This window comes from Oryx dammah, unplaced genomic scaffold (assembly GCF_014754425.2).
Source record: "Oryx dammah isolate SB20612 unplaced genomic scaffold, SCBI_Odam_1.1 HiC_scaffold_11229, whole genome shotgun sequence".
Classification (NCBI taxonomy): domain Eukaryota; kingdom Metazoa; phylum Chordata; class Mammalia; order Artiodactyla; family Bovidae; genus Oryx; species Oryx dammah.
Window position 1 is genome coordinate 6,129,868 of NW_024080622.1, and position 67,244 is coordinate 6,197,111.

Sequence of the window (67,244 nt, forward strand, 5' to 3'; positions counted from 1 at the left end):
AACCACTGGACCATCAGGGGAGTCCCCAGTCTGGTCTTAATTCAGACTTCCCTCCTGTCTGGCCTGAGTTATTTCAACAGTTGCCTAACTGGTCTTCCTCCATCTCAGCTCTGCAGTTTATGATCCACACTGGCTCCAGGGAGGCCTTCCCTAAATATATCTGACTCTCAGCCTTCCAATCCTTCTGGCTCTCAGGACACCGAGCCCAGATCACTTCCATTCAAGCCAGGCTCCATGCAGCCCAAGTCAGGCCTCATTCCCCTCCTCGCCTGACTCCAGTTCATGTTGCAGGTCGGTCCCCAATCGTGTCCACAGCTTCTCTGCTTGACCAACTCCTATTTCTACTGACTCTATGTACCACCCAAGGAAAGGTGCTGCAAGGATGAGAAACGTCTCCTCTACTCTTCTGCAGCCACACCTTTCCATCCCTACCCCAGCCCTGCTGGGCCCTGTGGTGTCCCATATGGGGCAAGTTCTGCCCCTCATTCCCCTCAGACCACAGTGGCAGTCTTCCAGGGAAGGTTGGAAGGCATGGGCATGACAGAGGGGGTAGGGGGCTCCTCGCCAGCTGTCTTGGGCTGGCCGCGTGGCCCCCTGCAGGAATCTTCTCCCATATATGAACCCTCCTTTCCAACTCTCCTCCCTACCCAGTGACTCTGACTGCACCTGTTACTTCTCATCCCTCTGTCACCATGTGAAAAAAAGATGTCAACATTTATTTCACAACAAAAAGGAAAATTATGAAGCCCTTGCCCTATCTTTCTCAACCCCAAAGGAACTATTTAAACCCTTTTCATTATTTCCTTTAGATGTCTCTATATTTCTAAATAAAAAGCTTATATTTCTATTTTTGATAGACCTAGAGATTATTATACTAACTGAAGGAAGTCAGAGAAAGACAAATATCATGATATCACTTATATGTGGAATCTAAAAAGGTGATACAAACGAACTTATTTGTAAAACAAAAACAGACCCCAGACTTAGAAAACAAACTTACGGTTACCAAAGGGAAAGGCAGAGGGGAGGGATAAATCAGGAGGTTTCAATCAAAATACTACTATATGTAAAATAGATAGTCAGCAACGACTTCAGTTCAGACAGTCGCTCAGTCGTGTCCGACTCTTTGCGACGCTATGAACCACAGCACGCCAGGCCTCCCTGTCCACCAACTCCCGGAGTCCACCCAAACCCATGTCCATCTAGTCAGTGATGCCATCCAACCATCTCATCCTCTGTCGTCCCCTTCTCCTCCTGCCCTCAATCTTTCCCAGCATCAGGGTCTTTTCAAATGAGTCAGCTCTTTGCATCAGGTGGCCAAAGTATTGGAGTGTCAGCTTCCAACATCAGTCCTTCCAATGAACACCCAGGACTGATCTCCTTTAGGATGGACTGGTTGGATCTCCTTGCAGTCCAAGGGACTCTCAAGAGTCTTCTCCAACACCACAGTTCAAAAGCATTAACTCTTCGGCGCTCAGCTTTCTTTATAGTCCAACTCTCACATCCATACATTATCGCTGTAAAAACCATAGCCCTGACTAGACGGACCTTTGTTGACAAAATAATGTCTCTGCTTTTTAATATGCTGTCTAGGTTGGTTGTAACTTTCCTTCCAAGGAGTAAGTGACTTTCAATGTATTAAAACTGTTTTTAAGTTTGGAAGCTTTTGGGACCTTCTCTTTGTCGCCGGTCTTCTGAGGTTATATGATGATGTTTGTGGTATGGATTATTTCTTGTTCACTTTACTAGTTCCAAATAAACCAACTCAGTCTGGAGACTCACGATCTTTGGTTTGTGGAAACTTTCTTTAACTACTTCTTTGATAATTTTCTCTGCTCTATCTCTCTTTAATTCCTCTGTGTCACATTTTAGACCTCCTTGATTTTTTTTCTAAGTCTGTTTTTCCCTCTCATATGTTCCATCTTCAATTCTTCCTATTATACCCTAGACTACTGAAACCCTTATCTTGGCTGCCTTTGGTTAAAGTTCAAGTTTTCTCTCCTGTGCTCTGATTGTTCAGCAGTCACAGCTTCCTATTCTGGTTTTATGAATTGTATCTGTCAGCTTTTGCTGTGAAACAGCTACAAAAATCGCAGCGGCACACAACAATAAGCTATGTATTTATTTGACTGCTTCCAGTCTTACTCGTGGTTACATGGGATCTTCACTGTAGCATATGGGATTTAGTTTCCTGACCAGGGATTGAACCCTGGTCCTCTGCTTTGAAAACATGGAGAATTAGCCACTAGACCACTGGTGAAGTTCAGCAATTTATTTTGCCCTTCCCTGTGGCTTGACTGAAGTCATTCTGATACAATGATTTTTTTTTTTTTTTGACAGCACCATGTGGCTTGTGAGATCTTAGTTCTCCAATCAAAGATCAAATACGAGTCCTTAGCTGTGAAAGTGCAGAGTCCTAACCATTGGAACGCCAGGGATTCCCCAGTGATTCATTCTGGAATCCAATGTAGTGGGACAATGTTTCTTTCACTTTCTTTTATCATTTTAGTTTGACGTCTCTGTTTCACATGAGTGGCTTTCTTCAGTTGTCTGATGCTCTTTGGTTGTTCACTAGCATTTAAGACAAACATGCTGATAAGGCTGATCAGGCTCTGATAAGCTCTGCAAGGGTGGGTGATGGCGTGTGGACTGACAGGTGTCTATTTGGGTGCTGGGGCAGGGAGGCAACTATCTTGTTGGGAATATTCACAAAGTTAGCATGTAAGTCGGACACGACTGAGCGACTTCACTTTCACTTTTCACTTTCATGCATTGGAGAAGGAAATGGCAACCCAGTCCAGTGTTCTTGCCTGGAGAATCCCAGGGACAGAGGAGTCTGGTGGGCTTCCGTCTATGGGGTGGCACAGAGTCGGACACGACTGACGCGACTTAGCAGCAGCAGCAGCATGCATAAGTCATTTTCTCTAGTAAATTCTCCAGTAACTTGCCTTGCAGCTGACCTTCTATGCTTGGAATGTAGGAGTGGGCAAGGGTGGATTGGGGGTGGTAGGAACAGGAAGATGTTCTGACCATTTGGAAATTAATACCATTAATACCAAATTTCCAATTAATACCATTTTCATCCCCAGGTCTTGTCCCTGTCCTGGTCATGCTGGTGGCCTTGGTGCCCCAGGAATCTCCCCTTCATGGTCTCCAGAGAATAAACATCTTTCTTGAGGCTCAAGGGTAAGCCCTTGCCTGCTGGCTTTTAACTTACCCCATCATCCCCTCCACCTGCACCCCTTAAGTCCTGGACTTTATTGGGGTTCTGGAGCCTCACTCATTTTCTTCTCACTGGAGTCCCCTTCTGTGTACTCTGGTTTCTGCTGCCTTCTAAATACCATCATTCCAAACAAATCCCTCTTCTAAAGTGTGTTGCAATCTCTCGACTCTTGATGCTCCCTTTCTAGTCCCTTTGTCCTTGTGGGATTATACTGTTTATATTTTTTCTCTATAATGACAGCTTGTGCTCAGGAGGGAGGAGAAACCAATGCTGCTACCTTTTTTCCTACAAAGTGGTTTATTGCTTTTTGTGTATAAGCATTTTTTACACAGACTATGCCCAGGGGACTTCTTTCTAACAACAACACAAAAATTAATCAAAGTATTCCCCTGAACTAAGAGGTCACCTGCTCCCAACTCCTCCAAGAATGAAGCATAGCATAACAGCCGCTTTATTAAAATTTGCAATACGTTTTTTTTCTTTCCTTTGCAGTGTCCCTTTCATTTCATAGATGAGGAAATTCCAGCTTGGAGAAGGGGATGGACTGCCCCCAGTCACAGAGCTGAGCTGAGACTGGAGTTCTATTCTTCTCATTTCAGAGTGCCTGTGGCAACCCACTCTAGTGTTCTTACCTGGAGAATCCCAGGGACGGGGGAGCCTGGTGGGCTGTCGTCTCTGGGGTCGCACAGAATCAGACACGACTGAAGCGACTTAGCAGCTTAGCAGCAGCGGCTTCTCCATCACCCAACGTGGGGCTCAGAGCTCCCTCTGATGAAGAACACAGATGCAGGGGCCATGAGTTGGCCTGGTGCTTTACCTGGCTCCCTCAGCAATGCAGGCTGCAACAGACTGCATTTTATACAAGGCAACTAAGACTCCCCAGATTGACATGGCAGCTTCCCTGGTGGCTCTGTGGTAAAGAATCTGGGAGACATAGGTTCGATCCCTGGGTTGGGAACATCCCCTGAAGAAGGAAATGGCAACCCACTCCAGTATTCTTGCCTGGAAAATCCCATGGACAGAGCAGCCTGGCGGGCTACAGTCCACAGGGTCACAAGAGTCAGACACAACTGAGCGACGAACCCACTACCACCACCAGAGTGACATACTCCACGTTCTCAAGGGGTAATGCCCCGTCCACAAAGGGCTGACCTCAACCATCTCTTGATGATTCTCCTGCAGACATTTCTAACTCTTACAAATTTAAAGATGGTTTTCCAATGGCCCCAACTTGAGCAGCCAAGAAGCACCCAGCACCATGGAGACCATGAAGCAACAAATACATGGGAGGGGATTTTCCTTTGGGAGACTCACCTGCCCTGGCCCAAGGGGATCCAGAGGCCTGGAAAGGCCAAGTACATGGTCCAAGGTCACAGGCTCCCATCAATCAAGGACATCTCAATTCGCATCCTTCATTCTTCTTTTTTTAAATTTTATTATTATTTTTTTTATTAATTAATTTATTTTTTATTTTACTTTACAGTGAGGTGACTAAACTGTGTCTCAAAGGCTAATCCAGCTTGCAGACCTATTTGGATGGAGGTCTCAGGTGGTGAATCACGAGCTTGCATGCCCCCTGCTGTCTGTGTACTGTGTGCTGGGGAAGGGGGAGGGGAGCAGTCCAGGAGCTCCCTGGCCTCCATCCTGGGTGTGTGACCTCAGGGCTGAGGGACTTGTAGGCTAAAGAAACCAGGCCAGATGGGTGTCCTCAGTGCCATGTGGTGAGGAAGGATTTCCAAACCCTGTGGCCAAACTCTGGGGAAGAAATAAATGGGTCACCCTAGTGCCATACAGTCTTCAAAATAAAAGTCTCCAGACAGTAAGGGGTTGGCAGTGTCCACACAGTAACAGGGCTGGGAGCTGGGAGCAGAGAGGGGCTTTCCAGAGAAGCCGGCACAGCTGCGCCATCATCAAAATATTGACAAGCTTCTTTTGTTGTTCAGTCGCTCAGCTGTGTCCGACTCCTTGAGACCCCACCGACTGCAGCACACCAGGCTTCCCTGACCTTCACTATCTTCTGCAGCTGGCTCAAGCTCATGACCATTGAGTCACGGACATTGACTCATGTCATCCAACCATCTCATTCTCTGTCATCCCCTTCTCCTGCCCTCGACCTTTCCCAGCATCAGGGTCTTTTCCAATGACTTGGTTCTTCGCATCAGATGGTCAAAGTATTGGAGCTTCAGCTTCAGCGTCAGTCCTTCCAGTGAATACTCAGGACTGATTTCCTTTAGGGTGGACTGGCTGGATCTCCTTGCAGTCCAAGAGACCCTCAAGAGTCTTCTCCAGCACCGCAGTTCAAAAGCATCAATTCTTTGGCACTTCTATCCCAGTTTGGTGCCTGTGTACTACCACCCCACCCCCTACTCTCCCCATGGATCTCCAGAGCCTCTTCATAATCCAGCGACTAAAGGGTTAATGCCTGGTACCTCAGGCAGCCTCCAGGACACTGCTGTGGACCAGACAATTGTGACAGATCTTGAGTGGGACTCCCCCCAAAATAACGACATTAACTGACACGAATGTCACACTGGCTTAGAGCATTCGCTCTGTGTCAGCCCATGGGCGCCTCTGTAGACTGAGAGCCTCTGCTGTGCACCAGGCCCTGCGCTGGGCCCTGAGGGGTCAGGCAGGATGCAGGAGCAGCTCAAAGGCAGGTGAGGCTCAGAGACCTGGGAGCTGGGTCATTTGGCTGAAAATGGAACAAGAGGGCAGAGAGAGGAGAGGCGAGATGGAGAGGTCAGCAGGGGACAGACCAAGGAGGGCTTTAAAAGTCAAACGAAGGAGACTGAACTATATCTGGAAGCCCAGGAACAGCTGGGGAAGGATCTGAACAGGGGTGGAACTGAATGATATTTTCGTTTTACCTCGAGCATCAAGAAAGACAAGGGGAAGATGGGTGGGAACAAGACAAGACCAAAGCTGGAAGATCAGGTAGGAGGCTGACTGTGCATCCAAGGGAGGGTCTGAAGATAGATAGAGGGACAGATAGAGGCAGAATCACAAAATCCCTGGCTGACTCCATATAGCCACACTGCAGACAGCAAGATTAAATACCATTCCCATTTGAAGTGGGGAAATTGAGGCTGCAGAACAATAAAAAACAGTCTATCTACATCAAGGGCTTACTCTGTGTTCAGCACTGCTCCAGGGGCTCTATGTGTAAAGTACCTAATAAGATAGCTATTCCAATGTTCCCATTTTATAGATGAGGAAACTGATGTAAAGAGTGGGTAACTGATTCAAGGTCATACTGCTAAGAGGCAGTATGAACTCCAGCAGTATGAGAAGGGGAGAAAACTCAGAAAGAGACTCATGCTGGCTTTGAAGAAATATAGATTCATTCTTCATGTCTTTAAAAGGAAATTCTAGGTATAGGGTTAGAAGGAAATGCCAGGTCAATATAAAGAATTTTCTATCAATGGCAGTATGCTAGTGAGGTGGGGCCCCTGAAGCGTGACATCCTTAGAAGGGGTTATGGAACCAGATGGATTGGGTTCAACTCCTGGCATGCTACCTTTCAGCTGAGTGACTTTAGAAAGTTAAGTAACCTCATTGTGACTCAGTTTTGTTATCTATAGAATGGGGCTAAGAATAGTGTCTCATGGGGTGGTTGAGTTAATACGTGAATTAACTCACCATTATCAGCACCCCCGTCACCTGGAACTGTCCTCTCTAAAACCAAGTTCCTTTTTCAAGTTCATGATTACTCTTTCTCTCCAAACCCTTTCTTATTCTCTCCGACCTCAATCTTATGCTAACTGAAAACTAATCAATCAGAGTCAGATAATTCAAACTGCTGTTGAATTATGAAGATGGTCAATGACTAAAATTGCTGTTGTTGATGAAGTTGTCTTTGAGGTGTAAAATTGTTGTTTGTTGGTTTCATTATTAACATACAAACTCAGGTTGTTTGTCCAGGCAAGATGGGCTAACAGGTCCCCAAGCCATGGACCACCTGGCCAGAGAATCGTAACCTGAAGACACCTTGATGCCCAAAACTAAGATTAAGAAATGTCACAAGATGATTCATCCCAGTTTCTTCGTTCTTCTCCTTTAAAAACACCCCAACTTTGGGGAAGGAGGTGGGAGGGGCGTTCAGGATTGGGAACACGTGTATGCCTGTGGCGGATTCATGTTGATGTATAGCAAAACCAACACAATATTGTAAAGTAAAAAATAAAATAAAATAAAAAAAACACCCCAACTCACAAACCAAGTTGGAGTGGATCTGAGGTTTGTCTCCTACTCCCTTGCTTGGAGGCCTGAAATAAACCCTTCCTTTGCTGCAAACATCCACTGACAGTGTTTGGTTTTCTGCATCTTGAACACAAGAGCCCTTGCTTGGGATCAACACCCCAGGGCGGGGGATGGCAAATGGCGCTGGGCCCAGGGAAGTAGGCCAAGGGCTAGTTAGTGAGGGACCAAGTAAAGCAAACTTTCTCTGGATTCTCTTGAGTGACAGGCTGCAATGTTTGTTGTACGTAAGTGGCTTAGTTGTATCAACTTTTTGCAACCCCATGGACTAGAGCCTGCCAGGTACCTCTGTCCATGGAATTTTCCAGGCAAGAGTACTGGAGTGGGTTCTATTTCCTTCTCCAGGGAATCTTCCCTGACCCAGGGATCAAATCCTTGTCTCCTGCATTGCAGGCAGAATTCTTTACCCTCTGAGATACCAGGGTCATTAGTGAGGGACCCAACAAAAGCAAGCTTTCTGTGGATTCTCTTGAATGACAGGCTGCAAGCAGGTTTCAAACACCAGGTGATAAGCTCAGCAAAACGTGCCTAAATTCATGTCCTCTTTGTGTTTACTTCTCAGCTGCCCTCCCTTAGGGTTTAGTGAGGTCTTTTGACAGTTTCAAACTGATTCTGCCTGAATTCCAAGGATAAATGTAGAAAGGAGTTTGTGGGCCTGGTTGGGCTGGAACATTCAAAGGATGATAGCACCTGCTTCCCCCCCGCCCCTTAGGACACAGTGAAGGCAATGACAGATCCAGACACTGGGGAAGGCGCTATTCATTGCCATGAGAAAACTGGACTTTCCGTGCTCCACCGTCATCTCCTTCTGTTCACACCTTTCCTGTCAGGGTTATAAAGGTAGAAATCCAAAACCAGGAGGAAGGAGATAGCTCAGTAAGTCATATGAGAAGAATGTGTCTCATTTCTTCATGCTCAAGAGTTACTTCTGATGCAAAATGGACAAAAATGCAAAAAAGACAACCTGATCCTCTTCCTCCTCCTCATCCTTCTTCTTTTTTCCCCCAAAACTGGGGTCTAAAGAATAGTTACTTCCCCAAATCAAATCTACCTTGTACATTACAGGGACTTCCTTGGTGGTCCAGTGGTAAAGAATCTGCCTGCCAATGCAAAGAACGCAGGTTCAATTCTTGGTCAGGGAACTAAGATCCCACATGTCATGGGGCAACTAAGCCTGTACCTCACAACTAGAGAAGCCTGCACACCACAAGAAAGAGCCTGCACCACCAAAACAAAAAGAAAAGTGTATACCTTGACTGGAGCCCTCAATCAGGGTCCAGCCAAAAATGAGAAAGCACACAAGTTATTTCAACAGAGAGAATTTACTAAAGGGAATTGTTTCGACAGGTCTGAGAACCTAGCAATTCAGATGAGGGACCCTGGAGAGCTGAGATTTGGACTGCTGAGGAGGGGATAATACCTAGCTGGCTCTGGAATCTGAAGGAATGCAATAAGGCTGGTTTGGGAGCTGGGAAAAACTGGAGATGGTAACAAGTGCTGCCATGAAGATGAAGGGCCATTGCTAGGGTGTGGACATGAGGCTGGGTGATGCTCAGGGGCAAGGCAAGGAGGAGGAAAACCCAAGGCCCTCCTTTCCCCATAAGCCTGAGGCTTCCCTCTGCACCCACTAGTGGCAGAGCCCTTCAAGAGCCAGCTGGCAGCACAGCAATGGGTTTGCAAAATCTCAGCTCCAGTACCACAGAGGTGGGATGTAAAAAAGTGTGGGTCTGGGGCTGAATTGATAGCTTAATAATCAAACTACCTTCACCCCTGAGGACTTGCAAAGAAATGGACCACAGGTCTTAGAGCAACTCCCAAAGCATCATTTACAGGGATTAAAAACTCTCTTAGAAATAAATTCTGATTTATCATACATTTATTGATCACCTACTATGTGCCAAGCATGGTGTTGGGTGCTATGGGGAGGCTTGGAACCAAAAACATCCTCAGGGTTGAATGTTCAAATGCTGGCTCTACTGGGAGCTTCTGGGTGACCTCAGATTGGTCACAACATTGACCTTTATTTCCTTGATCATCCAAGGCAGATGAGGTGGTCACCTACCTCATCTACAGCATGTAGACTTCATGGCATAATTAGAAGAATTGCATTAGCTAAGACAGGAGTCCCCAAACCCCGGACCATCGGCTGGTACCAGTCTGCACAGTAGGACGTGAGCAGCAGGTGACAAGTGAAACCTCCTTGTATTTACAGGTGCGCCCCATCATTCCATTACCACCTGAGCTCTGCCTTCTATCAGAGCAGCAGTTCTCATAAGAATGAGAACCCTATTGCGAAACTGTGCACGCAAGGGATCTAAGTTGCATTCTCCTTTTAAGAATCGTACTGAAACCATCCCCTCCCCACCCCCTGCCAACCCTCCATTCATGCAAAAATCATCTTCCATAAAACTGGTCTCTGGTGCCAAAAAGGCTGGGGACTGCTGAGCTGAGGCATGTAAAGTGCCCACACTCAGGAGCCTCCAACTGGCCTTCCTTTTTCCTCTCTCCATTTTACCCACCTCATCTTGGTCCCTCCTCCTCTTCTACCATCATCATCATTATCATCATCAGTCATCATCAGTGTTAAATGTTGACATGAATTATTTTATTTACTCCTCACAACCATCCCAAGAGGACCTATTATTATCTATATTTTATAGACAAAGAGCTCAAGTCCCCAAGAAGTAAAACTCACTTGCCTAAAGTCACAATACAAATTAAGGATTATTCTTCCCCTTTAACAAAACCAGTGAGGTTCAAAGAGAAAGAAAGAAACAACTTACCCAGAGTCATCCTATAGCTTAACAAATGGCAATGTCGTTCAGATGCAATTTTCAGACTGCATGTCTGGAGTCCAGCTTGCTGAAAACCAGTTCTAGGTTTCTCTATTTCATCTTATATTACACATAATAGGGCTTTTTTCAAGTCAGAAAACAAAAATGGGTCCATCACCCCGGGATTCAGGTTATACTCAATGATTATCTTAAAATAAAAATGATGTACATGGTAAAAACAAAAACAAACCTCCATAGTATATTTCATTATTAACCCATAGGTATCTCCCATAGGTATGACTAACCCACAGGTATGGCTAACCCATAGGTATGGCTAACCCAAAGGTATCTTCCATTAATGAAAATTTAAGTTGCTTATAGCTTATTTTTGCCAAAAACCTTCAGAAACAAACATTTTGTTAAGAGAAACATCATACGTATCCAGAGGGTAGTTACCTAATGGTGGAATTTCTGGGTCAAAGGGCTTGTGCATTTCTAATTTGGATAGAAATCACCAAATTTCCCTCCCACAGGGAAAATTTATGTTTCCTTTCCTAGCTGCCATCTTGCTATTGCTGGATAGGATCATACTTTAAAATTCTTGCCAATCCAATAGAAAGAAAAAAGCATTTCATTTTGATTTGTGTTTCCTTGATGGCTGATGAGTCTGAGCAGATTTTCATACATTTATTATCCATCTGTATTTCTTTCTTTATCCTTCTCTTTAAGTCTGGGACCCTTTTCCCTATCGAATTGTTCATCATTTTCTCACGGGTTATGAACTCTGTAAATCAGCATCCATCAGCCCCTGTTTTACCATGTGTGTTGTGAATATTTTTTTGTCCATCTTGTTGCTTTCTTTTGCCTCTGTGATGGCTTTTTTTTTTTTTTTTGCATCCTCCTCCCGTCACATTTGTCCATCCATTTATTTATGGTTTCTGGGCCACCTGGTGGCTTTAGAGCTCTCTGTCTCCTTGTCAGCAGGTTGTTCTGGGTTGCTCAGTGACTGGGTGACTGCCCTCAGCATCCCCACTCAGAAACGTTGCCCCCTCAAAAGATCCAGCAAACATGGCCCCTTGGCCTGCTCTCCTCTGGAAGGCCTCCTGCCTCCACTCTCATGGCCAACTTTGAGATGCGTCGGCTTTGCTTCTCCCCTGACATCCAGCACCTTTTAAGGAGCTATGCATCTTATACGTTCCTTAATCCTCCAACTAAATTTACCAGCTCTTGCTTGCAGCCAAGGCATCAGCTAAATTAAACTTTGGAGTGGTGAACACAGTGTATCAGATGCATCCCAGTGAGGAGTGATGGGAGGAGCCACTCCCTGTCTGTCCTGAGGGCTGGGGGTCAAAGCCCTGCCTTTCCCTCCGGCATGTCCCTCCACTCAGAAACACCATTGTCTCACAGCCAGGACACCAAGTATACTGAGTTACCTCCTCTTGTTCAAGGATCCATCCATTCATTCAGTAACTATTTATTCGGCGGTTTATTTTGCTAGGCACCGGTTCTGGGGGTGGGGAAAACGCTGAGGTTTTCTTTCCAGTGGGGGAGACAAATGATGGAGATATGAATAGGCAATTCCTGGGCAAGCAGCGAAAGAGCCTTAATGAAACAACGAAAAAAAGTGAGGAGAGAGAGAAGCAGAGGAGAGGACTAGATGCCTCCCTAGATGTGGCGGCCGGGGATGGCTTCTCCCATGAGGCAACAGTTGTGCAAATACCCCGATGAAGCTCTAGCTGCTGCTGCTGCTGCTAAGTCGCTCTAGAGAGTGCTATGAAAGTGGAATACCTGAGGAAGAAGATTCCAGATTGAGGGAGGAGCTGGAGGCCTGGCAGTAAGAACACCCATGGCATCACTAACTGGACCAGCAGGGTTGCTAAGGTTCCTGGAGCACACAGTCAAGGAGGAAGGGCAAGGTGCGAGGTGAGGTCAGAGGCAGGGCAGGCGGAGAGCCAGAGCTTCTAGGTCCTAGGTCCTGGGAAGGAGTTGGGATTTCTTTCCACATGCGATAGTGGTCATGGGAGGGTTGAGAATTGGGAATAAAAGTATCTAATTTGCATTCTCACTGGGTTTGGTTTACATTTCCCCTCTATGGCAGCCTACATGTTGGAAAGGCCAGACATGGATTGCCATGAAGGGAAGGCTGCCTGATAGCTATAGGTGAGCTCAAATGGCAGTGTTTCCGATACCACACCACTCCTGTGCCGTCTTGGGGGTGTGCACGAGGCCCTTACCGCTCTGGGCAGTGACCCAGGCAGTGAGGTCCTCCTGGCCAAAGGAGCATCCATCTTCCCTGGAGGAAGAAGACCCCTCCATCACTGGGGACTCAGGCCTAGCAAGGTTTGCATGTGGGCCCAGCTGTGATCTTGCATCCCAGTGCCAGGCACCAGCTGCTCCACCTGGCCTCTGAGGATGGGGCTGGAGTGAAAGGGGGTGACTGTCCTGTGCAGACACAGCAGATTGGATCAGTCTTCGGTGTTGAAGGCTCCAGAGTTGAACTGGCCAGTGCACTCAGAGCTGAGTCAAATATGTGCCCTGTGCCAGCTTGTTAAGCTCACAGGAGGAGCGATTATAAAGTACGATAGCACACCTGGTGGACAGCAAGGCTTTCCTGGCTTCTTCTCTAATCTTGGCAGCTGAGACACACAAATACCTCCTGAGGGTGCCAGAGACAGCAATGTCAGGACCAGCCAGGAGGAGCCCAACCACACACACACACGCAGACTCAGCTCTGTCCCATAATCAATTGAAAAATTAGTTTTTTTTTAATGTGGGACATTCTGAAAGTCTTTATTGAATTTGCTACAGTATTGCTTCTGGGTTTTTTTCTGTTTTGTTTTTTTTGACCTTGAGGCATGTGGGGTCTTAGCTCCCCAACCAGGGATCAAACCCATACCTCCTACATTAGGAGGCAAAGTTTAAACCACTGACAGCCAGGGAAGTCCTTTGTCATCCATTTTTGCAGAAAGAAGGTCCCCAGGCCCAAGAATCACCCCCATAACTCCATTGTTAAGCCCAAATTCCACAATTAAATTCTCCTTAGACCACAAAGTTCTGCATACATGTATATGGATAAGCCTCACTGAATTTGAACACGCAGAGCAGTGTATATCACTCAAAATGCCTCTTGGTTGTTCAGCATTTCAATAAATCGGAAATAGAAATTTTACGCCAATCAAAGAAAAGCTTGTTTGAAGATAATTCATGAAAGCTTAATGCGTTGAGGCTCTACTATTGGAGCACCCGCAAATGTCGTGTGTGCAAATGCGGCTGAAAATAAACACAACCATGGCTTCTTTTTAAGCATATTCTCTTCCTGCATAAATTTTCCTCCAGACCAAAATTAGCTTTGCAAAGAGAAAAGAGTCTCCCTCTCTCCGCCGTTTCCACTGCAAGTTAATTCTTCTTGAGTTCCTGGGATGACGGCAAATGCAGAGAAAAGCTCTTAGGAACCGAAGTGATGGCTCAGCATTGTCGGGTCCTTTTGAATGCAATCAAAGGAAGAAGCTGGAAGTTAAAACATCCTTTGACAGAGGAGCCCATCATGTCAGGGGGATATGCAGCAAGTCTGAGCAGATTAATTTCCTCCTGGCATAAAATATTCCTTCTGATCATAAAGAAACTTGTTCAGAAGTAACTCTGGCAAGCTACAGAACTGTTACAGGAGAGGTGCTGGCTGACAAATCACAACTTTGATGGTGAAAAAAAAGAGAAAAAGTGAGCACCCCTGGATTCAACTTTGTCCTTTCCTGTCATCCTTCAAACGTGAGATCTTCAACCCTACCCTCCCCTCCACTAGAGACCATTAAGTCTCTCATACCCTAGTGTGAATTAGACTTGCCTCTGACTAAGAAGGGCAGACAGACAGATAAAATCCTAGGGAGGAAAGAGGGCAAAATGGTTAAGATGAAGGCATAGGATCAAAAATTTAGACTGGCTTCTTGGCACTTCTCTGAATGTTCACCATCTTTTGAATCAGAAAGCAGGAGTTCCCAAAGTGTGTCACATGAAACAGAAATCATATAAGACCCTCCAGTGGAAAAGGTTCCAGGATATTTAGAAAAACAGCATAACAGCATATGAGAGGTCTCTTTTTGCCCCTTTGGAGAGAAGACTGCAGTTAAAGAATCTTATTTCCGTGTTGCTTTTTCCACTGTGCATTTCTCAAGTTTATTTGGCCATTGAATGCTCTATTTGTCAAACATCTGAAACAGTATGCTAAAATTGAAGTATTGTCATCTGATTTTTAGCTCAGGGACCAACACAAGAGCTGCCAACTGTTCCCACATACCAAAGAGAGATTCTAGATTAGAAATTTTCTCTTAAAGAGCCAGATACTAAATACTTTAGGCTTTGTAGGCCATAACTTATGAGCTATTAAACAAACTATAACTCAGTAAAACTGGAGAGGGGAGGTGGTTGGCTAGATTTGGACTGTGGTTTGCCAAGCCCTTTACTAGATCCCTTATGCTGGTCTTGCAAAAATGATAAAGTGAAAAAAAAAAAAAAAAAACAGTTGTGTTACCCTTGGCCTCTCATCCACTGGGAGCTACAAGAGGGTTAAAGTTGGAGAGGCAGAGAAGCTGAAGGTTGAAAACTTTTCTTTAGTGGGATGTGTTGGAGAATGTACCCCAACCCTGAGGGGTAATTACTGGGGGGTATACTTCAATTACCTATTACTGTGGGGAAAAAAAATCTCAAAACTTAATCTTCAATGATACACTGCTACTGCTAAGTCACTTCAGTCGTGTCCGACTCTGTGCGACCCCATAGACGGCAGCCCACCAGGCTCCCCCGTCCCTGGGATTCTCCAAGCAAGAACACTGGAGTGGGTTGCCATTTCCTTCTCCAATGTATGAAAGTGAAAAGTAAAAGTGAAGTCGCTCAGTCGTGTCTGACTCTTGGCGACCCCATGGACTGCAGCCTATCAGGCTCCTCCATCCATGGGATTTTCCAGGCAAGAGTACTGGAGTGGGGTGCCATTGCCTTCTCCACAATGATACACTATTTCTAATGATTCTTTGGGTTGGGTGGTTTTTTGCTCCACATGGTGTCATTTGAGGATACATGGCTACACTCAGTTGGGATTTAGGTGTAACTGGGAAATCAAGGAGGCTTCACCCACAAGTCTGGCACATCAGGTGGGGTGAACTGGAGGGACTAGAGGCTGGGTGGGACTCTGTCTCTCTGTGTAGGCACTCATCATTCGATGGTTTAGCTCAAGCTATGCTAGAGGATGGTTGGAAACAAAGGTGGACACTACAAGACATCTTGAAGTCTAAGCTCAGAAACTCACAGAGTGTAATTTCTACCCATGCTGTTGGTCTAAGCAAGTCAGAAGGACATCCCAGTGTCAAGAGGTTGGAGAAATAAATTCTGCATTTTGATGGGAGGAGTGGCATGCCCATGCATGCCCACACAGCGTGAGATAACTGTAATAGATGCTTCCATTAAAAAACGAGAGAGAACAGAAGGTACATAGGCATCAATAGGCCATAAAAATATGATATCCAGTGAGGCACATGTTGTCAGTGGATTCAACATTTGTGTAGGTTCAAATCCCACTTCTGGTAACAACTCCTGTATCAGCTTTCTATTACTGAGTTATGTTAAGCCCAACATTTAGTGTCTTAAAATAATGACTATTTGTTGGCTCGTGATTCTGCACTAGGCAAAGCTTGGTGGGAACGGCCCACCTCTGCTCCATGGGGTGTTGGCTAAGTTTCTTCAACAAGTTAGAGGATCCAAAATGGCTTTTCCATCACCCCCTGGCACCACTGGGAATTAGTGGAAAGGCTGGGCTCTCTCTTACCCTTTGTTGTCATTTATCCTCTAGGACTTCTATCTCTGGCAGAGTGATCAGATGTCTTTATGTGGTAGCTGGCTTTCTGCTGCATTGTATCAGTCAAAGCAAGTCAAAGAGCAGCCCAAACTCAAAGAGGATGATAGACACTGCACTTTTTGATGAGAGAAGATGCAAAGAACTCACAACTATTGTTAATTCACTCCAGTCTGCCCTTTGGCCACAGATATCAAACATATAAGACACACTTCACTGTCCCAAGATCCCCAAAGTCTCTTCTCAGTTTGACGGTAAAATTAAGGTCCAGGATCTCATCATTTCCATCATCCAGGCACAAATGAGGTTCCTCAGATGCAGCTCCTCAAGTTCAGTTTCCTCTTGATTCAGAGATTCGTGAACCAAAAGACAAGTTTTCTGCCACTATGTACCCAGCATACAATGGTGAGGCCTTTACAAAAAGAGGAGGAAAGGGGAGCACATAGCAGTCACAGGTCCATAGAAAATCTGGAAGTCCAGCTGAGTACATGTTACTATTGTCCCCTACTCTAGGGCAGGAAAAGCTGCTTCACTACGAAGTAATTCCTTAATCCACTATTCTTGGCTCTTGGCTCCACCTTCTGAGTCATCTTTTCCATAAGAAATGGCCTCTCTTCTGCAGCAGAACAGCTTTCTCAACTTGCTTCCTAACTGTAGAAAGTTGGGATCCCAAAGACCTCTTTTCAATTTGAATTGTCTCTCTCTGAGTCTAGCCTAATGATCCTATCACCAATCACTTTCCTTAAAATTTTCATAAGTTTCCTATGAATCTTATCGGGGTTCCCTCATATCTCAGCTGGTAAAGAATCTGCCTGCAGTGCGGGAGACCTGGGTTCAATCCCTGGGTTTGGAAGATCCCCTGGAGAAGGAAAAGGGTACACACTCCTGTATTCTGGCCTGGAGAATTCCAAGGACTGTATAGTCCATGGGGTCGCAAAGAGTCGGACACGACTGAGCGACTTTCACTTTCACATGAATCTTATTGGTGTTTACTGGGTGTCCCAAAAGACCCACCCATAATTCTATCCAAGATAGGTTTCTTTCTTCTTTGAGCATGGCAGGCTGTGTGGGAACACATCCTTAAGATTTTTGAAATCTTTGTCTATCTGAGAGGGTCTATAAAGAAAAACCTTAAATGTTAACAAAGTTTTTAAAAGAGGTCTTACATCTTTGATATGATCTTTATCCTGAAGCCATATTGTACTGGCCCCTATGTTTTCTCTCTCTCTCTTTTTTTTTTTTTTACAACCCAGATAATCACAATGGTATAATAATCACTCACCTAGAGCCAGACATCCTGGAATGTGAAGTCAAGCGGGCCTTAGAAAGAATCACTACAAACAAAGCTAGTGGAGGTGATGAATTCTACTTGAGCTATTTCAAATCCTGAAAGATGATGCTGTGAAAGTGCTGCACTCAATATGCCAGCAAATTTAGAAAACTCAGCAGTGGCCACAGGACTGGAAAAAGTCAGTTTTCATTCCAATCCCAAAGAAAGGCAATGCCAAAGAATGCTCAAACTACTGCACTATTGCACTCATCTCACACGCTAGTAAAGTAATGCTCAAAATTCTCCAAGCCAGGCTTCAGCAATATGTGAACCATAAACTTCCAGATGTTCAAGCTGGTTTTAGAAAAGGCAGAGGAACCAGAGATCAAATTGCCAACATCTGCTGGATCATGGAAAAAGCAAGAGAGTTCCAGAAAAACATCTATTTCTGCTTTATTGACTATGCCAAAGCCTTTGATTGTGTGGATCACAATAAACTGTGGAAAATTCTGAAAGAGATGGGAATACCAGACCACTTGACCTTCCTCCTGAGAAATCTGTATGCAGGTTAGGAAGCAACAGTTAGAACTGGACATGGAGCAACAGACTGGTTCCAAATAGGAAAAGGAGTATGTCAAGGCTGTATATTGTCACCCTGCTTATTTAACTTCTATGCAGAGTACATGATGAGAAATGCTGGGCTGGAAGAAGCACAAGCTGGAATCAAGATGCCAGGAGAAATATCAATAAGCTCAGATATGCAGATGACACCACCCTTATGGCAGAAAGTGAAGAGGAACTAAAAAGCCTCTTGATGAAAGTCAAAGAGGAGAGTGAAAAAGTTGACTTAAAGCTCAACATTCAGAAAACGAAGATCATGGCATCTGGTCCCATCACTTCATGGGAAATAGATGGGGAAACAGTGGAAACAGGGTCAGACTTTATTTGGAGGGCTCCAAAATCACTGCATATGGTGATTGCAGCCATGAAATTAAAAGATGTTTACTCCTTGGAAGGAAAGTTATGACCAACCTAGATAGCATATTCAAAAGCAGAGACATTACTTTGCCAACAAAGGTCCATCTAGTCAAGGCTATGGTTTTTCCAGTGGTCATGTATGGATGTGAGAATTGGACTGTGAAGAAAGCTGAGCACCAAAGAATCAATGCTTTTGAACTGTGGTGTTGGAGAAGACTCTTGAGAGTCCCTTGGACTGCAAGGAGATCCAACCAGTCCATCTTAAAGGAGATCAGTCCTAGGTGTTCATTGGAAGGACTGATGCTGAAGCTGAAACTCCAGTACTTTGGCCACCTCATGCGAAGAGTTGACTCATTGGAAAAGACCCGGATGCTGGGAGGGATTGGAGGCAGGAGGAGAAGGGGAAGACAGAGGATGAGATGGCTGCATGGCATCACCGGCTCAATGGACATGAGTTTGGGTAAACTCTGGGAGTTGGTGATGGACAGGGAGGCCTGGCGTGCTGCGATTCACAGGGTTGCAAAGAGTCAGACACGGCTGAGCGACTGAACTGAACTGATATTTTATCTTTGCCCTGAGACTATTTCTTATTTTGAGAATTTTTTTGCTGACTACAGAAATTGTTCCAGGTCCGCTGTTGTCTCAAAATTCTACCTGTAAATTTCCTTCTTCAATTTAATTTTCTTTTGAAATACCTATTACACATCAGTAAAATAAGCTAACTGTCATTTCAGCATTTGGCCTGAAAAATCTTTTTAGAATATCCATAAATGCATGAAGTAGTTTTCTATCACCTGCATTATTGTAGATAACAGTGTTGTTAAAAGCTCTGATATTACATGAAGGAGTCCCCCTTTCTACAGCCTCTAGGAGAAATTTTCTCAATGCTCTGCAGCCTCACTAACAGTCTCCTCCATACCCTCCTCCTCCCCCTGCCATGAAGTCCCAAAGACAGTGCAATGTCTTCTAGGTTCCAGGAGCACCAACTTCTAGGTACCAGATTCAATTTCAATTTTCTATTCTCATGATTAGTGGTTTAATGCAACAATGCATTATGTCTTATGATTCTTCAACTGGGGTTTGCTGGGCAGCTCTTCTTCCACGTGATGTCAGTTGGGGTCACTCTTGTGACTGCATTTAGCTGAGAGCTGGACTAGCTGGAATGGTGGAGGACTGGCCAGGTCTGTCTCTTTTCATCTGGTTTCTTATCATTCAGAAGTCTAGCCTGAGCTTCTCTACATGGCAATTGGATCCCAAAAAAGTAAAAGTGGAAGCTACACAGTATCTTGAAGTTCAGGTTCCAGAACTTGCACAAATCACTTGTACCTTTTCAGTTGGTCAAACACATTGTGAGGTCATCTCCACCCATCAAAAGAGAGGAGGAAAGACTACCTCTTGCTGAGATCAGTGGAGTGTACATACAGATGAGAGGAATTGTTGGTGGCCATCTTTGCAGATTAATCCACCAGGGAGTGCTTGAGAAGCTCCAAGCAGGCCAAAGCAAAAGGCTGACTCAGGTATTCTGGATACTTAAGGCCTCATAGATTATTGTCTGATGAAGTGGTCAGGGGCAGCCGAGTACATAACTCTGATTGACAAGTGACAGTACTCCTAGCTACAGAGAGTCTAATGCTGTCTGGGGAGCTTATCTTCTGTAAACATGATCACAGAAGAGAACGAGCTAGCAAAAGATGGTCTCAGATCCTGCCCTTGACCGCTGTCTAGACGAATGAAGAGACCTCAGCAGAAAACTGCTGGAGGGCTGGAGGTGGATGCCCAGGGATCAAGAGAGGAGTCTTCAGTGTCCTTTCTGAGAAATGTCACTCACAAAGGAGGGAAAAGTTCTTAGCAATGAGAATCTCCAAAGAATCCACATAAATGGCCTCCTAAAACACTCAGCTTTAAACATCTGATCCCTGGTGGCTCAGACGGTAAAGAATCTGCTGCAACGTGGGAGACTCAGGTTCGATTCCTGTGTTGGAAAGATCCTCTGGAGAAAGAAATGGTCACCCGCTCCAGTACTCTTGCCTGGAGAATTCTATGGACAGAGGAGCCTGGCGGGCTACAGTCCATGGCGTTGCGGAGAGTAGGACCTGACACAGTGACTTAACACTTTCACTTTCAAACCCAGAAAGAGCCTACACTCCTTCCCAAGAGTGCCACAGAGGCAAGAACCTCCCTGTCCTCTTAACATCGATTCTTAGCAAGCTAGAGGATGAGTAATTAGAGTGCAATACAGAGAATCAAGAAATGTGGCCCCATTCCCTTTCCCCATTGCAGGCTCCTTCTCTGGCAGCCAGAGGAGTGGTGAAGCTTTATCTCTGAATAAAATCTGGAATTTCAACCATTAAATAAAACTCGACATGCTAGTTACCGAACTGATATACCTGGGGTGTCTACCAGCATGAAAGCACTTTTAATTACCTAAAGAGTGAGATAATTGCTCACAGGATCGGAGCAGGAACAAGCCCCATAGCACTGGGGTGGGACAGAAGACACAAAATTGCTTCTGGTTATACCTGCTTAGTCACTGTGACAGCTGTAAATCTATTTCCATCCCAGGAGACACTGCTTGGGTAAGACTCAGTGAAAATTAGCAGGATGCAATGGAGTCTCATTAACACTCGAATGGGACTTAGTTCACACAGCGATATACCTGTTCTCATTTCTAGCTTCACTTAGAAAACTCTATACCATACTAGGGGATCGAAGCCAGAAGTTGCAGGAAGTCTGGGAGATTGTTGAAAGCTAGTGACCATGGAAGAGAAGACTCCAGTAACCTGGCAACAATCTACTCTGCCTTGAAGGAAGACCAGGCACATTCAATCACCAGGCACACTCAAGCCACCAATCCTGATAGTTAAAACACAAGACAATACCTATGGAGTCTGAATCGTGTTACATGAAGTCAAGGTGTTAATGGGCCTTGAAGACTAGCATTTCTGCATGTAGTTAATACAGGAATATAGGTGAAAGGTGAAAAAACTAGGGGAAGGTGGATATTACATTGAAACCTGAGTTGAATCACCATATGTTAGTATATGTTACCACCCTGTGCCAACATACTAGTTATTTAAGTAGCAGCACAACAGTCCCAGTTAGACCATATAGGATCAAAGGAGGAACTAATGATGTAAGCCTTGATGTCTGCCCTTTAGGGAAAGAAGATGGTCTTCTTCGCTCCTCACTTTTTCTTTAATTATAAAAATGTAGCCCTCTTTGTTCTCAGGGCTGCACTCCCTTGCCTGCCTGCTTGTATCTCTCACAAGCATCTTATGCTGATAAATTCACTCTTTGCCCATCACTTTGCCTCACGCTAAATCCCTTCTGAATCAAGACAAAAGAACCTGAGCTCCAGTAAGTCCTGAGATCAAACAAGATGTTTCAACTAAAAGATAGTGTGTTTGCTTTCCCTCTAAGCCAAGAACTGTGGTTCAGGTCCTAGTCTGAGGCATGGCTGGGTTTGAGTCCCATCAGAAGGAGTGTGTTTCAATGCCATCTTTGTGTACAAAATATCAGAACATCCCCCTGATCCTCCACGCCTGTGCTGCTGGTGGAAGCTCATAGCTCGGAATTTGGGGTCAGAAAGCCTAGATTAGCATCTTAATGCTGCCACTTATTATTCATGGTATTTGGAACAATTCATTTAATTTCTCTGTAGTTCAGTTTTCTCATCCATGAAATGGAGACATCACAATTCCCTCACAGAGTTGCTTTGAGGATTAAAGAGATACTGGGTACAAAGCATTTAGCTAGTGCAAGGGACATTCTCAGTGCATAGCTGTGTATACAGTGGGTTCAGTTCAGTCGCTCAGTTGTGTCCAACTCTGCGACCCCATGGACTGCAGCATGCCAGGCTTCCCTGTCCATCACCAATTCCCGGAGCCTGCTCAAACTCATGTCCATGGAGTCAGTGATGCCATCCAACCATCTCATCCTCTGTTGTCCCCTTCTCTTCCTGCCTTTAATTTTTCCCATCATCAGGGTCTTTTCAAATGAGTCAGTTCTTCACATCAGGTGGCCAAAGTATTGGAGTTTCAGCTTCAACATCAGTCCTTCCAACGAATATTCAGGACTGATTTCCTTTGGGATTGACTGGTTTGATCTCCTTGCAGTCCAAGGGACTCACAAGAGTCTTCTTCAACACCACAGTTCAAAAGCATCAATTCTTCAGCACTCAGCTTTCTTTATGATCCAACTCTAATATCCATACATGACTACTGGAAAAACCATAGCTTTGACTAGACAGAACTTTGTCAGCAAAGTAATGTCTCTGCTTTTTAATATGGTCATAACTTTTCTTCCAAGGAGTAAGTGTCTTTTAATTTCATGGTTACAGTCACTATCTGCAGTGATTCTGGAGCCCAAGAAAATAAAATCTGTCACTGTTTCCATTTTTTCCCCATCTATTTGCCATGAAGCAGTGGAACCAGATGTCGTGATCTTCGCCTTTTGAATGTTGCGTTTTAAGCCAGCTTTTGCACTCTCCTCTTTCACTTGCATCAAGAGGCTCTTCAGTTCCTCTTCACTTTCTGCCATAAGAGTGGTGCCATCTGCATATCTGAGGTTATTGATATTTCTCCCAGCAATCTTGATTCCAACTTGTGCTTCATCCAGCCCAGCATTTCACATTATGTACTCTACGTATAAGTTAAATAAGCAGGGTGACAATATATAGCCTTGACATACTCCTTTCCCAATTTGGAACGAGTCCGTTGTTCCATATCTGGTTCTAACTGTTACTTCTTGACCTGCATGCAGATTTCTCAGGACACAGGTAAGGTGATCTGGTATTCCCACCTCTTTAAGAATTTTCCAGTTTGCTGTAATCCACACAGTCAAAGGCTTTGACATAGTCAATAAAGCAGAAGTAGATGTTTTTCTGGAACTCTCTTGCTGTTTCAATGATCCAATGGATATTGGCAATTTGATTTCTGGTTCCTCTGCCTTTTCTAAATCCAGCTTGAACATCTGGAAGTTCATGGTCCACATACTGTTGAAGCCTCACTTGGAGAATTTTGAGCATTACTTTGCTAGTGTGTGAGATGAGTGTAATTGTGCGGTAGTTTGAGCATTCTTTGGCATTGCCTTTCTTTGAGACTGGAATGAAAACTGACCTTTTCCAGTCCTGTGACCACTGCTAAGTTTTCCAAATTTGCTGGCATATTGAGTGCAGCACTTTCACAGAATCATCTTTTAGGCCATAAAATAGTTCAGCTGAAATTCTATCACCTCCACTAGCTTTATTCGTAGTGATGCTTCCTGAGGTCCACTTGACTTTGCATTCCAGGATGTCTGGCTCTAGGTGAGGGATCATACCATTATGGTTATCTGGTTCATGAAGATCTTCTTTGTATAGTTCTTCTGTGTATTCTTGCCACCTTTTCTTAATATCTTCTGCTTCTGTTAGGTCATACTATTTCTGTCCTTTATTGTGCCCATCTTTGCATGAAATATTCCCTTGGTATCCCTAATTTTCTTGAAGAGATCTCTAGTCTCCCATTCTATTGTTTTCCTCTATTTCTTTGCACTGATCACTGAGGAAGGATTTCTTATCTCTCCTTGCTATTCTTTGGAACTCTGCATTCAGATGAATATATCTTTCCTTTTCTCCTTTGTCTTTAGCTTCTCTTCTTTTCTTAGCTATTTGTAAGGCCTCCTCGGACAACCATTTTGCCTTTTTGTATTTCTTTTTCTTGGGGATAGCCTTGATCACCACCTCCCATACAATGTCATGAACCTCTGTCCGTAGTTCTTCAGGCACTCTGTTTATCAGATCTAATTCCTTGAATCTATTTGTCACTTTCACTGCATAATCATAAGGGATTTGATTTAGGTCATACCTGAATGGTCTAGTGGTTTTCCCTACTTTCTTCAATTTAAGTCTGAATTTGGCAATAAGGAGTTCATGATCTGAGCCACAGTCAGCTCCTGGTCTTGTTTATGCTGACTGTATAGAGCTTTTCCATCTACAGCTGCAAAGAATATAATCTATCTGATTTTGGTATTGACCATCTGGTGATGTCCATGGGTAGAGTAGTCTCTTGTGTTGTTGGAAGAGCGTGTTTGCTATGACCAGTGTGTTCTCTTGGCAAAACTCTGCTACCTAATAATAATTTTTTTTTTTTTAATGGAGAAGCCTGCATCTGTTTGCAATTGTGGTTGCCCAGACACAGAATATCTCTTGAAGGAATCGTAAGAAGCTGATAACATTGGTTCCCTTTGGGAAAGAACCTGGGAACCTGGGACAGGGGAAAAGGAAGACTTTATAATATTTAACTTTTGATACCTTCTGAATTTTGAATAATGTAAATGTATTAATGTTAACTATTTTAAAAGTAAATTTAAATTTCCAACATTACAGAAAATGTCAAATGTACAGAAAAATTGAGGGAATTCTACTGAACACCATGTCCCCACTGCAGAAAATTACTCTTAACATTCTACTAGACTAGCATTATCTCATATATATTAAATTTTTTAAATTAAAAATTGATCAATCTTGGGGGTCTAAGGAAGTCACTTTGCTTACTAGTCTTGATTTTCTCTCTGTAAAATGAGATGCATGGAGTATTATCTTTTGTTTTTCACTATACCAGGGCTAATCTAGTGGCTAATCTAGTGGTAGAGCTGTTGACCATCTTGCCCATAAAGCATAAGCACCTGCTTGGAGGGGGGAAGGTTTAAGGAATTCCCTTTTCCTGAGAACAGCCCTCTGTCACATATGAAATTAGATGGGGCCATGTGACTAGCTTTGGCCAATGAAGTGTAACAGGAAGTATGGTGTGCCCTTCTACCAGAAAGAATTTAAGAGCCGATGTGGTGTTCACCATATCTGTGTTCACCTGATATACTACCCAATCAGAGGCCATGTTCTAGATGGTATAGCCACAGACTTCTGAAATCTCCCTCAAACTGGATCACTGAGTTACTACAAAGAGATCAATTGTCCTGGAAAGTCTTCTAGACCCTCAGTGGTCTAGACAACTTTGGATTGAATTCCATCTGAAGTATACACAGATCAAAAATACATGCTATGGATAAACTATGCATGATGCGCTGAATTTTGCATTTGTGAATACTTCTTTTGCTGTTCATTCATTCATTCATTCATTGAAAGCAACACTGACAGAATGCTAAACATATGTCATGTTCTGGGCTGGATCCCAGGGATATAGCAATGTATATGATACAGTGAGGTCACAATCTAACTTGGGCAGCAAACATTTGGATAACAACAAAGTTTGGGTAACAATAATAATAACAATGATAAGAAAAGGAATAGTTGATACTTAATGAGCATTTTCTATGTGCCAGGCACTACACTAAGCAATTTACATGCAGTTGGACACGACTGAAGCGACTTAGCAGCAGCAGCAGCAGCAGCAGCATCTTAGTTCTAACAACAGCCCTGTGAAGAAGTATATTAGTCAGTGCTCCTGTTATTTACTGCTGTATAATAAGCTACACCAAATCACAGTGGCTTAAAACAGCAATCATTTTATCATCACTCCAAATACTGGAATCTGAACAGGACTAGACTGGATGATTTATCTGGTCTTGCCTGTGATCACTTATGTGGCTACATTCAGCTGGAAGGTTGACAGGGGACTGGACTCAGCTGGGACACCAGAAAACTGAGCTTCTGTCTCTCTGTGTGGCATCTGGATGTCTTCCTCTTCATGTGGCATCTCCACATGGTCTCTCCTGAACTTACAGGGCCACTCAGGCCTTCCAAGAGGACAGAAGCTGTCAAGCCTTCTTCAGACTTAGGCCCAGAATAGGCACAGCATCACTTCCATCTCATTTCATTGATCACTTGCAAGCCCCACCCATAGTCAATAGGAGTTGACAACTCAGGGGCATGAATACTAAAAAGCATGGTTCATCAAGAACCACCAATGTAATAGACTGCCATAGAATTCTTTTTGGTACAAGGGAAATAAACTTGATTCATGCTAGTTTAAGTTTAAAAGGAAAGAGGTAGGGAAGGATTTGTTAGCTTTTATAATTAGAAACCCAGGAGTTCACTGTCTTCAGGAATGGTTGGATCAAGAGACTTGTATGATGTAGTCAATGTTTCATCTTCTGCTCCATTTCTTAGATTATTTCTATGTGATAGGTAAGATAGCTGTCCACCCCTCTAGAGCCACATTTTACCTGCATAGAAACCCCTGAGTGGCAAGAAAATCTCTTCTTATTTTCTTACAGAAAGTTCCAGACAGGACTGGATTAGCTTGTTTGGAGCCACATGCCTACCTTCAAGCCAATTACTGGGAGTAGGAGATGGAGCCCTCCTTTTGTCCAGGTCTGGAACACCTACCACCACTGCAGCCCCATCAAACCACATAGAATGGATTCTTTATTTTAAAATAGAGATGAATAAAAGAGGAAAGAATGGCTCTGTTATCAGAAATGTGTCAGGTGATGCTAGGAAGACAGGTGGTACAAGCATCCTCATTTTACAGGTGAATTATCTGATGCTCAAAAATAGAGAAGGCACTTGCTCAAGCTTGCCCAGGTTCACAAAGCTAGAAGATGCTACAGCCAAGACAGAAAGCTGGGTCTCATGGATGCCAAGGCTCCTGTACTTGGCCAAATTATACAGTAGTGTTTGCAAACAAATGACGATGGGACCGTGTGACTGAGCAATGGTAAAGAAGAGCTGTGGTGCAGAGACAATGGAGCAGAGCTATTAGCTGGGCAATGATGGGGTGATGAGATGAGTCAGGAAGGACTCCCCAGAGGAGGTGGTGCTTAAGCTGAGTCCTTAGGGAGGGTCACTCCAGGACAAGCTATCAGAATGTTCAAATGTGCCTTGGGAACTTTCAAGATTTTGAAAGAGTGGAGAAAAACAGTGATTTCTTAGCTAAGGGATAAGGATCTCTGGGTGCCGGGATTTAGTATAAGTCTGAGAATTTACCTCTGAATCCAGCCTGGTTTATAAACTGAAAAAGTAATATATCACATATCACAATTCATCAAATATATTTTAAAGTATTATGGAATTCATGGTAGCTCTTTGCTGGTAGATGTTTTCTAAATCAATAGATACTAAAAGTAGAACTATTACCGTGCTCAGTTCAAGAATTATTTTGACATTATAAAGGAGGCTTCATACTGAAAAAGACAGAGATATTGATCTTCAAGTGCATTGTTGCAAAGGAGCCACTTCTAAAAATGAGGCAGAGGAGGGCATTAGGACCTCAGCTATCCTAAAGATGGGGGTGAGGGGTGAGCTGGAGGGTTTTAGGTAATAGAGAGGTAGGTTCCAGAGTGTGTGAAGAGTGGTTAAAGGGGCTGATTCTGCAGATGATGTGCGCATCAGAGGCTGCTGCTGGTGAGTGTCAGGAGATTATAGAATGAAGAGCACAGATTCTGGAGCCAGACTGCCTGGGTTCAAATCCCAGCTCTGTTACTTATCTGCTGTGTGACTTTGGGCAAGATACTTAGCCTCTCTGATGCCTTACTTTTTCCTTCTGTAAAATGGAAATAATGATAGTTTTAGAGGATTGCTGTTGTTCAGTTGCTCAGTCATGTCCGACTCTCCGGGACCCCATGGACTGCAGCATGCCAGGCTTTCCTGTCCTTCAATATCTCCCGGAGTTTGCTCAAACTCATTTAGATGATAGATGAGTTGAAAAATGCAACATGGCTGGTATTATGCCCAGGGTTAACACCATGTAGGAATGTTATCACCTCTTACTTGTGTATACATCTATATGGATATTTACTGTGATGGTCCAAGAAAGACTTTACAGCAGCTTGAACTGTAGGGCATAGAGAGCTGGTGAAGAAATGCTTGGAGGCGTATATACATATTTACATGCATGTACAAAGTTACATGTATCCATATCTATTTCAAGTACCATAGTAGACATATTGATAAATTAATCTGTATTGTAACCGCGTCCTCTTTAAGGGGAGAAGTATTTCCCTAGGTGTTTTGCTCAGAGAATACCTGTTAGGGACCCACTGACTGATTTCACATCATGAAGAGAAAGGTTCTCAGGTCTGTCCCATCTAATGCAGATAAGGCAGGCCTAAAGAAAGACCCAGAAGACTCCTTTCTTCAGCCCAGGATGGGCGGTCAGTCCACGGACCTCTGAAGGAATCTCAGGAAATAGACGAGGATGGAGCCAGACTGGGATCTTGTTTCTTCAGAGCTTGAGAGTCAAGGGGAACTGGGAACAGACCAGGAGGGTGTCCATGGAAGGAGGGGCCATGCTGCAGAGCAGCGTTGGCTCCTGGGACATCTCTGCCCTCCTGCACTGCCCACTCAGCACTTCCTGGGCTCAGAGGGGACGGGGAGTCCAACCACTGCCTTTGCAGCTCACACGCTTCCTTTCGTGGGAACAGGGGCAACACACTTCCTCCAATTTTCAGAGAAGACGGAAGTCTGGAGAGGTAAGTGGTTCCATATAGCATAAGAGGGAAGAGAGAGGAACGGCCCTGCTGAGCCTGTGTGAAACCCCACCCTGGATGGGAGCCTTAACGTAGCATCTTAGACAGGAATCTGCTGAAATGGGTAGATCGTGCCCATTTGACAAATAGAGAAACTGAGCTCAAGTGGACAGAGCACCTCCTTGAGTTCCCAGGTTGTCTAGAATTTGCAGAACATTTCCTTCCATTGAGTAGGGAGGGAAGTGAGAAGAGGGAATTCAGGGACCAGCCCATGGTTTTGATTCATCCTACTGACGTTTCTTTATCACTTATGGATCTAAGACTTCAACTGGGCTCTTGCCCTGGAGTTTAGAGTCTTTAGGGAGCTGCTTGCTATAGCCTACTCAGCCTGGAGAGTGGGACCCCCGTCTCCCTTCTTGCTCCAAAGTCACTCAACACTGGGACTTGACTTTCACATGTCCAGGTCACGCTTCTCAACCCTCGTCACCCAACAAGAGTCGGGGGGGGCTTAGCCCACACTTGTGGTCTGAGGGAATTCAAGTGGGGGTGTCACTTCCTGCCTCTGGTCCCTTACCTGCTCACCTCTCAGCCTGCAAGACCAGGCACCAGCTGTGACAACAAGAATGGAACTCCCCCAAAACTCTAATTCAAACAGATACATTCACCCTAATGTTCATAGCAGCACTGTTTACACTAGCCAAGACATGGAAGCAATCTAAATGTCCATAGACAAATAAATAGATAAAGAAGATGTGATATATAAATATATACATATATATGTGATGTACTATTACTCAGCCATAAAAAGAGTGAAATAATGCCATTTGCAGCAACATGGATGATTATCCAACTTAGATTATCATACTAAGTGACGTAAATCCAAGAGAGACAAATGTCATATGATATCACTTATATGTGGAATTTAACATATGATGCAAATGAACTTATTTACAAAACAGAAACATACTGTCAGAGAAAACAAATTTATGGTTACCAAAGCAGGAAAAGATGGGGGATGGATAAATTAGGAGTTTAGGATTAGCAGATGAAAACTGCTAGACATAAAATAAAGAACAATGTGCTACTGTTATCGTATAGGGAATTATATTCAAAATCTTGTACTAAACTACAATGGAGAAGAATATGCAAAAGAATTTATACAGATATACACACATATATATAAAACTGAACTTTGCCAGACACCAGAAACTAATACAACATTGTAAATCAACTTTAACTTCAATTTTAAAAAGGCAAAAAAAGAAGAACAGAAGTGTCTTTTTGTGTGTGTGTGTGCTAAGTCGCTTCAGTCGTTTCTGACTCTTTGTGACTCCATGGACTGTAGCCTGCCAGGCTCCTCTGTCCACGGGATTCTCCAGGCAAGAATCCTGGAGTGGGCTGCCCTGCCCTCCTCCAGGAGATATTCTCAACCCAGGGATCACACCCACATCTCTTACATCTCCCGCATTGGCAGACACTGAACCACCTGGGAAACCGAACTCCTTCCTTGTTATTGTTGTTCAGTTGCCAAGTTGTCTCCTTTCTTACTTGTCTGCAAATCATCTTAAGAATTTGGGTAGAAAGTTGGAGTTCCTGAAAGCTCACTGACTGAAGAATCTGTTCAGAACCCAGCAAACAGCTGAGTACATTTCTATTTCTGTGCATGACATCATTCTCCAATTTAGCAGGGATACTACAAAAGCAAGGCATCTGGTGGTATGTCTGCGCATGTGCAGCTATTGAGCACACGCTCCATTCCTATGACCTCTGTCTTCCCATGTTGTTGTTGTTTTTCAGTCGCTCAGTTGTGTCTGACTCCGTGACCTCGTGGAGTGCAGCATGCCAGGCTTCCTTGTCCTTCACTATCTCCCGGAGTTTGCTCAGAATTTATGCCCATCAAGTTGGTGATGCCATCCAAGTATCTCATCCCCTGTCATCCCCTTCTCCTCCTGCCTTCAACTTTTCCCAGCATCGGGGTCTTTTCCAGTGAGTCAGCTGTTCACATCAGGTGGCCAAAGTATTGGAGCTTCAGTTTCAGCATAGTCCTTCCAATGAATAGTCAGGACTGATTTCCTTTAGAATGGACTGATTTGATCTCCTTGCTGCCCAAGGGACTCTCAACAGTCTCCTCCAGCACCACAGTTTGAAAGCATCAATTCTTTGGTGCTCAGCCTTCCTTATGGTCCAACTCTCACATCTGAAAATGACCACTGGAAGGACCATAGCTTTGACTATACGGACCTTTCCATGGGTGTGTATTTCACCCTCATCACACTCCAGGGAAGTCCTCACATGAACCGCCACTTACACAACCAGAAGTGGAGACTCAGAGAGGGCGACTGTCTGGCTGCATCACACAGGATGAGCTGGCAATCCAAACCAACACTGTCCTTTCCTGTCCTTAGGTGATGGCAGCAGACATCACTGTTCCCAGATACTTACCCCCCTCACTCAGCTCGCCCCACGTGCACCACTGCAGCCCCCCCCATGGGCACCCGGTTACCCATTCTGCTGCTCACCTGGTCAGAGAGACAGTTTGAAAATATTCAGAAAGGGCTGAAACTAAGGGAAAATCAAAAGTAAATAATCATAATGGAAAAGGAAGAGGAGCTAAAGAAGAAAAAGATACAAATCTCTCAGGGAATAAGATTATGTAACCAAGGTGTCTTGACACAGCCCTATAATGGAAATCTCATCTTCATTCTCCAGATGTGAAACTGATGTTCCTAAAGGCTAAGCAACTTGCCTCAAGGTCACCCAGCTAATAAGTCGGCCAAGCCAGGCTTTTAACCCAGGTAGATGTGGCACCAAAGTCTACATGGTTTTCTTTCCACTCTGCCTCTGAAAGGTCTCTGATCTCAACAAGCTCATAGACAGGGTGGGAGCAGACAAGTCAGTGGATAATCACTCCACAGCAACTGTCCCAGTAAATGCAGGGAACATAAGCATGGTGTGCAATTGGGGGTGGGGAGCAATCAAAGAGAGATTCAGGAAAAAGTAGACACCTGAATTAAGTCATGAGGGATAAGCGACTGTTGTCATGGGCCTGCAGGAGAGAGAGGGTGAAAAAATATCCGGAAAGGGAGCACACTGTCACTCTGGTCACTCCTACAAGCTACTGTCAAGGTGCACAAGGAAATCCTTCAAGGCAAAAGGAAGGCAGTGTCTCCCATCTGTCTCCTGTCTGGTGAGTGTAACCCACCAAGACTACGCCCAGGAAAACATCTGTTACGTGATATTTTGTCTTCTGCAAGATTCACTAACAATCTTGCGGAAAAAAATGTTTTAACTGAGGTGACATTCACAGAACAGAAAGCTACCCATTTTAAAGTAAAGCATTCAGTGGCATTTTTTTTTCATTAGGAGGAAAACAAAGTTCAATATTCATAAGAAGCAATTAACATCTCTTTAAATACATGAAAGCAAATTCAGTAGATAATAATAAATACAAAATATAATGTAGTTTTCAGTTACATTATTATTATGCACATATTATTATACATTATTATGTTCCTCTTTAAATATTTAACCTGTAATAAAAGGTTAAATGAATGAAGGTTGGATGAATACTATGTTTCAGTGGCATTTAATGTCTTCACAGTATTGTAGGATCATCATCTCTGTCTAGTTCCCAAAACTCTTCATCGCCCATAATAACAACCCTTTACTCATTAAGCAATCACTCTCTAGTCTCTCCCAGCCCCTGACTACCACCAACCCACTTTCTGTATCGATGAATTTACCTATTCTGGATACCTCCTATAAATGGAATCATACAGTATGTGGATGATTTTTGTGCCTGACTTCTTTCACTGAGTACGTTCTCAAAGTTTCATTTGATAGTTCATGACTCTTCCAGCTGAGGAGGAGAGAACAGAGTGCGGACCAGTGTCTAACATGACCCAGCACTTCCTGCCCATGCCGCACACCTCTCCCTCCACCCTGTTCCTCCTCTTCCCTTTGGCATATCCTGCCCTCTTCGGGACCTGAAGGCGATCCATAGTCTGAGTGTGAGTCCTCTCTCTGCCATGTCCCTTGACATGTTCCATTCCCTCTGAGCCTCAGGCTTCCCATCTGCAAAACGAAATGGTTGACACGTTTTAGTACAACTGAACTGTATACTTGGTTCAACTGAACTGTATACTTCGAAGTGGTTAAGATGACAGACTTTGTTGTGCATTTTTATCACAATTTTTCAAAAAGCAATACAGGGAAAAACCTTTAAAATGAGATGGATAAATGCATCTCTAAAGACCTATCAACCCAATAGAACTATACGGCCAACGAGTCATGACTGAGAGTTGTGGGAAAGAAAGGCTGGGCAAGGAGACAAAGGAAAGGAATGGTCCAGTCAAGAAAGAGAGGCAGAAGGAGGGAAAGTGGAGGGGAGATGGGGATGGTGAGCGAGTGAGAAGAGAGATGGAGGGAGATAGTGAGGAGGAGAGATAGTGGGGAGGAGCAGGGTGGGGGGGGTGAGGGGGAGTGGGGAGGAGGAGGGAGGGGGAGGGGGGAGGCATGGCCTGCAGTCCCAGCCAGCCTTTCTCTGCCTTGCTTTGACAATATGTTCATTTCCCAATTCTCAGTCACTGTCTCCAAGCCTTAGTCCTGTTGCCCAACACCATCTGTGGATTAGTCTAGGGTCATGAGCATGATAGGAAGCACTGGGTTTTCAAAGATATTCAGCTTCTGTGCTTTATAATAGTTTTTCAATAGAATTCAACCCAGAATCAGAATGAAAGCAATACAGAGGTGATAAGAAAAAGTGATAGCTCAACCATGTCCTTAAAACACATTTTTGTGTCACCGAGGGCTTTCCCACAAGGGCCAACATCAGGCCTCCCTCCACTGGCTGAAGAGACACCAAGACATATAAGTATCAAACATTCCAGATTTGCTCAGTCTGATTTCCAGTATCCAGTTTCCAGTCCTCCAAAGCATCCTCTCCTATCAGAATATGAGCTGCAATTTTTGTTCTAAGGAAGCACTCCATGAATATGAAGCTTGAACCTCAAGGGTAGCCTGCAGTTCCTTTTTTTAAAAATCGGGATCATTTTTAAAGTCTTTATTGAATTTGTTACAACACTGCTTCTTAGCCTGCAGTTCCTGAAACATTAATTATGTACTGGTAGGTGCCTCTGAATTACAGGTAGATAAATGGTTTTAGATGGCATTAAAATTAGCAATCCAAGCATGTTTTAGAGAACAACCACTGTCCACATGCAGCCAAAAATAAAAACATCAGTTTGATTTATTCTCCTTGGAGGCCCTCCTGGAGAAGCTGGACACCAGGTGTTTGTGCCTCAGACTCCCAGCTGAAAAGGCAGCTGGAAACACAGAACAGGTGGGATAGTGGGGCCATTACTGAGGCAGTGATGAAGGCAAATGCAGGGGCTAGGAGGGGCATTTGGTCAGAGGTGAGGGAGAAACCAAAGAGGGCTTCCAGTAAGTAGTGGCATCCAAGCTGATTCACCAAGAGTGATTGGCAGGTGGGTGGCCTGGCCGAAGCGGGAAGGCAAAGATGTGTCCAGAAATAATAACAGTGGTTGTACTGGGGAAATTCCTTGGTGGTCCAGTGGTTAGTACTTGTGCTTTTGTTGCCATGAGCACGGTTTGATCCCTAGTCAAGAAACTAATATCTCATAAGCCATGCGGCACGGTCGAAACAAAAAACAAATGCTGGTTGTACTCAGGTAGCAATGAATCCCTGGAGACTCCCCGACCCCAACCCCATTATTTTCCATTGTTTCTTTAAAGGGTATATGTCACTTTTATAATACAAAATTTCTTTAAGAAAGGAAAGATAACCATTTCAAAAGACTTGGAGAGTTTTCATGAGACCATGTGTTAAGACCCCTTCCCTCTTAACACCCCTGTCAGCAGTCTCTCTGTGTCATTCATGTAATAGTGTGCTAGGACTGCCACAATAAAGGATCCCAGGCTGGAGGGCTTAACAACAGACATTTATGTCTTCACAGTCCTGGAGGCTAGAAGCCCAAGGTCTAGGTGTCAGCAGGGTTGTTCCTCTTGAGGCCTCTCTCTGCTTGCAGACACTCATCTTTTCCCTGTATCTTCGTGGTATTCCCTCTGTGCATGTCTGTGTCCCAAACTCCTCTTCTCATAAGGAAGCCAGTCACAGTGGGTTAGGGTCCACCTCAGTGATCTCAGGTGAATTACCTCTGCAAACACCAATCCAGCAAATACAGTCACAGCCTGAGGTCCTAGAGGTGAGGACTTCAACAGGTGAGTTTGGGGGGATACAACTTAATCCATAACACTAGGGTAAAGATAAATATTTTGGGATGAGTCCTTTGTTTTCCCCCATTACTGTAGCAGAGTTCAGATTATTAGTATTTACTTGATTTTGAGGCAAAGATGCTAGATGATGGAGAGGACACCTGCTGATTGTCAGAGCTCCTGGGTCCATCTTGGGAGAGCGCCAGTCACTGTCTATCCCAAGAGTCAGTTAACAGTGCACAGGATGGGAATCCCAGAAAAACACATGGAAATTTATCATCCATCCCCTGTGGGCACGAGCATGGGTGCATGGGCCCACACACGCACACCACATACACACAGCAATACACAACCTCTTTCAAGTGATCATTCTTTTCTCAGTTAATTAATTTAAGTTTTGGTTGCACTAGATCGTCCTTGCTGTGCACAGGCTTTCTCTCATTTCTGTGAGCGGGGGCTACACTTCCTTGTGGTGCAAGGACTTCTCGTTGTGATGGCTTCTCTTGTTGTGGAGCACGGGGTCTAGGCACGTGGGCTCAGCAGTTCTGGCGCACAGGCTTAGTTGCTCCACGGCATGTGGGATCTTCTGGATCAGGGATCCAACCTGATAGGTAGATTCTTATCCACTGCATCACTAGGACAGTCCTCGATGACCATTTTAACTCTTATTATGGGATGTGGGTTGTCATGGAGATGGGAGCCAGGACGAACAGAGGTAGAAGCACACTGAGGAAGAAATGATAATGTGAGAAGGCTCCTGCCTTTAGAATCTAGGATGGCTCTATCCATTGAGCTGCACTCAGGGTGGGATGTTGTCTGCTTCCCTGATGTCAGCAGGCATCTGGGAGCCGAGAGAGTTCTTAAACACTCTGCAGACCAACATCTCTCCGCATCTCCACACACATCACCCAGTACAGTCCAAGAAGGGACAGTCCTGGGTGCTTACCTGTTTCTACTGGGTCTTCCAACTTCCACAGCCCTGACCTTGGGATTCCCTGCTCCCCTTTGTAACTCCAGCCTCACAGACTGAACTCTTCCCTGGTTTTCTCTGAGCATCACTGAGATGGGTGAGCTTTTCAAGGAAGGGATTCAAACTCAGGTGGCCAAGAGCTGTAATCACCTCAGCTTACACAACCCCAACCTCGGCTCATTTGCCAAGAGTCCCAGCCCCAGCTAGGACCACCTTGGGTCCGAGACCCCGTTCTCAGCCCCTGTACCTTTCACATCCTCCAGTTCTTCCTTTTCCCTTATCAGCAACTCCTGATTTCCCCAGCAAGGACACTGGGGCCAAAAGCCAGTGGTTGTCAGAGGCTGGCACTCCTTGATTCTCCACATTTCCATCTGCAAAGCTGCTCTGTGTGTTTCTCTCCACAAAGGCAGACCTCAATGGCAGGACTGGGTTGAGGGTAAATTCCTCACAATGATAACCACTCTGATTTTCATTTGTGTAGGATTTTGTATCCTCCAAATCCCTTAGGCAGGGTCTCATTCAGTATTCATCATAGCTTCCTCTTCAGCTCCATGTTATAGATGAGGAAACTGAGGCCCAGAGAGGCAGAGTGACCAGCTCAAGGTCACACAGCAAGTAAGTGGCAGAGCCAGGGTAGGGACCTAGGGCTGTCTACCTGCAGGCTCTTAACACTCTTAGGACTTTCTACCCATTGACCTCTCTCTCTCAGGGGTGAAATTGCACTTAAATACAAGTGGGGGACCGGAGGGGAAACAAGGCCACAGGCTCAAGATGGAATGAGGCTGACATTCCTTTGAGTTAATACACATCACTTCACAGGGCTGACCTCATAAATATCATTAGATCCCGCAGCCTCCACCCAGCCCGACAGGGCCCTGGATGTGAGGAACTCTGTATCCTGTTCCCCACCACAGCAGGTGGAAATAGTGTGAACTAATGAAATATCACCAGTGAAGCTGACAGCTGAATGCTTGTCTCCTGGCAGGCGGCAGCTAGCAGACTGCTGACCCACACACACTGGCCTCCTTCTCTTCACCAGCTAGGAGGCCAGAGAGGGCTTCGGGGAGAGCACAGGACAGGAGTGGAAGCAGACAGAGCAGACTCTGGTCCCCGCCTGCTGTGTGACCTTGGGCAAGGAACTTGACCTCTTTGAACTTAAGCTTTTCCATCTGTAAAAGGAGGTTGTATGAGTGCATGCTGAGACACTTCAATCATGTCCAGCTCTTTGCAACTCTATAGACTGTAGCCCACCAGGCTCCTCTGTCCATGGGATTCTCCGGGCAAGAATACTGGAATGTTTGGGAACGCGTCTACACCCGCGGTGGATTCATGTCAATGTATGGCAAAACCAATACAGAATTGTAAAGTAAAAAAAAAAAAAAGAATACTGGAATGGGTTCCCATGTTCTCCTCCAGGGGATCTTCTCGACCCAGGGATCAAACCCGAATCTCATATCTCCTGCACTGGCAGGCAGGTTCATTAGCCTGGGAAGCCCAAAAGGAGAGTAATGGTATCCATTTCAGTTATGTGTAAGTAGAAGTGTTCAGCTGAAGGCCAGGCACAGTTTCAGGGCTGAAGGGATGGAAGAGGTGAGGTCAACGTGGGAATGTGACATCCATATGTCCTACTCATCTGCCTCATTACTGTTGAAAGAAACCCTAAAGCTAGGAGAAAATGCCATTGGGCTCTGCTGCTACCTTTAAGCAGAGGCCCAAGGGGGTGGGAGTAGCTGCTTTTTAGGCCTCAGAAGGGTCAAGATGGAGATGGAGATCTCAAATTCAGAAAGGCCGCTCTAGGCTCCAGAATGAATAATTCTGGAGAAGTTCAAACGTATACTGTCATCAAACTCACCAAGGACTTGGGGCATAAACCTCCTGAGTGCCTGGCACACTTGGGCATCCCCCCACCCCAAGACTCATACAGTAAATGGTTCATGGCTTTGACCACCCAGAAGCCCCACCTCCTCCAGGTGGTGTTCCCTTGGTGTAGACTTGAAGGTGCTTTGCAGTCCAGGCCTCTGCAACCTTTGCCACTGATAGTGACCAGTTTAAGGGTGGTGTGTGACCAAGCCAAGCTAATCACAGTCAATGAAACTCAGTCCTGGGAATACTGATCAAGATTTTAGGGCAGTAGACTCCTTTTTCTCCATAGGGCTTGGTCCTGAAGGTTCACAGTGCTGCAGGGAATGGCACCCCACTCCAGGACTCTCGCCTGGAAAATCCCATGGACGGAGGAGCCTGGTAGGCTGCAGTCCATGGGGTCGCTAAGAGTTGGACACGACTGAGCAACTTCACTTTCACTTTTCACTTTCATGCATTGGAGAAGGAAATGGCAACCCACTCCAGTGTTCTTGCCTGGAGAATCCCAGGGATGGAGGAGCCTGGTGGGCTGCCGTCTATGGGGTCGCACAGAGTTGGACACGGCTGAAGCAACTTAGCAGCAGCAGCAGCAGGGAAAGGCCATCTTGTAACCTTCAAGGGATAGTCAGTCTGAGCAGGTAGCCAACGCAGTGCAAGGTATTTCTGAGAAATAGAAACAGCATTCCCATGGCAGTTGTTGAGTTCTGGGTCAAGATATACGTGAACCTTCCTGCATTTACCAGTCACATGAGCCAGTATTCCCCTTTTTGCCATGTTTGGGCAGAGAATGTTTCTTTCTTTTTTTTTTTTTAATTGAGATAAAATTAACATACATTATGTTAGTTTCTGGAAAAAGAGCATGGCAACCCACTCCAGTATTCTTTCCTGGGGGATTTCATGGACAGAGGAGCCTGGTGGGTTACAGTCCATGGGGTCGTAAAGAGTTGGACATAACTGAGCAACTCACACACACATGTTACTTTCAGGTGTACAACATAGTGATTCAATATTTTACATATTGCAAAGTGGTCACCACAATAAGACTATTTAACATCCATCACCATATACAATTACAGAATAAATCCAGCCTGAGTCAGGTTTTCTATAACTTAAGAGTCCAAAAGGCCTGCCAGATACACCCATTCTACAGCATCATGGCTTTTATAAAATCAAATTAATAAAGTGATGGTTGCTTGAGTTAGCACAGATTCAGGGCAAAAAAAACCCCCCAAAAACAAAAAAAAAACCTGGATGTTTCAAAATATCCTATTCAGGTTTTAGGACATTCCCACCCTACTTCAAGTCTTGCAGGGGAAAATGCTTCAGAAATGGAAAGACTTGAGTTTAAATCTTAGCTGTCTCACTAGCCATGTTACCTTGAACAAGTCACAGACCTCTCTGAGACTCTAATTCTTCAAATCTTTGAGGGCTATAATGAGGGTAAAATGAAAGAATATTCATAAAGCACAGAGAATACAATAGGTCCACAATAAATGGTTTCCCACAATACGGTTCAGTCCATCTAGATCTGCTTAATTACATGGACATGGCAAGACATAGAGGGACAGACAAAAGGCCATCCTGGTCCCAAGGATTCACTCCCTGGGGGACACTAGTGCTCAAGTGTACCTTCTGTGTATCTTATCAAGAAGCAAGCTAGTAGAATAGAACAGAGCAAAGCTTTTGGGGTCACAGAGAGTTGGGTTTAGGTCCTACCTCTGCTCTGTACCCTCAGGCAACTCACCTAACCTCTCTGAGCCTTGTTCCCTCATTAGCAAAATCCTGAAGGCAATACCTACCTTATAGGGAGTGTTATGAGGATGAAAGCATAATGCAGTGTGCGCTATACCTGACATAATACTCAGCAAACACGTATGATTACTTTCCCAGACCCCAGCTGGGGATCTTTCTCCATGGCTGGTCCTCAAGATGTTGCATCCCCCTACCCACTGCCCCAGAGCTCAGCCATGCCTGTGACTTCAACTCCTTGACCTCCCCAATGACCACCACAGGTCTATGTCCAGCCAGCCCTCTCCAGAGTTCAGAGCTCCTGAGCACATTCCATCAGAATGTCCTTCAAGCATCCCAAGCCCAGCACAAAGTCCTGGTTCATTCACTACTCTCTATATGATTTAGGGCTGTCATCTTGGCCTTGGTTTCTTCACCTACAAAGGGTTAGCAGATTGTAGTAGGTCACTGTGGAGGATCTCTGAGCTCATCTCCAACATATCATCTCCCCAGCTTGGCACCACTTCCTCCCCAGCCTTACTGCCTTCAGAAGCAGCACTGCCAATCTCCAGTGAACCCCAGCTTGAAAACTGACAGTCAGCGTGGACTTGTCCAACTTGTTCATCATAGCCCTCAAGTCTGCAAGAGTCTCCTCAGAGATGCTACCCTGTGTTTATACCCCTCCTTGATGCCATTACCATCACCCTAGTCCAGACCCCTAGCACGACACATTCAGGCTCCAAAACCAGCCTCCCCATCCGGTTCGCCCTCTGCTCCTCCCATCCATGGAGTCAACTGATGGTCAACGAAGGACCAGTGCAGCTTTCCTCCAATCTACCTCTGCATGGAGGCTGGTCCTCCGAACACCACCTTCAGGAACTGGAATGCCCTGTTGACAATGTCAGCGTCCTGGAAATTCTTTTTAAGGCTGAGGATAAGAAGAGGAAGCTTTCATGGTGTTCATAGGAGACACTCAGTAAATATGTGTTACATTCACTCATGCTTTTCAAAGCACACCCCTTGGATGGTCATCTCCAATCCAAGACAGACCACCCCAGGGATGTCTTTGTGAATCTCCTGAAAGCTGTGGGCCCTTGCTTCACAAAAGAGCACTTGCACGTGATTTTGGGAATACAATTTCAGGGGGTTCTTCATTCCCTGGCCCATCTCTAAAGCCAAGTTTGCCCCTGATTGAACTCATTTTACAGACAGAGACTGAGATGCAAAGAGAGGAAGGAATTTGTCCGAGAACATGCATAGCATGTGTTTCTAGGAGGCACTAGGTCATCTTATGAAAATGCTGGGTCCACTCCCTGCTCCAGCCCACAGCTCTGAGTAGTCAATTGCAGAACCCCTAGCCTGTCTGTTTGCTTCACTCATGCAAGAGCAAGAGGGAGACAGGCCTGCACTTCAAGGCTGGAGGGAAAAGATTGGGTAGAAATAGGAGTCTAACCAGCCCCATGCATGGAAGACAGTTCCTATTCCATCCCTCTGCTCGAGTGCTCTCTTTCCTTCCTTGTGGGATTTTGGAGCCTGGCGATGTTACTGGCATCTAGGGTGTTCATGGAAGACTTCGTGGAAGAGGAGAGCCCTGCTTGAGCCTCAGTTTTGGGTGCTGGAGGGAGGCAGGGACTAGGGGTTATTAATAGGCCTGGCTCGAGGGGCACAGGGAGGGTGAATGTGATATAGACACCCAGCACCCTGGTTGGGAAGTACCCGACACCGGAAGGGGAGGGGGCTGGGAACAGAGGGGAGCGCCACCTCCCAAAATAGCCAGAGCAGAAGCCTATATAGGTGGCCATCCTCCCCCAGGCTCACTGCCTGACGGGACCTCCCACCGGCCCAACCTTTCCGTCCAGGTTCCAGCCCTCCACCCCCTACCTGAGGTGAGTGGCAGCCATGGGGCTGGACGAGGATGGGGGGAGGAGGGGCGGGATAGCCACATGTCCCCTTCCCTCCCAGAGACACAGGCTGGGCTGGTGACACAGGCTGAGAGGCGAGCAGCCATGGAGTTCAGGGCTGAGAGTACAATTCCTGGAGTCTCCATCCTAACTCTTGGTGTGACCTGAGGCAAATTCCTCCCACTGGCTAAGCCCACCTACAGAACAAGACGGGTGGAGTCAGACATCTGTGGACTCAGGTGAGGCGGCTCTTGCCTGGGCAGAGGACACAGGAGGAAGGGGTATGGAGGGCCGATGGGCTGACCTAACGACATCATCTGATGCTCTGGCTGAGTGGACTATGGCGTCCAGTTAATGGGAAGCTTCTGCAGCAGGGAGAGATAGAAGAAGCAGCAGGGAAGGATGGGGCTGTTGAAGTCCAGCCTCTGCCAAGGGGTCAGTGTTTGGGGACTCCGCGGAAGCTGATCTGAGGCTGAGACACGTGGGACCTGATTGGTATGGTCCTGGGCACTGGCAGAGCCCCATGCAGTGGGTCACTGGACTTGACGTTGGTAGAGCTGGGGTTGGATCCCTCTGATCCATTGCCTTGCTGTGTGTTTTTATGCCACTCGCTGACTCTCTCTGGTCTCAGTTTCCCCACTAGTTTAGCATAAGGATCCCTCAGCTGGGGAAGCAGATTTGCCAACAAGGCTCGTGAAGTGAGCTGAGCCTGGGGCTTGAGATGATAACACAGAAGCCCAGCATCTCCAAGTTAAAAGGCCAGTCAAGGCAGAAGCAACAGGGGCAGCTGAGGGGTCCAGGGATGGCCTCACACAGTGAGAGATCAGGACAGGAGCTGCAGCCTCAGTGCCTTAGAGACCAGCTGGCGGGCTGTCTCCTGAAGGAGCTGACTCACAGAGAAGGGGGCCCACTGGAGCCAGGAGCATCCTAATGTTCCCAGGAAGGGCAGCCGTCCAACACCAAGCTAGGGAGACAGTGTCGACAGTGAGTGCCAGGGAACCTGGGCTACAGGGTAGCAAGGCAGCTCTCCCTAGCTCCTCCACCAAGGAACACTATCTTAGCCCCGCCCACCTGCCCACACCTGAAGTCAGAGTGTTGAGAATCCACCACAAAGGACCACTCGCATACCATCAACAAAGTGGAGGGAGACTGAGGCCCAGGGACGGCGAAGGTCACAACCCAAGGTGACATAGGGACTTACTGCAGCCCCAGATCTTGAACCCAGGGCTCCTGACTCCTTGTCCAGTGCTCTGCACACTTTAGAGACAGCTGGTTGCAGCCTGAACCCTCAGGGAACCCTGGGAAAGACAGCAATCAGTCTGGCTGCATAAAGATCAGGTAGTGTCATGTTTCCAACAGATGAAGTTGGGGCCATAAAACCTGTGTCTCAGAAGTGTGGTGTGAGGGCGGCACCAGCTCCCCAAGAGTGGGCCTTGAAAGTGCATAGAGGGCAAGAACCTTCTGCCACCCTCCCCTCCCCCATACGGTTTATAGGGGCAGGAGGAGTCCAGACCCTCATGATACTTTGGCTCAGGAGACCAGGAAAGCAAGTAGTTAGTGGGGATCCAAGAAGGGTTCTTTGAAAAGTCAGACTATGAAAAAAAAAAAATCAGTTTCTGTATTCCGAGTTCCTGACCAGATGTGGGATGGGGCACCCGTAGAGGGCCCTAGCTGCACCGGCCTATCCTTGCCACCTCACCTCCCAGTGGGTCAGGTTTCCAGACCTCAGCGCTCAGATTCTGCAGCATAAATTTGCATCCAGGACAGACAGCGGAGGCAGAGGTAGGACTGGAGAGAGAATGGGAGTAGGGCCAAGGGGCCCACGAGGATGTAGACCTGGCCCCTGTCGGTCCAGTATACTCCCCGAAGAGGCCGGACATCCTCGGAGGTGCGGGGATCCCAGACCCTACGTCGCACCATGCCGGCGCTTCCTGCTTGCCCTTGACGGCAGGAAAACCCTCCAACTGGGGAAGCGGGCGCCCTTTAAATTCGAGGTTGCCCCTTCCCCTGGAGCCCCGGCTGCAGCCCCTGGGGTCCCAAGGACCCCCGGCAGGGCGGGGCGGGGCGGGAGCGGCGGCGGGACCGTGCGCCCGCCGACTAGCCCGGCCCGCACAGATCGCCGGCTCCGCTGGACTGAGCCGCTGTGGCTGCTCGCCGAGCCCCGCGCCCCCTGGCTCTGTGCCAGGCCGGCGGGCGTGCGCCCGGCGCGCGGCACTGCAGCGCAGGTCATATGAGCAGAAATGATGAGAAAAGCACTTTTTAATCTTTTCGCACTTGCTCTGCCCGCTCAAACAGTTGCAGGATGTCGATGACAGACTTGCTCCACGCTGAGGACATCAAGAAGGCAGTGGGGGCCTTTACCGGTGAGCAGCGCGCTCCCCTCCGCATCCCCCTCCCCTCATCCATCTCCCTGGCCCCTGCACCCCCGTGGGTCCCGCGGCTGGCCAGTCTTCCCCGGCGCTCCTATGCTCACGCCTTCCGCCCCGGAGCTAGCGGAGCGTGGAGGAGGGTCCACGGCACTACCCAAACTTGGCCCCGGCGGCACCTGGCGCAAGCAGCGGGCTAGGAGGCCGGGCTCCCTGCCGGACAACCGAAACTCTCGGGCGCCAAAGGCTGGGTAACCGCGCTGCGAGGACTCAGGTCCCAGACCAAGGGCGAAGACCGGGGTGGAAAGCGGGACCTCTGGGTCCTTGTAAGCGCTCGGGGCTTTTTCAAGGCACTTGGAAGGGCCATAGGTGCGCATGTTTCTCTCCCCGCGACCCCTTTCCGGAGAGGGCTCTTTTCGCCCAGCTACTCCTTGCTGGTTTCCTGAATGTCCAAGTCCCTTCTCTGGGGCTCAGAGCCCACCCCGCTCAACGGATCTGCGAGGGAGCGAGATGACCTTCCCCAAGCTGGCGCTCTGCTCTGCTCAGCGCTGCGCGCAGAGCATCCTCCGCGCTTGCAACTTCCAGCCTCCTCAGGCACCAAGAGAAGGGAACGGATAGTCTCATGCCTCTGAGCTGCCCTGGACTTGAACGCTTAGCTGCTTAATTAAGTTCCTCCTCCCTCCTGTCCCCCAGATGGGGAAACTGAGGGAGGCAGAGGGTTAGAAACTTGCCCAAGGTCACTTCGCAGGGCAGAAGGGGGATGAGCACGGGGGTCACCTCGAGGTGGTGTCCCCATCCCCCTCCATCTAGTGTCTGAGGTGGACAGAGCAACTTTCCTCCCCTCCAGCCCAGGGAGGATACCTTGACTCTCCATAGGATTGCTCCTACACCACCCCACCACCCCCGACACACGTTACTTGGTCTAAGGTCGCCTACTTTCCCAGGCTGTCCTTTAAACAGAGCTCAGGGTACAGAATATTGAAGGGAGGCTCCCTTCCTTTCTGCTTGGCACTCCATCCCCTGGGCATGAAGCCTCCCTCCCAGAGCCCTGCGATAGCCCACCCACTTCTCCTTGGCCCATCTTGTCCCTCTGAGAGGAAACCTAACTGGGAATTCTTGGGGAGACTTGCAGCACCCGCCCCCACTCCCACCGGAATGGCTTTCTGCAGCAAAGCCAGGACTTCTGTGTCCTCCCCCTCCTCCTCCTACTATGTGACCTTGAGAGAAACTTGTCCTCTCCGTGTTGATTTTCTGGCCACACAACCCATGGCCAAGAAAAAAGTCTCCCCTCCTCCCCAACAACAGACACACATCTTAGTCACTCTTCCTCCAATTCCCGTGCCCACCCCCACTCAGCCACCACCCAAAAGTCTTCATGGAAACCTCTCTGCCTTCAAATGCTACCCCTACCCTTAGCGAAAGGTATAGTGGAAGGTGGAGGGAGGTGGGGAGCCAGGGAGATCTGGGTGCAAGCCCCTCTCTGCCGTCCCTGGCTGTGCGACCTTGGTCCAAGACCCCTTGCCTGGTCTGGACTCCCTCAGCCCTGTCATGGAGGTGTAGCTCCTCCATCCCCCAGGACTGGCCCAGCTGTGACACCCCCATTCTCCCACCTTTTCCAAGGACCCTTCTCTGTCCTCATTTTAACACCCTCCTCTCCATCTCCCAACAGCTGTCGACTCCTTCGACCACAAAAGATTCTTCCAGATGGTCGGCCTGAAGAAAAAGAGCCCAGAAGACGTGAAGAAGGTATTCCATATCCTGGATAAAGACAAGAGCGGCTTCATCGAGGAGGAGGAGCTGGGGTAAACTGAGGCCTGCAGGGACGGATCTGTGGCTCTGGGGGAGGGAGCAGGGTGGGGGTTGGGACGCTTGCTTCCAAGTTCCTATCTGTCTGCCCTGCTCTCTGCACCCGTCACAGAAAAGAACCATCTGCTGTTGCTTCTGGAAGAATAAAATCCTCTGCAGAAAGTGCAACTAACTAGGTTAAATTATAGCCACTTAATATTGCTAATGGAATGATGCTACTTAATAATTTAATACAAACTGAGAGGCACTTTTTCTCATTGCCTAACACCATAGCCAAGACAGAGAGCGCTCCCTTGAGTATTTCATTGATTTTCATTCCTCTAAAAGCCACTTTCTGCCATCCCACAGACCCCTGCCCTTCTGTACCAGGACAGTTAGAACAGTTCTGGGCATTTCATGGGGTACAGAACCAGCTTTGAGGGGTCAAGAGTCCCGGGAGCAAGGCAGAGAAGGTTATGACTAGGAGAAGGCAAAATGACATCAGCAAAAATCCTCCCACCATAACCCTCTCGGCCACCTGGCCCATGTCTGCCAATCCAGCTGTGCTTTATGTAACTCTCTGGCCAAGATTGCCTCGAATTTTGTCAGGAAGAGAAGGGGGAGGGTGTGGAGAGGGGCCTTTCAAGTAGAGACTTCCCCAGCCATCCTGCCTCTCCCCTAAGCCATCTCACAAGGGTACCCTTTGTCTAGATCCTGTGCCTCTACCTTCCCATGCCCAGTGTGTATATGCTTGCACACACACGTGCAAAGTCTGACTTCTATTTATCCTCCAGGCATCACTTAATCCAGGAAGCCTCCCCTGACTCTTCCCTCTCCCTCAGTGGGATGGATGCACCATTCAAGCAACTGCTTTCCACTTCCCACCATTGCATCTATCACACTGTGTGGCCTCTCTTGGAATACTTGACTTCCTCCCTGTTTTTTAACTTGGCTTCCAAAGACCACCTCTATGCCCCCATTTCTAGCATGGCCCTGGCTCAGAGAAGATACCCTGGTATTTGTTTTGTTGACTGAATAAATAAACAAACGCAGGTGCCCTAGCAGAAGTGAGGGCAACCCTTTGCTGAGGACAGCCTGTCCTTCTCTGCACACCCATCCGTGAAGCACAGCCATGGTGGGGCTGCCTGGCCCAGCACCATGACATGCGTGTTCCCTGCTCACCCTCCTCTTCGAGCCTTCTGCTTCCCCTGTGCAGATGCCAGCCCACCATCCACAAGGTGACCCTCACCTGATTCCCTCCCCTTTTCTCCCTTTCCTCCTCCAGATTCATTCTGAAAGGCTTCTCCCCAGATGCCAGAGACCTGTCTGTTAAAGAAACCAAGATGCTGCTGGCTGCTGGAGACAAAGATGGAGATGGCAAGATTGGGGCTGATGGTGAGTACCCGTGACCTGGGCACATCGTGGATCCTGGGATGTTTGGATGCCAAGAACTCAGAGCTATGTCCCTCCATCATGAGAATGGGAGGGGGGAGTCCCACAGTCCCCAAGATTCGAAGAAAAATGGCAATCCATGAGGTCTAAGAGCTCTGTCATGTAAGCCAGGCAAAGAAAAAATTGGTATTTTTTCTAGATTTGAACAACCCCCAAGGGATAGATCTTTTTTTTTTTTTCCTCTCTCTCTCTGCTGTATAAGGAATCCAGAGAATTGGGGATATTTTCTGAACTTTGTCTGCACTTCTGCTTGGGTTCTGGTCACAGCTCTGCCCAAATGGGCTCTGTGACCTTGGGCAGTCTCTCTCCTACTCTGGGCCTCAGCCTCCCATCTGTAACCCAAGGAGATGAGGCCATCTGATCCCCAAGGACCCTACTGGCTTCACATTCTCAGATTCCAGGGATGGAAATTCTTTCCTCTCCTCAGCATCTTGTCTTGGGTGTCCTGTAACTTCAAGTTTCAAAACCTGTTTTGGCTTCACCCAGGTATACCATTCCAGCATTGTAGGAGAGCCAGAGGGGCGGGAGGTGGGGCGGGGGGGAAACAACCAGCCAGGGATCAGCTGGGAATTGGGAAAAGAAACATCCAGCCTGACCTTGCTTTTTGAGCTTTGTTTTCAGGACAGGCAAGGGGTTGGTGGTCCACCCTCCCACACCCTTCTCCATTCAGAGCTGTCCAGCATTCATTTCCCAGCACCTTTATCTTTTGTAGCATCACAACATCCTTAAGAATCATCTCCATTTTGCAAAGGGGCAAACTGAGGTTGAAGGTGCTTGACCTGCTCAGTGAGGTAGGACATAAGTGTGGAGTGAGGATTTAGAACCAAGTAGCTCTTTCCAATTGGAGAAGGCAATGGCACCCCACTCCAGTACTCTTGCCTGGAAAATCCCATGGACAGAAGAGCCTGTTGGGCTGCAGTCCCTGGGGTCTCGAAGAGTCGGACACGACCGAGCGACTTCACTTTCACTTTTCACTTTCATGCATTGGAGAAGGAAATGGCAACCCACTCCAGTGTTCTTGCCTGGAGAATCCCAGGGACGGGGGAGCCTGGTGGGCTGCCGTCTATGGGGTCGCACAGAGTCGGACACGACTGACGCGACTTAGCAGCAGCAGCAGCAGTTCTTTCCAACATGCTACACCACATTTGCGCCAGTCCTAATGATGGTCCCTTCTGCCAATTTAGAAGGAAACTGTATTAAATGCTTAGGCTCTGGGCCCATGCTGTCTGGGTTCAAATCCCAGTCCAGCCACTTTCTCACTGTGTGATTTGGGGCAATTCAAGTAACTTCTTAGGCTTCAGTTTTCTCATCTCTGAACTAAAGATAATGATGCTTGCTATCTCGTTGGATTGTCAGAGGATTACCTGTATTAATGAGTGATGTGTATAGAACAGTGGCACAGAGAAGTGCTATATACATGCCTGTTTAATTTTTTTTAATAGCAGCTAGGTTGCATTCATCCTTTTATACTCAGTGTCTAGCCCACACCCAGCCCACACTTAATACACATTTGTTGCTGGAGTATGAAATCCAGCCTCCTATGCTCTCCTTGCTCTCTGCTCTTCACCAGTTGTGACCTTGACCATGAGCTCTCCACACCTAAGTTCCTGCATCTGACAAAGGGAGAGCACAGTTTTATCCTAAGACCTGCCTGGGCTCATTGTAAAAATTAAGTGGCTAGAGACACAAAATTGCCTTGGGAAAGGTACAAGGATTCTGAACATGGACATAGTTTATTAAAGTTTTATGCCAGAAATGAGAATGGAGGAACTCTAACAAGGTCAGAAGCAATGAGTCGCCTAGCCTCCCGTTGGCAGCTGCCCTTCCTGGGTCTGGGAAGGAGGGAGGTGGTTTTAAAGGAACCAGAGCAGAGGGTGCTGGTGGGAAATGTGTGGCTGGTTCAGGTAATTGCAGTGAATGGCACATCTCCCCACACCCCCATCCTCACCGGGTCACTTATCAGACAGTTCCACCCAGAACCTGGTTCCAGCGATGACCCCAAGCCAGGCCTTTGGACCTCCTTCCCATTTTTATTTGCAGCCAATATGCTACAGCTCAGAAGCCCTAGGCAGGGTCTTCATGGCTGGCTGCCCACAGGCAACCTACACAATGAAGAAAAACCAGGCCAGATCCTGGCCTCCCTCCCTTTCTCCCTCATTTTCTCCCTCCCTCCTCCCCTGCCCAATGCAGATCTTAAAGCCCTAATTCAACTCTTCCATCAGACCAAAAAGATATTTACTGAGTAGCAAATATCTACAGTACCAGGCAGTGGAGGAGGCAAAGAGGAATTAGACCCACAACTTCCTGGCTGGGCATCTCTGAGCCCTGATTTCCTGACATGACAACACATAACTCACTGGGATTTTGTGAGGATTCTATGGCAGTGTGGAGTGCACAGCACAGTAAGTACTCAGTAAACAGTGGCTGTAATACTATTGCTATTCTATCTGCTCAATGCTTACAGCTCTATGATACAGACACAAACACAGGGTAAATACCAGGCAGAGGCCGGGAGGTGCATACGATCTCTGCAGAAGGGAGACAGTGGGCACTGGTGCAGACTAAAGACCATGGGCAAGTCTGCCACAGGCCAAGGGGCAAGTGGAGGGAGGTCCAGGCGAGGGCTGGGTATCAGTCAGCAAAGGCACGAAGGCTGGGAGGTTTAGGGCCTGTTTACAAAGGGACTAGAAGTTGGCTTGCTGAGGGTGGGAGGCAAGAGAGAATGATTACCAGGCTGAACAATGTGCGTCCGGTCTGAAGCTGGACTCTGCACACACGTCACTCCATGTGGCCTCAGGATGGCAGGGGCCACAGATGCAGATGTAGGAAGAGCGGCTCCAGGGCCCAGGGTGACATTGGGGCCAAACCTGGGTCTGTCTGCCAGCACAGTCCAGGCTCAGGCGAACCTGGTGAAAGTGTGGGAGTCAGGGCAGAACAGAAGAGAGGGCGAGAGATGAAATGGGCAACAAGAACAGGTCACCCTGAGGTGGGAGGCCACATCTGGTACTCTGGAGATGAGAGGATGAAGACACGCATCCCCGCTTCTGCCCCCGTGCACCATACTCTTTCTGGAGGGCGACAGGAAGGATGGGTGTGATGGAGCCCAGTAAGCAGCGGGATGAGAGAAAGAGCCCTCCGTGGGCCCAGAATTTTCTATTTTAGGCTCTCTGCTTTGCTGCCTACTCCCTCTCAAGGCCAAAGAATCTAAGCCCTGTCCACCAGCTGGAGGACGCCTTCAGCTCTTGGTGGGACTTGGGACAATTCATGGAACTTTGGTGCCTGCTCTTAACATCAGCAGTCAGATGACTGGCCAATCCTGGGGTCTCTTCAATCCCTGGGACTCCCCACGTGCCTCAGTGCATACACCCCTAGACAGAGGGCCAGGTTGGCAGCTAGCTCAGCTGTGTGACCTTGAGTAAGAACAGCAGTGACATCTAACTCCAAGGAGCCCCCTGTGTGCCACACACTGTGCTTAGCGTTTTACTCATTTCATCTCCCCAGCTTCTTTGAGGATACTACTCCTATCCCCATTTTACAGATGAGGACACTGAGTCTCAGAGACGCTAAGGGTTTGCCTAGGAAGAGAACAAGGTCAAGATCTGAGTTCAGGTCTGTCTGGATCCAAAGCAAGTGCTCTGTGCTGCCTGCTTCATCCATTCATTCATTCCAAGTCAAAAGGCATCTACCATAGATGACTTTATTTATTGACTTATTGCTTCTCTCTTCCTCTGGGATGGATGTCAGCTCCACAAAAGCAGGAACTTTGGTTCAACTCTGACCCCAACACCTAGAACAGAGCACATAGTAGGGGCAAAAGAAAAGTTCAATGAATGAATGAATGAATGAATGAATGAATGTATATGTGTCCAGCCTGGGGATACAATGAGGAAGAAGTGTGGTGTCTAGGGAGCGGTCCTCAGGCTAAGGGTGGAGGCCCGTTTTTGGCTGCGGGCTTCCATGTAGCAGGTGCCTGGGGCTTCCAGAACCAGGGGTACTGCCTCCATCTCTAGCTGCTTGCCCTTCTACAGGTGAGTGATATTTACCAGGTCCTTAAGGATCCCAGACTGATGAGAGTGGGTGGAAAGACAAAGTTCTCATTATAACCCTTTGCTTTCCTGTCTCTCAGGGAAAGAGATGGGAAAGTAAAGTCAAGGAAGTTTCCTTACTTCCGGGAAGCTCAAAGACTTTTATAGATGTGGTCAATTGATTCTCGACAGCCACCTTTGAAAGCCTGGTGCAGAGCTGGTAAAGGGGAGAGTTAAAGTAGAAAAGGAAGGAGAAGCTGGGCAGAAGATGGAAGATGCCCCAAAATCCAGGCATCAGTAACAGGCAAGACTAAGAAGTGTCAGGTCCCTTCTCAAGTACTTGTCCTCCCCCACCGTGGGTCTCCAGCAGCACCCAGCCCACAGCACAGATGGCTGGGCCCCGTCCTCAGGGCTCCTGCTTCCTTAGGTCCAGGGTAGAGCCCAAGCGTTTGCATTTCTACTGAGTTCCCACGTGGTGTTCATGGTCCGGGGACCACACTTTGAGTACCACTGCCTTATGATCATCCTAGAAAGTAGATGCCATCACTCTTCTGGTTTACGGATGAGGAAGCTGAGGCACTCAGCAGTTAAGGAGCATGCCCGGGGTCACTCAATAGCAGAGTCAAAGCTGAGACTCAGAGATCCCAGCAGGACCCTCTGCCACCCTGCATGTGTCCACAGTCTGGGTTCTCTGTACCCAATCCCTGCCCGCATGGGTGGGCAGGCTGATGAGAAGAGTGGGCACCATTCGTGGGCACTTCCTTCAGGCCTCACAGCAGCATCCCAAGATGTGCTCTCATTGTACAGACAGAGAAGGGAAGGGAGTACAAACCAAGGCCCAGGGAAGTGAGTGGCTTACCCAGGATCACACAGCTACTCAGGACTGGGGACCTGCTGCAAGCCTCGACACTCTCTCACCAGCACTCCCCCGCCCCACACTGTAAACAGGAACTGCATACCCCATGTACATACACCCACACACAGCAATCCTAGTTAGTTTCCTGAAACCTGATCCCAGTGGCAGATCCCGTTTCCTATGCTTCAGGCATGGTCCACTCAAGAGCCCATGGTTTGCTTTTTGCTTCCATGGCTGAGAAATTAAGTCACAACGATTGCCTGACCCTTGAAGTTGGTTCCATGTGCCTGAAGGCATTTGCCTTTTCTGCTTCCTTCTGGAAAAAAATCTGTTCTCTTTTATCCTTAAGTAGCCTATTTAATGGGCGAAGGCAATGGCACCCCACTCCAGTACTCTTGCCTGGAAAATCCCATGGACAGAGGAGCCTGGTGGGCTGCAGTCCATGGGATCTGGAAGAGTCGGACACGACTGAGCGACTTCACTTTCACTTTTCACTCTCATGCATTGGAGAAGGAAATGGCAACCCACTCCAGTGTTCTTGCCTGGAGAATCCCAGGGTAGGCTGCCATCTCTGGGGTTGCACAGAGTCAGACACAACTGAAGTGACTTAGCAGCAGCAGCAGCCTATTTAATGTGGGAGGCAAGAGGGAAGGAGTAAGCCCTCAGGCTGAAACTCCTGAAGTCAGGCAGAAAACACAACCTGTAGAGTGTGAGTTATTGGCAGTGTGAATAGTCAAACCTTCTCCCCTCTCTGGGCATCCATGTCCTCATCCCAAAGTGGGGATAAAAATAACCACTTTCAAAAACTGCTGTGAGAGTTAAGTGAGTACTCTGGAAATGATTCTTTTCCTCTTGTCTCATGTGCTTTTTCTTGTGAGTGCTAAGTCGCTTCAGTTGTGTCTGACTCTGTGTGACCCTGTGGTCTATAGCCCACCAGGCTCCTGTGTCCATGGGATTCTCCAGGCAAGAATACTGGAGTGGGTCACCATTCCCTCCTCCGGAGGATCTTCCCAACCCAGGGATCAAACCTGCATCTCTTATAAGCTACCTCAAAATCCTTTGGAAATAGTGGAATACCCACCCTCAAAGGAAACGAAACCGAGTCTAAGACGGGAAGAATGTGAGAAGGACAAAAGGAGAGTCCTGCCCGCCTCCCTGTAATTCCAGCCCTCCAGCCCCTATGGGGTTTGATTTCCAAGACAGGCAGGAGGGGCACACCAGGACCAATCCTCAGCCTTGATGGCAGAGCCCCAAGGCGTGCAGTGTTTTGTCCTATTTCATTGCCTCCTCACCCGGGCTCAATACAGTCTAGGGGACGGAGTCTGTGATCCCCAGTGAGAGACGTGAAAACAGGCCCCGCAGATGTGAAGCGTCAAAATCACACAGCAAGCCCTTGGCCGAATGGAACCTGGATGTCCTGACTCTGCCACTCCCTCCAACAGGCTGAGCTGGGACATTTGAGTTATAAATGGTTTCTGTGCTTAGCAAGATGCTTGCTTTTATTCCCGTGTGGACTCTCCCTAACTCCCAGCCTTATGCTGCACTAGATAAGATTTAGCCAAGGGAGGGTAGGCAGCACTTCTTATATAACCGCCCTCCTGCCAAAAGGAACAGCAGCAAGGGGGGAAAGAAAGATGTCCCCTCTTCTGGCCCTGGAGGTTACAGCTTAATTCGGAACCCATCCTGCCATAAGCCAGGCCTGAGTTATAATCTTCCTGGCTGAGTGACGCTCGGCCTCAGTTTCCCTGTAAGTAAAATGGGGATAAGAAAGCTGGTGAGGATGAAGTGGGACAGCTCCTAGGGTGGTGCCTGGCTCAGAGGGTACCCCCAGCACTGTTCACCGACTCTTCACTGCCTTCCGCCTTGACCTCAAATGACCCAACCTCCCAGTCCTCTGGGGTGGGAAAGTGATCCCTGTTTGCAATACCGATTTATAAGAAACCCAGCCCAGGAGCTATTTAGAGGCAAGGTGATAAACCAGAGGCCTGCCTTCATCCTGCTCCTCACGACAGAGGGGAGGAAAGTGTCTTCCAGGCGCTGACTCCAAGTTCGTCTCACTTTCCCCTCAGGCTATCAGCGGGTGCTGCGCTCACCTGTCAATAGCTTCTAATTTTGTCCAGCCCCCACAGTGCAGGGACCTGGGACAGACCTAATTAGGCTAATTTCAGTTTCAGAAGGGAAAGGAGAGGACTGAACCCGCCCATCCTCTGAGCCTTTGCCTGCTCCCTCCTCTGCTCACCCCCTACCTTTCCTCTCTTCCTGATCAGATGATGAGGACACCAGCCAGGTGGCCCCCTCGGGCCTCAGGTGAGGTTTCCTTGGCGAAGGTAGGGATGTACCTGAATTCCTCTGGGAGGAAGGGCTCTGGATGACCCCCTGCCCAAGAACCACTGTACCTCGTATAGTCCTCACTGTCACCCTACGAGGAGATACTCTCCTTGTCCCCATTTTGCAGATGCGGAAACTGAGGAGCAGAGAATGAGTGTCTGTGGACAGGCATATGAGGGATGGGACCCTAACTCTGATGGGATAGACAGTGTCAGAAACATGTATCACATCAGTGATTTGCTCTTTGGGCTTCCTGTATCTTCTGTCTGTTTCCATCTTCCTATCTTAGTCTCAGGACTTTTGTGATTACGGTTGTTATTTCAAAGCCCCAACCTGTCCCAGTGGTGCTGAGGAGATCCAAGGAACTAACATTTATACACCATCTCCTATATGCCAGGCATTTATCTGTATTTTCTCATTGAGTCTTCCCAAGAGCTGTGCAAGTGGACGTTATCATACCCATTGTACACATGAGAAAACTGAGGCTCAGAGAGGTAGGTAGTGACCTAAGGCCACCCAGCCCAGCCAGGATGTGATAGAACAAGACTCAGACCCAGCTTCCAGGATTGCTGGAAGGTTGTCAGCAAATGCCAGATGGGACAGGAAATGGCGGGGGCCGGGGAGGGTGGCAAGAAATAAAGGTGATGGGGCCATCTGTGGTGTCACCCACCCCCCACACCCCCTTGCCGGGCAGCAGCCAGGCATTTCATGGGTTTGGTTTTAAACTAGCTGGAGCTGTAGAAGCATCCTTTTCCCCGCTCCTGCTCGGGGTATGTGGGATCTTTGTTCCCCAACCAGGGATCGAACCAGCACCCCCTGCATTGGAAACCTGGAGTCTTAGCCACTGGACCACCAGGGAAGTTCTTGAGTTAGTTCTTGACCGCTAGGGAAGCATCTTGATAATAACAGCTACCAAATGCTGCGTGCTAGCTACAGATCAAGTCAGTGATAAGGGCTTTAGAGCTGCTTCCTCTGAACAGCCCAAGGAGCCACACTTTACAGATTAGGAAACTGAGGCACAGTGAGGGGAAGCACCTAGTCCCAGGTCACAGAAGCAAGAAATGGGAGTTGACGGTTGACTCCCAGCTCCTGTGCTCCACACTCCGGAGGGGAGCTGGAAAGGTGTCTTCTAGACCCAAGGCTGAGCAAATAAGAAAACCCAGACCTGGCAGGTTGAGGTGTCCTGTCCAGGGACATGAGTGAAGGCAGAACCAAGACCAGACCCCCATCCTCTGATGTCCATCCCCCCTGCCAGCCTTCTACTGCCAAATCACTTGACCTGGACTTTACAGAGTCTTTGTAGGTTTGCTTGTTTGTTTTTTTTTTTCTCAGGAGAGACCTAGAAGTTTTAAAAGAGACATTTTGGTAAGAAGGCTATTAGTTAATTGGCTGGTTCCTAAGAGCTCTGCCCTGAGAGCGGCACTAAAGGAACAGAAGCACTGACCCCTGCCCTTGATTTGTCTCCCAAGTGCCCCGCTGCCGGTTCTGGGAGGACAAAATTAGAATCCTGTGTTTTCTGCAAAAAGCCAGGGCATGTACTATTGTGACACCCTGACTGCTTCATGGGGGATCCTAGAGATCTGTTTTTAGAGGCTTTTGAAAACCTCATGGGTCGAAAACACCTCCATAGTCAGGCTCCAAAATGTCAGACATTCTACTGCTGGAGGGCCCCGTGGTTGGCGTCCCCTGATCCCCTTCACGCCAACTGCCCCAAATGCCATCTGGTGTGAAGGTGATAGGCTCTTTGCTGAGGAGCAGCCAAGAACCTGTCATTTCTAGGGTGAAGGTTGGGGGTGGCGTAGATGGAGGTCAGGAAATGGAAAGGACCAATTACCCCTCTTGACAATTACCCCATGATCAGGTGATGGTGGACAGACTCATGTCTCCTTTATTCCAGAAGAGAGTGACTCAATGCCTAAGGACAGGCTATGCGGGCTCCAGCCAGTTTCTCAGATCAAATGGCAGGTTGAAGCTAGAGAGATTTCATGCTTCCATCCAATGTGAGATACTAGCCTTCTCAGGAACAGCCTTTCTACATTCATGTAGGGGGTGTTCCTGAGACCACAGCCAAATCCCTGTTCCTGTCCCTTCTATGCTGCATGACCTTGAACTTGACCTCTTCAGGCCTCCACTTCCCCATCTATAAAATGGGAATCATCCCACTAGCCTCCTGGGTCTGTCGTGAGAATTATATGCAGAAAGTCAGCACTTGTTGAACACCTAAGGAGGACTCATGAGCCATGCGATCCATTCATCCATCTGTCCACCCATTTGGCATTTGTTTACAGGCATCTGCTGGGGGCCAGGTCTGTTCTGTTGCTAAGAGAGTTGTGAGCAAGAGGGATAGTGCCCCCTGACCCCTGGGGGTTTACACTGTGGTAGGGGGAGACTGAAAGAAATAAGCAATTACATAAGTAAGATAATTTCAGAGAGTGATAAGTACCATGAAGTAAATAAAAAACAGCTAATATGACAGTCATGGGGTGGCGATATTTGAGCTGGTGCCTGTGTTACTCTAGACCCAGGTCAAAGTAGGTCGGAAAGAGGGAAGTTTGAATCATGTCCTCTGTGCGATCTTGGTCATGCAACTGGACTGCAGCCTCAGTTTCCCCACCTATAAAATGCAGATAAAAGCCTCTCTCCCATGGAGGAAGTGAGAACTTAATGAGATGATAAATGCAAAAATGCTTCCCACGGAGGTGATAAAAATAAGAATTTTAAAATTCTATAAAAAAGGGCAATATTAATCGAAGTACTAATGGCAAAAGATATCTTGGGGCTTCCCTGGTGGTCCAGTGGTTAAGACACTGTGCTTTCAATGCAGGGGGCACAGGTTCAATCCCTGGTCAGGGAACTAAAATCCCACAGGTCTCACTGTGCAGCCAAAAAAAAAAAAAAAAACCATTTCAAAATAACCACCTGCCTTAGTAGGGTGCTGTAGGTTCAGAGGAGCCCCTGGTGAGAAAGCGGACGCTTTGATGCCTGGACTGTGGGAGGAATTTTTAGTGTTTGATGAGGGGTTCCATTCCCGACATTCACTGTGATCCCTTAGCCCACCACCCTTAGGGTTTTCAGGACGAGCAGGCGACCTCTCCCCCTCTCTCACCTCGATTTGATTCCCAGGCCCCCACTTCCAGGCCACCTGACCTTCCTGACCTCAGGGACTAGCTGGGGACAGGAGAGGGTGGTGTCCATTTCCCAGGTCAAATCCCCAAAAGACGAGGAGCCCTCCACCTGGCAGGGTCAATGGCAGGTCACTTCCATGATGATAGCATGTGTTGGTTTAAGTGATTTTGTTTTTTCACTTGGTGATTTTTTAAATCCTTCTAAATTTGTAGGTCCAACAATAGCCCTGCATCCCCAGTGATAACATTTTACATAACCATGTGCATTGAAGAAATTACCCTGGGAGGCTTTCACAGTATGTTTCATACCAAGCCTGGGGAGGACAGGACGAACCTCAGGGGAGCCCCAGATACCTCTTGTGGCCTTTTTGAAGCCACTTCTCATTCAGTTTTTTGTTTGTCTCTGACTAGGAATTGTTACTGCCCTCTCCCTTCACTCCAGGGCCAGACTGGGGAGCAGACGCCCAGCAAACAGGGCCAGCCTGAGCCTCAAAGCCTTCTCAGTCTCCACCTGTGCTGTCCCCGCATCACATCTGCGTTTCCAGAGGTGACGGGGCCTTACCTGAGGGTCCCCAGTGTCTGGCAGGCTGGGGACATGGCATCTCAGAGACACATACTGGAGAGGGTGGCCGACTCCTTCTGTCTTCTCTCGTTCCTTGGAGAGAAAAACAACAGGGAAGACTATCCTAAAGCAAATCTTCCAAATAAAGGTCTCAGAAGACCTGACTGCTGAGCAGAAACCCTACTGACCAGCACACGAGGACCCCACAGTTGAGAACACATGGAGCGGGGAGGGTAGAAGAGCTGCCAGAAGGGGCTGAGGCCTCCTGTGCACCAGCACTTCTCTTCTGACGGCCTCTGAGTCAGAAGCAGAGCTGTCTTTTACAGAGGATGCTAGTGGGGCTCAGAGAGGCTCAGCGCCTTGTCTAAGGTCACACAGCCCACAAGGGGAAGAGCCAGATTTGAGGGCCCAGGCCTCTCTAGCTAACCTTGTCTTATCATACAAGAGGCCAGCCCAGCACGACTACTGAGTCTTCCCCAAATACACACCGTTGCTTCCTGCCCTCCGAGACTGGACCCCTCCCTCTGCTTTCTCCTATGGGAATCCTGCATCTGCCTATATGCCTATATCAAAAGCCACCTTTTCTCTAAGGGTTTTGTTGATGCCTTAAATAGAAGGCACCTCTTCTTGCTGGGAACACAGAGTCTCTGTGCCTCTCCCATCTTTTCACAAACACATGTGGTCCCCTCGGTGTCAGATGCAGAGTCAAGAGGTGGGATGGAGGAAACAAAGCCTGAGAGGGTCCAATGCAGGAAGCAGACAGCAAGTGAATAAGCAAGAATAGACTCAGAAGTATTCTGAGAGTGGGGAGTGCTGTGAAGCTAATAAATAAATGTGATAGCAAAGAGGGTCTCAGTAGAGGTGGGTCACTGCTTGTACCAGAGGGGTCAGAGAAGGCCCCTTGAGAGGTGACATTTGAGCTGAGACCAGGTGAGTGAGAAGGGACTGGCCATGAGGCAGCCTGGAGAATGTACCAGGCAACAAGAATGGCAGGTGCAAAGATCCTGGGGTGTGAATGCCCTCAGCATGCTTGAGATTCAGAGAAAAGGCCAGCAGCACAGAGCTCTTCCTGATAATCATCTTCTTCCAGAAAATCCTATGGTGCGGAGACCATCTTGGACTCCCTTGCATCTCCCCTCATCTGGTTGCCCCATCCTTTGTTCATTTTAATGGAGTTGGATTTACTAGAAAGATGTCTGATTGCCCCCTGGTGCCAACACTGGTCTCTCTCTGACATCCTTAATATTAAGGCAAAGCAGGGCCAATGTACACTGCTGGGGAAGGGGGTGACCACCATGGACTGGCAGGCAAGCCCACATGGAGGGGTCTGGATCCCAGAGCTTGAATCCTCAGCCAATTACTACCTGAAGTCACTGAAAAGTCACTTCTGCTCTCTGGTCCTCAGTTTGCCTCTCTGTAAAACGGGGATAATAACTCCTAGTTCCCTAGTGTTTGTGATGATTAAATGAGGAGCTGTGTGAGACAGGGGCTTCCCAGGTGGCGCTAGTGGTTAAGAACCCACCTGCCAGTGCAGGAGACATAAGAGATGCAGGTTTGACCCTGGGTCAGGAAGATCCCCTGGAAGAGGGCATGGCAACCCACTCCAACATTCTTGCCTGGAGTATCCCAGAGGAATCTGGCAGGCTACGGTCCATGGGGTTGTAAAGAGTTGAACATGGCTGGAGCAACTTAGCATGCATGTGAGACAGAGCCCAGCTCATTCTGAGCACCAGGACACATTCACCCCTCTGAGCTGTGTACAGAAGTCACATGGTCGGTCTCCTCCAGGGCGTGGCTCGGTCCCCCAGAGGAGGAGGAGCACACAGCTGTTTCTGAACTTGGCTGTTCACCAGAATCACCTTTTGACAAATAAAATAACTCATCCCTCCCCAGACCTTCTGAGTCAAAAATTCTGTAGCAAGGGCCTAGGACTCTGTGTATTCTTAAGATTCTGCTGGTGACCCTCATGGGTTAAACCAAGGGGCTAAGAAAGAGCTCAGAAAAAGAGCTAAAAACTAAGCGCTAAGAAAGAGATCTGAAGCCTGGCTGTGCTTCTTTCTAGCTGTGTGACCCCATAGACCTTGCTGCACTCTGAGCCTCTGTTTCCTTTCCTCTCTGTAGAATGGGAATAATGATAAAATGCACATCATGGGATTTTTGTCAGTTAAATAAGCTGTTGTATATAAAGCACTTGGAAAACTGACTGGTATGTGATAAACATTCAGAAAACTCTCATGGCTGTTATTATTGTAGTTAGTATTACTAATAATTTGTGGGAGACATGACATCATGACACAAAAAGTATGGTAGGAGCATCATTTCCCATCTCACCTCATTCATTCGCTCATTCATTCATTCATCTCCATGCTCACCCCCTCCATTACTCTAGCTCTTTCTTCTGCAGCATATTTGAGAATCAAGAAAAAACACCATGCAGCAGAGCTGGAGGGTGGCAGGGGGGGTGTGTGTCTCCCCGTGGTCCGGTCCCAGCCAGTGCCCCAGGCCACCATCCCCCTCTGACTCACCTCTGTTGTTTTCTTTGCAGAATTTTCCACTCTGGTGGCTGAAAGCTAAGAGGCTCTGACTGCCCGGATCTTGCTCCTCTCTGCCCTGAACTCCCGATCTCAGCCCCTCTCGCTGCCCTGCTGCCTTTCTGTTCAGTTTGTTTATGTTATTTTTTACTCCCCATTCCCTGTGGCCCTCTCATGACACCAATCTTCTGGAAAATGACAGAGAAACAATAAAGGCTGTACCAATCAGATTCTGCTGCTGAAGGAGCAAGGTCTGGTAGGGTGTGGATCGTCTTTTGACTTTCCAGGTGGGGGTGGGGCAGGATATAGACAGAAAAGATGAAATGGAAGGGAAATTTACTGAGACCCTCCTCTGCCTTTGGTACATGGCTTGCCCATTCATTGCTGAAACCATCCATCAAGTAATTGATGAAATTCCCATTTTACAGATGCAGAAACTATGTCTTGGAGAGCAAAGTGATGTGTCTAAATCCACACAGTTAGGACTTGTGGATGGATGGATGGACAGATGGATGCTCATTATGACATTTTTGGTTACAAATGATAGAAACCCAACTCAAAGTGAAGCAAGCATAAAAGAAGAAAAAAAAACAAAGACTTGGTTATGTTCCTGAATAGTTCAGGAGCACACTTTCAGGAACAGCTGAATCATGGAACTCAAATGATTTCATCAGGATTAAGTCCTTCTCCCCCATCTCTGAGCTCTAGTTTTTTTTGTGCTGAATTTATTATCAGGCAGGCTCTCCCTCCTGATGGCAAGATTCCTCCAGGAACTCAAGGTGTACATTCAGAATATCAGTTTTTAAAAAAGAGCTTCTCTTTTACAATCACTCCAACAGAAGGCCCCAAATTTAGCCCTATTAATCCCAGCAGCTCGTATTTACTGAGCACTTATTCTGTGCTGAGCTGTTTCCATGATTCTATCTGTACAATTAAGTGGGGACCATTATTCTCTCCATTGTACAGGTGAGGAAATTGAGGCACAGGGAAGTTATTGGATTGGCCAAAAAGTTCATTTGGGTTTCTTCTGTGATATCTTATGGAAAAACCCGAGGAAATTTTTGGCCAACCCAATACATGTTTGCCTAAGATCTCAGTGTGAGTAAGTGGTGGGGCCAGGACCCCAAACCAGCAGCCCTCTCCAGAGGCTGCATCCGTCCTTGGACCAATCACCACAACCCAAAGGATGGGGGTCCTGACTCGCCCATCCGGATGGGGCCCACCTATGGACACACAAAGCTCATGGCTGGAGAAGAATCAGGAGAGAGGTCCCAGTGGAAGTCAGAAGAAGGGAGGGAAGCTGGGTGAGCAGGCATGGCGGTGGTCCGGCAGAGTGGCTCTGCTCTGCCTGGCAACAGCCTTGGGGTGGGAACCGCGGCCATCTTCTTGCCCGTCAGGTCTCCAGACCTGGTACCCAGTGGCATCTGCTGACCCTTCCCCTGGGCCCTGCATTGTTGCCCTGGGCAGGGCTGTCAGGGAGGGCTCTCACTGAAGATGGGGCACAGGCAGGCCACCCATCAGGGTCCAGGCTGAGAGTCAGGGATGGGTGATGGGTGAGCTGCCTTCTATAGGGGCAGTGGACAGAGGCAGCATGCCCAGACCTAGAAGGGGCCAGAACCAGGAACTGCGCCAAACAGTGGCAAGCTCCAAAGGGCCACCTTACCAGCGGCTGCCTGGGGCTGAGAAGGCAGCAGCTGAGGTCAAGTGACTGGAAATGGGCCTGGGTGAGCCAGAGTGCGTGAAAGTGTAAGAGTGGGCAGGCACAAGGGCACGTGTGCACACATGCTCATGACAATAGTCAGGACCTGGGGACCCAGGTTCCCATGTGAAGTCTGACAGGGCCCAATTTTAGAGCCTGAGGACAAGGCTGATGAAGAGGGGCCCCCTATACATCACCCATGTGGAATGCAGGAGGAGGGGCTAGGGAGCAGAGCATCTCCACAGAAACCAGAGCAGGGCTCCGTGAGAAAGACACTTGGGTCTGGAACAGTGACAGCTGCCACTGCCCGCTGGCCTGGGTGGCCTTGAGCGCCTCTCACCCTGCACCCAGACGACCGCCCACACATCAGGATGCCCCCCAGGGTGTCACGTGGTGCAGCGCCAAGCCTGTCTTTTTGACCCTCTTAGGGAACACAGGACTTTGACTCCAGGGGCCTGTCTTGGAAACGATTTGCTTGGAGCCTGAGCAGGACAAGGTCAGGACAAGGTGGGGGTACCCTGTGGGGGCAGGAGGGAATGGTGTGGCCAGAGGTGTCATGACAGGTGACACTGACCCCACCACTTCTCTCCCTCCTGCTTCTGCATTGGTCTGGGTTTGGCCCATATCCATTGCCCTGGCAGCCGCTGCCCCAGTCCAGGCCTCATCATGGGCATGGCAGGACACGACTTCACGGAGCCGAATGGCCTGATTCTCACACTCGTGAAGAGCCTCTGATCAGCACATTAGGCATCTCTTCCGATGAGGCCATTCTTCCAGTAGCTGTTGGTGACTCAGGTTTGGCATCTTTATAGCAGAGACCTTTACTCTACGAGCTGCTTTCAACGAGACTCTGAGAGATGCTGGTGGGAGCTGCTCTGGCCACTGGACCCCTGCATGGTCTCCTACCCACTCTCCTGACCTCCTCTCCCCCTCCCCAGTCCATTCTCCATCCAGAGCCCCCAAGCGCCCTTTCCAAGCCAGACCAGGTTACATAGTTCTGCTTAAAACTGTCCAGTGACTACTCCATCTATTTTATTTATAATTTTGTAATATATTTATAAGAAAATATTTCACAAGTCATTTTATAAAATAAGAAGCCCAGCCCAGCCATCTGTGCCCCCAGGGATGGCCCAGCCTCCCACTCCCCACCCCTGTCTTTCATCTTTGCCTTCTCCTTCCAAACTGGTCCTTCAGCCTGGACCATTCTGCCCTCCTTGCCTCTCTTTCCCTCGCTTTCCCCTCTTCATCCTCAGGAAAACCACCTGGACGATGCCCTCAGCTGGGATCAGAGCCCATAAACTGCCTGCATTACAGGTGTAAGGGGGTAGGAGTGTTCCAGAGATTGTAAGATGTCGAGAGCATGTCTGTGGGGTTTCCTGCTGGATCCCAGGGCCTGGCACACAAAAGGTGGCATGATGTGGATATGGCCACATAGCCAGTGACTCACTCAAGGCCACACAGAAGTGCAGAGCAGAAAGAGGACTTGAACTCATCTCCTACCTTCCCACCCTTCCATGGTACCTCATCCACAAGGACCTTCCAAACTCAGCAAGGAGGGAGGAGCCAAGCGGAAGGCCTCCCTGCTCAGCATCCTCCTGGTCTAGGCTGAGTGTCACCAGCCTCCAACCACCCATCATCCATAGCCCCAACATCTCATCTTCACCCTCTGAGCTCCCTTTCTAGTTTGTTCATCGGCTGAACACACCTCCTTTCCTTCATTGTTATGCTCAGAGGAGCTCACTCATTATCTCTGTCTTCCTTCTGTCTGGGAGAAGCTGGGAACAGGTAGGGAGGGAGCTCGGGCTGGGAGGAGGAGCTGGCCTGTGGGTTCCTGAGTGCCTTTTGATAACAGCGGGAGCAGCCTGCACCTGGGCAGAAAGCTGAATGATGGATGGAACGCCCACGTGCAGGGAGAGGATGCAGATGAGGGGTGAGGGAGTGAAGAAGGGCCAGAGATGGGGAAGGATGAATCGGGAAAATTGGAAGTCAGGGCTCAGAACTCTTCTTTCAGTCACGAACCTGGAGAACATGACTGTGCCGGGCTCCAGCTCTGGGGCTGGACGAGGCCACATCTGCCTCTTCCTCTGTTGAGTACTTACTATGTATGCGCCAGATGCGTGTATATAATATTTGCTGCTGCTGCTAAGTCACTTCAGTCGTGTCTGACTCTGTGACCCCATGGACAGAGTGGACAGAGTAGCCCACCAGGCTCCTCTGTTCATGGGATTATCCAGGCAAGAATACTGGAGTGAGATGCCATTTCCTTCTCCAATATAATATATGAAAGTGAAAGTTGCTCAGTAGTGTCAGACTCTTTGCGATCCCATGGACTGACAATCCCTGGATTCTCCAGGCCAGAATACTGGAATGGGTAGCCATTCCGTTCTCCAGGGGATCTTCCTAATCCAGTGATCGAACCCAGGTCTCCTGCATTGCAGGCCGATTCTTTACCAACTGAGCTATCAGAGAAGCCCAAATATAACACATGCCATCTCTTAATACACACCATGACCCCCAAGGGTGACATGGGTGAAAAACACCGAGGTTCAGAGAGGTTAAGTAATTTGTCTAAACCACTCAGCCAATAAAAATAAATATAGAAAATGAAAATTAAAAGCATACTCATCTCTTCCACAAATGATTTCTGGATGATTACTTGTGCCCCGTGCAGCTAAACATTTTAGAAGCATCACCTTGTTGAGTCATCATAGTAACTGTGAGAGCTTTTCCCAAAGCACTCAGTCTCCTTCTGACTCTGCCCCTAGAGTAAAGATGCCCCAGCCCAGGGCCCCGGCTGCCACCCTGCAGAACATTAGCCTGGGAAGATCAGAATCGGGTGAACCTGACATTCAGGCTTGTATAGGCATGAGGAGGTCGTTTGTGAGGGGCATCCTCCTCCATCAGTGTAGCCAGAGAAGGGCCTGAGCAGCCTGCCTGGACCCCAAACCACATCTCAAGCAGCTCTTACCTGAATTACCTCCGTTCCCACTCTGCCTTCTCAGGGAAGTGGTAGAAGGTGTGTCTGCATTTGGGCCTTTATGGGGATCAGATCTGAGACTCCCAAGGGCCTAGGGCAGGCAGCCCCATGCTGGTGGAGGGGAGCGGTCACCATGGTTCCTGCAGGGCCTCCACCCCGACCCCAGTGACCCAAGACTCTCTGTCCAGTGGGTTTTGTTCCTGGCTGTGGGCGTCCAGCCACCGCACAGGGCAAGGCGGATGTGCAGAGGGTCGCAGCTGTGCAGCTCCAACCAGGACCGGGTGTTGGGCAGATAAGTACCTGCCAGCTCCCTCCACGGAGCTGGGCTGACTCCAGCTCCACGCAGTGTCCCCGAGTCTCCATGGGGCTAAGCTGCCCACTGCAGCAGTTCGCTTAGTGCTGGGCCCTCCCAGAGTTCCCCTCCCCGCCCTGTCTCAGGTCTCCACCCTACTCCCCAAGTGGTACTTTCAGGAATTGGTTCACCATAAAACACTGTGCTGACGTCCCTGGACAGGGTCTCCTGGGTGAACTCCAAACCAAAGCTGTGTAGGAGTCAGGCCCATCCCTGGTTTATCTGACCCCAGAGCCCATGCTGAGACCCACTACAGCTGTCTGTCCTACCGGGTAGATAAATGATGTGCATCCCGTATTTAAGGATATGAATTAAAAAGTAGCTAGTTGGGACTTCCCTGGTGTGGACCACCAGTGGTTAAGAATTTGCCTGCCAATGCAGGGGACATGGGGTTCCATTCCTGACCAGGGATTTCACCTGTCAAGGGAACAACTAAGCCCAAGAGCCACAACTACTGCACCTGTGCTCTAGACCCTGGGAATCACAACTACTGAAGCCATGTTCCCTAGAGCCCATGCTTGGCAACAAGGGAGGCAACAGCAATGAGCAGCCTGCTCTCTGTAACTAGACAAAGCCCATGTGCAGCAATGAAGACCCAGCAGCTATGAATAAATAAAAATTTTTTTACTACCTTTGAAGTCCCATTTATTATTCTTTTTAAAATTATTTTTTATTGAAGGATAATTGCTTTACAGAATTTTGCTGTTTTCTGTCAAATCTCAACATGAGTCAGTCACAGGTATACATATATCCCCTCCCCTTTTGAAACTCCCTCCCATCTCCCTTCCCATCCCATGCTTCTAGGTTGATACAGAGCCCCTGTTTGAGCTTCCTGAACCATACAGCAAATTCCCATTGGCTACCTATTTTATACATGGTAATGTAAACAAATAAAAAAAAATAAGTTTCACACAAAAAAATTTTAAGTAGGTAGCCATCTGCCCCTGGGAAGAGGATGCAGCAGGGAAGCAGCAGCCGAGGGACCAGCGTGGAAGCTGCTCTGATAATGGAGGCCCCTGAGAGTGTGAAAGTAAAATTGTTAGTCGCTCAGACACATCTGACTCTTTGCGACCCTATGGATTGTGGCCTGCAGACTCCTCTGTCCCTGGGGTTCTCCAGGCAAGACTATGGAGAGGGCTGCCGTGCCCTTCCTCAGGGGATCTTCCCAACGCCGGGCTCAGACCCAGGTCTCCTGCACTGCAGGCCCACTCATCGCCATCTGAGCCGCCAGGAGCCACGGAGGCCCTCAAGCGCTCCAGCTCTCTCTGTGCTCACCGTGGTGCCAGCGTGGACGCGCCCCAACGAGAAGTGGCCCCTCGCACCGCAGCAGCTCCTCCAGGTCCCGGGCCACTCGCCACCCTCTCCTCTAAATCTCACAGCTGTTAACTCTCGAGAAATGAGCAGAGGGCAATCGGTTAGGCAGAGCACTTCAGAGACAACTCTGAGATGGTTGTGAGACTTATGGGAGCCAGTGCCAGATGAGAAATTACTTTGCTCCAGCAGTTCTGCAAAATTCAAAGCTTCTTGCTGGAGCAGAGGGTCAGTTATTGAAAGGCTTCTTGCATAATCATCACAAAATGCCCCCTTGTCAGCATCACCTGAGAGATGGTCATGGATGGTCTACACTGGGGGAGGCAGCCCTCAGAGAGATGGTCAGGGATGGTCTACACTGAGGGGGTGGGGGACAGCCCTCAGAGAGACGGTCAGGGATGGTCTACACTGAGAGAGGGAAGCAGCCCTCAGAGAGA

General features: G+C 47.8%; 1 protein-coding gene and 1 non-coding gene across 3 annotated transcripts; both read left to right on the plus strand.

The window, feature by feature from the left end:
* The first annotated feature begins 41,322 nt into the window (after positions 1 to 41,322).
* Positions 41,323 to 60,714, plus strand: LOC120861195 (parvalbumin alpha). 2 transcript variants are annotated; one of them, XM_040236850.1, is made up of 5 exons: positions 41,323 to 41,423; positions 43,734 to 43,801; positions 45,474 to 45,606; positions 46,875 to 46,984; positions 60,483 to 60,714. In XM_040236850.1, exons 2-5 carry the CDS (start codon positions 43,741 to 43,743, stop codon positions 60,509 to 60,511), a joined length of 333 nt encoding a protein of 110 aa, XP_040092784.1. In that variant the 5' UTR covers positions 41,323 to 41,423; positions 43,734 to 43,740; the 3' UTR covers positions 60,512 to 60,714. The 2 variants fall into 2 exon arrangements, with proteins under 2 accessions (XP_040092784.1, XP_040092783.1); XM_040236849.1 differs by lacking the exon at positions 41,323 to 41,423 and adding an exon at positions 43,246 to 43,326.
* TRNAE-UUC lies at positions 57,032 to 57,104 on the plus strand. Its single transcript has one exon. It is a non-coding gene; the product is annotated as a tRNA-Glu (tRNA).
* Positions 60,715 to 67,244: the final 6,530 nt, after the last annotated feature.

Coding starts and splice junctions, on each gene's coding strand:
- LOC120861195 (XM_040236850.1), top strand. CDS start 43,741: ATGTCGATGACAGACTTGCTCCACGCTGAGGACATCAAGAAGGCAGTG. Junction 45,607..46,874: donor ATCGAGGAGGAGGAGCTGGG/GTAAACTGAGGC, acceptor TTCCTCCTCCAG/ATTCATTCTGAAAGGCTTCT. Junction 46,985..60,482: donor TGGCAAGATTGGGGCTGATG/GTGAGTACCCGT, acceptor TTTTCTTTGCAG/AATTTTCCACTCTGGTGGCT.